Source organism: Pseudophryne corroboree, chromosome 3 (genome assembly GCF_028390025.1).
Source record: "Pseudophryne corroboree isolate aPseCor3 chromosome 3, aPseCor3.hap2, whole genome shotgun sequence".
Classification (NCBI taxonomy): Eukaryota; Metazoa; Chordata; class Amphibia; order Anura; family Myobatrachidae; genus Pseudophryne; species Pseudophryne corroboree.
In genome coordinates, this window is record NC_086446.1 from 193165397 (window position 1) to 193237485 (window position 72089).

Below are 72089 nucleotides of genomic sequence, written 5' to 3' on the forward strand. Positions count from 1 at the left end.
TTTGTTATATTATAATGTATAATATACATTGGAACACAGTCATACATTACCTATAGTACATGTTGTCATTTGAGCCTTGTTTCAGGCAGAGTTAATGGCTAAACTCAAAAAGTGTGCTTTGGGGATGAAAAAGAATAAATATTTAAAGAAACTGTGGGTAACAGTTGCCTTAAATTCCTTATTAAGGTTCAGATCCTTTCTTAGGTTTAGCTGTATGCTATAGAAGGGTTTTTCCACTATTTCCCAAAGTGGTGGCTCATTTATTGAATCTGTTGGAAAAAAAAATTATTTGAATAAATTTGTGTTGTCAAGACTATTTTGATACTGTCAGCAAAATAAAGGTAGGTAATCCCTATCTGGTGCTCAAGCTAATAACAATCTGATACAAGTCAGTATTATGTAGTATGCACACATCTCAGACAAATCCACTACAAAGCTGATTTTGTTGTTTCAGAAGATCAGATCCTTCAATTGTCCTTTTTTTGGAACTTGATGTCCTCAGATCATATTAAAAAATAAAAATAATTCCTCCATTGGTCTTGACAACATATTATTACATTCCACTTGTATGGCGTGGAGGGTGGTCTGCCGCACTCTAAGAGTGTACAGGACTGTTTCTGTATTTTTACTGTTATGGAGTAATTATAATTTTGCTCCGCAGAAAACATTGCCCATACTTTAAATCTGGCATAGGGAAGGGCTTAGTCGGATGCATCAATTATTACATGCGGAATCCAGAACTATACTCACTAGATCTCAGTTACAAGAAAAATTTCCCAACATAGTCATACCCCTATTCCCATACTTGCAAATGTCAAGTTACATTAAAGTCATATTTTCACACCTGACAGATAGTGATAAGGAGTGCACTATGGACAAGTTCTTAAGTCGATCCCCGGGGAGCCTCCTCTCTAATTCTGCTATCCACTCACATTCCCGTCCTTTGTTGAATATAGATAATGGCACAGTGGGCTTACTGAAATGGATGACTGAATTTCCCTCGATGTCTATGAAAGCTATACTTACAGCAAACCTAACCTTAAACAAACAATTAACCTCCATGTCATACTTTGAGATGCACCAAAGGATATTACACCATTCATATTTCACTCTAAAATTGAAGTTTCTTATTGGTGAGGCTTCTTCCTCTGACTGCTATAAGTGTGGCAGAGCAGGAGCGGATATTGGGGGTCATTCCGAGTTGTTCGCTCGTTATTTTTTTCTCGCAACGGAGCGATTAGTCGCTAATGCGCATGCGCAATGTCCGCAGTGCGACTGCGCCAAGTAAGTTTGCTATGCAGTTAGGAATTTTACTCACGGCATTACAAGGTTTTTTCTTCGTTCTGGTGATCGGAGTGTGATTGACAGGAAGTGGGTGTTTCTGGGCGGAAACAGGCCGTTTTATGGGAGTGTGTGACAAAACGCCACCGTTTCTGGGAAAAACGCGGGAGTGGCTGGAGAAACGGAGGAGTGTCTGGGCGAACGCTGGGTGTGTTTGTGACGTCAAACCAGGAAGGACAAGCACTGAACTGATCGCAGATGCCGAGTAAGTCTGGAGCTACTCAGAAACTGCTAAGAAGTGTCTATTAGCAATTCTGCTAATCTTTCGTTCGCAATTTTGATAAGCTAAGATTCACTCCCAGTAGGCGGCGGCTTAGCGTGTGCAAAGCTGCTAAAAGCAGCTTGCGAGCGAACAACTCGGAATGACCCCCATTGTACACCGTCTTTGGTACTGTGCACAAGTACAAGCCCTGTGGCTTGATCTCCAGGAATATATTTCCACCTATTTACAGATAATCTTTAAGTTTGTAAAAAATGGGCCTTTTGGGGTGTTTATTCTAAAGAGGATATGGGTAAACTATCCAAAGGTGACACTTACTGGTATGACTTGGAGGTGATCAATAATGGCCCACCTTTTTTATTTGTTTCAGATTCAAGTTGTCTTTCTATTCTCTCTTTTCCTTGTGAGTTTTACTGTGTCCATTTTATATATTTAATTATAGTGTTATTTTGCTATAAGGTCAAATGTTAATATGTACTGTCGGTCAGGGCATCCTCTATTGTTTTACATTAGCCAGGAAACATCTCTGCTAATGTTCCAGTACGATGTGAGTATTATTGCACGTGTTGTGTTCTTGCTATGTATTGAATGTATGTACTCCCCAGTGGTGAAAACATCTCTTTTGTTATGTATCTTCCTGTCAATAAACAAATTTGAAAAAAAAAAAAAAAAGACAACCAGAGACCACAACATAGATTGTGGAACTTTTTAAACAGCTGTATGAATGCTCTTAAAGTTCAAATATTGAAGAGAAAAAAACCTCCCCCTGTACCAGTCAATGTATAAATGATCCACCACTTGGTATTTCCACTATAGTCTTCCACTTAGAAGTTTTTAGGGTATCAGGCACTGTGTCTTTTATAGGTCCATATTGTCCAAACTTTGGACGATACTTTGGACGATATGGACGCCTTTTACCACGGAGTTTGCTGCTGAGTTCCCTACTCGCCATCAAAGAATAAGCTCTTTGCGGTGGTACCGTGTTGCTATACCGGAACCCTATTGCTTTGCTAAAGAATTTGCCCACCGCAATTCCTTTGGAGGTTGAGAGACTTTCGATCTTGGGATCAGTGGAATTTTCTCTGCTGTAATGTTTTCTGCTATATAATTGTTTATGTTGTATTTGTGATATTAAAATGTGTGTTTTATCTATAACACCTTTAAGTTATTTTCCTCTTTGTCATAGCGGCGCCTGTGTACACATACATTCTGTTTCATAAAGTGAATACCAAACAGGTCCTGATATTGTACTTTACAAACAACAAAAATGATGGTCCTTGTGCAGGATATTTACAATTATAATACATTTCTGGAATTTAATATGTATTAAGTGGGGGATGCTAAAGTGTAATAAATGCGTAACATAAATGTGGAATGTTTTCCATAAATGTAGTGTCTTATTCATTTTAGAGTGGCTTCTTAACCACGTGCATTGTCATTTAAGGAGTACCATAATCATTTGGAGTATATCATATTGATTTAGTGAATTTAACATTAAATTGTGAGTATGCTTTTTGATCCTACTAAAAAGTGATTAATGGTGGTTATGTGAACATGTGTGCTCTGCATAATCACACTTTATCCTGGTTGAGTGTGAAAAAGACCATACCAAACGCTTCTACTGTATGTACAGTCTGAAACTTATGATTTAAGATTACTGCATTAAACTTCACGCTCCAAACGCATATACAAAAATGAAGTCAGAGTAATCACAATTTCACAGCCATATAGTTACACGTATAAAAAGGAAGAAGAGGAAACCAGGCCTGATGAGGTACATCGCCCCGTTTCACTGCTTAATTAGTGGAATTATGTATGAGTCACACGCCTGCTGCACTTACTCACAGAGCCGGGAAAATGACATAAATTGTGCTGTCTATCCTTCCTCTGCTGTATTCAAATCATGCGCCCATCCTTGGCTGTCAGTGTAATAAGATCATGATTCCAGTCCATCTGAACCTAATTACCATTAGCCTCGCCTCTTGCGCCTGCTCTTGATATTTTACTACATATGCATCCTCTGTAGTTATTCAATGAACCAATGGAAGAGATTGTAATATACATTTAGCAGTTAAGGGTTTAAAGGAAAGCTATCGAGTTGTCTCTATTGTCCGGAGTAATTCAAATGAAGCTTCCAAGCTAATCTAGTACAACTTGGTCAATATCTAATTGCCTTTCATAGTGTCCCTTTGTTTCAAGCCATAAACACAGACTTCCTTGTTAGCCAATGTACTTAAGAAGATGAGCACTTAATAAAACCAGGATCCCCTTAATAAGCTGGCCAGCACAGACACAGATCTATTGCACACAGATCGATGAGAACAGCCAAAATCCTTGGTTAACTAGAATAGCCTCAAAGCAAAGATATAATACTTTGAGAATAGTGAAATTCATGTATTCGGAGTTTAAACCACAAAATACCATAAATGTGATCGTGAGATTGAACTCACAAATATTTAGCCATAATTTTGTGAAAAAGTTTTTTCCTAAACAAACATTAGAAGATTGGATAAAAATGACTCAATGGTTTATTAGATGGCAAATGATAAATGTTCATGTTTTGACTTTCTTTTTCATTTAATTAAGAGCTTATAAATGAAAGTAACCCGTCCTTAAAACATGTTGAAATGGCTGTTTCCACGTTTAAAGCAAAATTTCTCTATGTAACAATACTATTTATCAAAGTTATAAATAAGGAGATATCAGAGATAACCTGTTTTGGGAACAATAGTGCAGGCAGACGTTGTCGCCATAAGCTTTCTGTGATGGTTGCATTACAGGGCTGTTTGAAAGAGATCTGAAAATCTTAACTTTCCTGAGGTTGTATTTTTTCAACCCCATCTGAATTAGGTATAAGCTCGCTTGTGCAGCCTTAGAGGGATTTCAGATTCCTAGTCAGTGGACTGGACCTCTTCCTCATGCACATTTATTTATTATTTATTTATTACAAGTTATTTATATAGCGCACACATATTCCGCAGCGCTTTACAGAGAATATTTGCCCATTTACATCTGTCCCTGCCCCAGTGGAGCTTCTATATTCCTCATCACATGTACATGCACACACATTCATACTAGGGTTAATATTGTTGGGAGCCAATTAACCTACCAGTATATTTTTGGATTGTGGGAGGAAACCAGAGTACCCGGAGGAAACCCACGCAAGTACAGGGAGAATATACAAACTCCGCACAGTTAGGGCCATGGATACATCCTCTCTGGGGCAGCTGGGTTTTGGAAGAGCTGTCTCAGCTCACTATGATTGATTAATTAACAGATACAAAATACCGTATATACTCGAGTATAAGCCGACTTTTTCAGCACTTTTTTTGGTTCTGAAAAAGCCCCCTCGGCTTATACTCGAGTCAATGCAGTGGGAAGGAGTGGGGACACGGAGGGCAGTCAGTGCAGTGGGAAGGCGTGGGGACACGGAGGGCAGTCAGGGCAGTGGGAAGGAGGGACACGGAGGGCACAGCGCGCACCTCTCCTGTGTCCCTCCTGCGTCTCCGGCAGCAGCGGCGGGTCTATTAAATTAAGTACCCATTTGTGAGCTCTGATTGGCTCACGAACTGGCACTTCATTTAACAGACCCGCCGCGGCCGCCGGAGACGCAGGCGGGACACAGGAGAGGCACGCGCTGTGCCCTCCATGTCCCATCTTCACAAGACAGCACGGGAGCGGCAGAGGGTAAGTTACCGTATACCTGGCACTGGGGGGAGCATATTTGGCACTTGGAGGGGGCATATCCGGCAGTTTGAGGGCATATCTGGCACTGTGGGGGCATATCTGGCACTATGAGGGCATATCTGGCACTGTGGGGGAATATCTGGCAGTATTAGGGCATATCTGGCACTGTGGGGGCATATCTGGCAGTGTGAGGGCATATCTGGCACTGTGGGGGCATATCTGGCACTATGAGGGCATATCTGGCACTGTGGGGGAATATCTGGCAGTATGAGGGCATATCTGGCACTGTGGGGGCATATCTGGCAGTGTGAGGGCATATCTGGCACTGTGGGGGCATATCTGGCACTGTGGGGGCATATCTGGCAGTATGAGGGCATATCTGGCACTGTGGGAGCATATCTGGCAGTGTGAGGGCATATCTGGCACTGTGGGGGCATATCTGGCAGTATGAGGGCTGTGTACGGCTAGAGCTGCATTTCTGACCCTAGGCTTATACTCGAGTCAATAAGTTTCCCAGGTTTTTGTGGTAAAATTAGGTGCCTCGGCTTATATTCGGGTCGACTTATACTCGAGTATATACGGGTAAAATTTTCTTTGACTCATAGCATGGACAGGTAATCAGCTGTGACAATTTGCAATTATTGATAAAAACTCCTCTTAATGCTTTTTCTCATATACAGTATATGCACAGATAAGTGGATGGTTGAGAATTTGTGCAGAGGGGTATGCCCATTTTTTAAAATCTGCATTTAATTTACACAGTGCGCTGTGCATGTGAACTGATCTGAGCTTGTGTACAATTCAAGTCTTTCTGCAAAGTAGGAATGGCCATGCTTGGCAAAGCAGTGCCCTGCACCAATTTATCTACCACTATTGAAATGCATTCAGTACCCCCAATATCCACTGTTATATGTGCAAAGTTCTTCTCTGCAAAAATACCCATTTTGCACAGAAAACCTGTGCATCCTGGCATAAATCTGAATGGAATTCATGGACCAGTGGGTCCAAATAGCCATTGACCCTAAAAGTTGCTGTTTTGCAATGCTGTAATTCCCTGCAGTACATTTCATTGCAGTTCCTACAGTACAGTATGTAAAAAAAAAAAAAAAAAAAAACAATCAGCACCATGGACAAGGCATTGTGTATTTGAATCAAGTGCTCATAAAATATATGAATTTTTTTTGTGTGTGTGACCATGGGGGTTATTTAGAGTTAGCAAACCAAAGAATTTAGCAATTGGACAAAACCATGTTGCACTGCAGGTGGAGCAGATGTAACATGTGCAGAGAGAGTTAGATTTGGGTGGAGTGTGCGCAAACTGAAATCTAAATTGCAGTGTAAAAATTAAGCAGCCAGTATTTACCCTGCACTAAAACAATATAACCCACCCAAATCTAACTCTCTCTGCACATGTTACATATGCCCCACCTGCAGTGCAACATAGTTTTGTCCAATCTATAACTTTTTTGGTTTGCTAACAACTCTAAATAACCCCCATATACATTAACAAACTCATTTACAAATAATGTAATAGTATCATAGATTTTGAGCTCAAGCTTAAAAATAACACTTACTGTAACTGTGCTTTTTTTTGCAAAATTTCTCTCCTCTTATTTAGAAAAACTGCATTTTTTTTGCCAATGTCAAAGTAGCAAGTTCTTTATTTGTTCTTGTGTTTTGAAGCAGGGGAGACATAAGGTCAGTGCTCTAAGATGATTTTATATTTATCAATGTGCACATGAACCCTCAATAGCTTTTCCAGCATCGATAATATAATAAAACTTTACTTGTGATGTCAGGAGATTTTTATGCAAGAAACCACTGTATGTGCCCCATTGTCACATTCTCCTTTGCACAGTAACTGCTTCTGTCCATGCAGTCAGTCAGGCAACTGAAACGGAGTATATAGGAAAATCAGGAGCTTGTACAGAGGACATGCTTTAGCATGGAGTATAAAGAGATTGTGTAGGAGTATGGAAAACTCAAACAGAAGCGTTCTGATAGAGGCTGAGTTGTAGAACAAACAGTGAAGAAGGAAGAAACAAGACCCAATGTGTCATTTAACAGTGTGTTTGTGTGTAATGCATCAGTAAGTGGTATCGGACGTGTCAGCAAAGTGTTTGTACAATAGTAGTAAGCAAAGTGACTGGGTAATGCCAAAAAATGTTAGCGAAAAAAATGGATTTTGTTGAAATTTTTTGCCCTTCTAATTTTTTCAAGCAATTCAATTGAAGCCTGTTTTTTTTTCACCTGAAATGCACCTGTTTTCAGGTGAAAACACCTAGGATTAGGATAAGTTTCCCAATAGTACTTGGGGACTAGGAAAGTGGATAAAATAAGATTACACATTATACAATGTCTGCACTTGCTAGAATATCACATAAATATAAATATGACATAAAAAAGATGATGGGCAACAACAGGGGTTATCGGGGGTGAAACTTACCTCCTGAACACACATGCTACACATACAGAAAGCTTTAGGAAAGACATACAGTAAGTGGAAAATGATGGAACACCGGTTTGTAGGGATATCTAAATATCAATAGACTGCCGGGTTTGTAATTACTGCTTTGGAATGGTAACTTGCCTATCAGAATCTCCCCTCACCACTAAGTGTTACAAATTATAGGCTATTATTATGCCACATTGCACATAGGATTCAGTATTAATGACCAGCCACCAACCTGCTTTACTTGGATAATAGGAGATGACATGTTTTACTCCAAATAAATATTGTCCCTAAAGTCAGAATAAAACAACTGGCAGAGATAAGCATTACAGATAAGGAAGATGGAACTAGAATAACACTACTGTGTACTGTTCATGTTTCAAGATGCAAAAGGGCACTTGAATCTTTCTTTTAACACCCAATGAAATACTAAGGTACACAATTTCTAAAATTCAGTTTTCTATGGTAATAAATAAATTCCAAAGTTTTGATGCACTTCACTGCTTATAGCAAATGGGAAATAATGTCCTCCAAGATAGCTCCAAGATCTTTAAAGGAGGGTGTTTTATTCATATCAATTCTGGATGTTTTCCTGCAGATCTCCCTTACAGCTTTAATGCCTAGGAAGTGTCAATGTATTTTTCTGACAGAGCCCAGTCATTGTCACCACTAAACGACACCAAGGGCAATTCATCAAACATGCCCAACAGTAAACACTGGAAGATTCATGACGGGAAATGGCCCAATGAAGGCAACCGATATGGTACACTTAAATAAATGTGTTGATCTTTCTTTGCTCCAGGCATTTTGCTAAGATATTTTGATAAATGAGACCCATTACTATTCTAGAGCCCCCATACCTCACTTATTCCAGACCTTGATAAGCAACCTGCCTATTGTTCCTTCTCTGCTGACATCAAACCCTTCTGCAGTGCTTTACAGACTTTTCTTCACACATTTCTTGCTTTCTAATTTATTCTTTGCTAGATTAATTAGCAAAGCCAACATATTGTGACTGTCCTTAGCTGTGCATATTAATGTAAGAAGAGAGGACATATACTAGGCTCTGCTTTATTCTCTTAACGAAGGCACACTTATACCTACAATATAATGCATCTAACATTTGGAATGAAATTTAAGACATCATGAAACCAAACAATAGACATTACTGAATGTTGTAGGTTGTAGTTCACACTACTGAAGAATATAGGGGCAGATGTATTAAGCCCAGAGACGGCATAAGGAAGTGATAAAGCAGTCAAGGTGATAAACGCACCAGCCAATCAACTTCAATATGTAAATAAACAGTTAGGAGGTGTTTCTGCATTATTTCATGATAAAATGTCTTCATAAATAGGCCCCAAAATACTAATACTATTAGACCCCATAATATTAATACAAAAGAGGGTATATCAACATTTTAATATATTGACTTGCTTGATATATCCTATTTTTCTGTATGTAGCAGACGAAAATGTGTGTGTATTGTTAAGCAGAAGAAATACTATAAATATATATTTTTTTACATTACATCAGAAGTGTATAGCAACTACGTAACTGCAAAAAATCCTTACAACAAAACACTTAAGAAATCCCCAAAACACAGTATAAGTAGTATAACAATAATCCTTGCTTTTTCCCCTTGGCAAGAAAAACTGCTCAAATGCCAGTAACTAGCCGCAAGCACTCTAACACATCAGGGAAATAATTTTTTTCCATTAAATCGCACTTAATGAAATCTTGAATACACCATTTTTATAGATATAAATGTGACGCATTGTAAAGTACATGTGTGTGTTACTGACTCTAGTTATACAGAAGGTACTAATACTAATATTGCACAGCTTCCTATGTCATCAAATGAAAAACAAACTAATACAGTAGATAACCCAAAACCAGATAGGAAATTAATATCTTTAATATAAAATAAAAATAAATAAAAAAGGGATAAAAATCTAGAAAACTGAAAACAAAACAAAACATTGAACTGTAAACAACATAAAAATATTAGAAAGAGTAACCATTAAGTGACTTAGAGGCAAGGGAGCCACAACTGTTTTTAGGTTGGGGGGGCCAAGATATAATTTCATTTTGGTGCCCTAAATTGCTGTATGTCACCCCCTCAGGGGCAGGTGGACTTACCCGCCTGAGGGAGATAGATATATCTACAGGGGCAAACACAGTATTTAGTCTGGGGAGTTTCTGTTGGGTCTACTACGGCATATCGGCACTCTGGATCCCGGCGCCCAGCATACCGGCGCCAGGATCCCGACCGCCGCTATGTCAGCAGTGGGGTGAGCGCAAAAGAGCCCCTTACGGGCTCGCTGCACTCGCCACGCTATTTATTCTCCCTCCAGACGGCTCTATGGGAAGGATTGCGACTCCTCAGCCATGAAAGCGTGTATTCAAATTTTTTTTTTGGGTTGTTGTTTTTCACTTTTTCACAGCATAGCACCTTGAAAAAAACGCCTGTGAGGCATTGAAACGTTGGTGTTTCACTATGCCTGTAACTTTTGATTTGATTTGATTTGATTTGAATACACGCTTTCATGGCTGAACAAACCCGAGGAGTGCCGCCTAATTCTTAAAGCTTAGTGGAGAGGAGTCGCAATCCTTCCCAGAGAGCCGTCTTTGGTGTACTAACATTGGAGGAAGGCACCACGGTAGATGTTGTATGACAGTGAGTGCCATTATAAACCATGGATATAGATATATATATATATATATATATATGGTAATAAAAAGAGTGATAATTGGCGCAATGGACCTTCCTCTAAAAGTTCATGCAGTTTGCAAAAGATCTGATGCACAAGTTCTCCCTCCCCTCTCTGATACATTCACCCCAAGTCTCCTGCTCTCCTGTTCCCCATCTGTCTATTCTGCTGCTCCCTTTGGAGACAGAGCTGTGTTACTTCTGCAGTGGACATTGGAGCTGTACTTTCATTAGCTTTCTACAAAATTCAACAGTGGGAAGAGGAGTCCTACATCATCTCAGCAGTAGCTTCTCACTGGAGGGACTCAGGTGTGTCTGTAGCAGCAATCATATGGAGCCCAGCCATGACCAGGAGAGTCAGCAAGATGGAGGAGCAGAGTGAACCGAGCAGGACAGAGACCGTAAACACAGACGTGACCACTACATCCAGGAGTCCACTGCCAGAAGCGGGGAACGGTTTTGATTTCTGAGAAACGTTGATTAAAAGTGGTTATGAGACCACTTTACACGGTACACCTCTAATTTTAGGGTGTTGCTTGGTGGAGGTATATCATACTGTCTATATTGCACTAGGGGCGCCTCTCTCATTTGTTTTTTAGAATATATATATATATATATATATATATATATCGAATATGCGGTTGTACTCAGACGGCTGAAATAAAGTACTCGTACACTCCACTGGAGTGTACGAGTACCTTATTTCAGCCGTCTGAGTGCCGCCGCATGTTCGATATATCTGTATATCGATCAGTGACGTGCGGTGATGTGAGGCAGGTGAGACAGAGCCTTTCCTGTCATACTAACGTTTGTGTCAGAGTTTGACTGTATAAAGAATATGAAAAATACAAAGAATATGTTCAAAATATCTTCTTTGCATTATCTCACACAAATTCATACATACATACACAAACATACAGACATACACAAGCACACATACTTACATAAATACATACATACCTACAAATACACACAAACTTCATATACAGTATACATACTGTACTGTATATGATATACATACCAGGCACCAGGGTCTGGGAGGCAGGAGCACACTAGCGGCAGTCACTGTGAGGACGGACGGAGCTGCTATGGCTGAGCATGTGCAGTCAGCAGCTCCCCCCCGGACATTCTCTATGCAGAGAGCTACTGTACGGACAAAGTGGGAGTTGAGGTGGAAGAGGTGAGGAACATATGAAGTGGGAGGTGAGATGGTGCAGGGCTGGTCCCATAGGAGGGATCAGCCCGCAGTAAATAGCCATACACTGTAGAGGCTGGGCCTGTGTGGCAGGGAGGAGAAGGGCCCTGGAGGCTGGTGGAGTAGTGATGTGGGGAGGGAGGAGATAGAGCAGCTGGAAAAGGGATTATCTCCATCCTAACACTATCTGTGGTATCCCTAGATGGTGGCTGCACTGCGCCCTGCGACCGGTACATTGACTGGCACCTCAAATATTTTGCGATGTGGGGTGGTGTAGGGGGCGAGCGGGATCCTTGCTTCCCCTTCTTGTCCCAACACCTATGCTTTGCGGCATAAGTATTTATAATCACGGCACTGCCGTAATTATTAACAGTCTATCTCACAAAGGATAGTTTCAAAATAATAAAAATATCTCTGCTATGTAGTTAACTTATAGGGATAGTGGTATTGATAACCCTTGTACTTGCCAGTTGCTTCCCCGTGATATTGGAGAAGTCTTTCAGATTCTAACGCCAGACTGAGGCTTCTGGAGATCGATCTTAAGATCCCTTTCTGTCCAGTAAGCCTCCAAAGGCTTTAAAGCAGTTTACGCCATCTGAGGATGGCATGAAGCTTCTGGACCAAACTCTGAAAAGCTTAGACCTCTAGTCCCTACTGAAAAAGAAGGGGACTGCGGTCTACAGCGCTAATTAGCCTTTTGCAGAAAATTTCTATAAAATCTCTTGCATTAGGCTGTTAGTACATAGCTAAAACAATTAAAGTGATGCAGAAATTGCTGTTTTTGCATACTTTTATGAAAAACGGCCCCTAAAAGTCAAACAAATAAGAAAATTGAACATCCAATTATGTTGACAGAACATGGCTTAATGATGAGTAATTTCTCATTTACAATCATTCATGGTGTTTGGGACATTGCCAAGTTTAATTATTGAAGCAGAATCACTACTGAGATATGGAATTATCTGCAGCATCCCACAAGGGAATGTATATCCAACACACTGGCAACAGTAGCAATGACAAACTAATTAACCTTTCTTTTTGAATGGACTTACATTTTTTGTGTTTTAGGGCTGATTACGTGTTCAGCAAAAGTCTTAGTTTTAGGATATTCAACTTTTGTATCATTATAGAGAACTGGTTGTAAACACAGAAGTATTTTCATACCAGCCAAGAGTGATGCCAAGCTCCACGTATACAGCAGTGTCATTGCTAAATATAAAGGGTAGACCATATGTGCTTCTTTACCTGTATTTGCGGTTCGGTTTTCCTGAAATACAAGCACACCCGATCTTAGGGGTTCTGCGTTGAGTCCCAGTTCGGAATTACTTTGGGGTTCAGAGTGGAACAGAGTGCCAACTTGGGTTTGTTATCAGTTCCAATCTCGGATTTAAAAACCGAACATGAGTATTCCATGTAAATAGGTTTAAATTGCAAGATTGTAGCTGTTTGATCGATTTTTTTTTTTAAATCAATGTTTAACAATTTTCAAGGAATCCAAAACTGAACCACAAACGATATCCAAACCAAAACACTTGAGGGTGGTTTTCCAAAATATGATCATGAATTAGAACCAAAACATGGGGGTCCATTCACATCTCTACTGAAATCCCCTGAATATAAATGTCATTATGTGTTTTAGCACTGTACCTACTTATTTGTTATAATAAGTAGACATAATTTGTTATATTCTCCCTGTACTTGCGTGGGTTTCCTCCGGGTACTTTGGTTGTCTCCCACAATCCTGCTGCCAAGTTTGATAGGCTCATTTGGTCAATTCTGTTTATGAGATGTAAGAAATATTGTAGGAGACAGGTATGTTGTTATGATACTGGCCGGTATCGGTGTATTTTTAATTGTATTGTAAATTATTGTATTTTTTAATTGCTTGATATAAAGTGTGATCAAAGAGAGAAGCGCAGTCCCATTTGTTTTATTGTACCGTCTGTCATTTGAGTTAATTGGGATCAAATCCTCAGGACAAGCTGCTGGAACTTTGGTCTATGACGAGCGCAAGGTGTGGATTTGTAGTGGAGATTGTGACTAGGCTAAAGCCTAGGGGCCCTGTAGGGCCTGTCAGTTTTTTTGCTGAAACACCATTACATGTGCCCTGGGGCTCTAATGGTTAAAGGCACTTTGCACTCTGCACCATAGCAAGGCACAGTAGTAGTCAGCTGAGGTTTGTTTTCAGCCAGTGATGGTGGTGGCGGTGGTGGTGGGGATGACAGTGGACCAATAGTGCGCTGGCACTATGTTAAAAGAGAAAAGAAAAGGAAGAATGATTGCACTATGAGAACAGAGGTCAGCAGACTTTATTTCACTTCGTATCTGTGTCTGTGTGAATACTGAAAGGATAAACTCTGCTTCCCAAATGTCAGCTGTAGTGGGGTGAAAGATTGAAGTGTCGGAGGGGGATCAAAATACCCGAAAGCCTAAGGGCCTGGTCATGGGTTCATTTGGCCCTGAATACAGTATAACTTAATATTGTATAAAGTGAAATCTAAATTAAAATATTAATATTGCACAATCCTTATAAGAAGGGGGCTGATGAGTTCTCTCTTCTCTGAGTACCAGGGTCTTGTACATGAGAATGTAGGTGAGCTAGCTGTGTGGTAACAGAACATGGGCTACAGTTTATGGCAGGGGTTCTAAATGCTCAAACCTCAAATTAGTATCCATCAATAACAGCAAATCTGACCTATGAAATTCCATTGGTATCTGGGATATCTCATGACATGTGACATGAAGCAGCAGGTACAGTGGGAATACCGACACCGGGATACCGCCCCCTACCAATCCTGATAGTCGGCATGCCGACTAACAGGGACTATTCCCACTCATGGGTGTCCATGACATCCATAGAGTGGGGATATAACCTGTGGCGAGCGCAGCGACCCTGCAAGGGGCTTCATTGCGCTCGCTCCCCTGCCGGCCATCTGGAAGCTGGGATCCTGGCTTTGGTATGGTGACCGGCGGTCACACATACCCAACCTGGTACAGTATAGTAGGCTATAGTTGTAAAACAAACCAAACAAGACATAGGGGTATATTTATTAATTTATGCAGAGTGACCCTTGAAAATAAGGATTCCTTATCACTGCAATTTGCAGCAATAAGGAATCCTTATTTACCTGAATGTCTGGGGACAGATAGGAGCCCTTCCTGGAGATCAGCAGAAGTAAAGTAATTGCATTTTATACCAGCCAAGCATGCATGAGTGGGCAGCAGCAGGGAAGGATCAAATGGATCCATCTCCTAATAAATTATTCAAATGTACCTCATAAGCTACAATGGACTACTTAGTTGCCAGGGACAGGCTATAGGCTGCCAAGGCCAAACTTAAGAATGCGTTCTATTTTGTTGCTTGGTAAATTTGACAGCCTAGAAGCCCCTATAGAAACCTGTGAGGTCTGCTTCTGCTGTCAGAAATGGAGGGACTGGAGCAGATAGAGAATCCAAAAGATCCTTAATATTTGTGGGTCCCTGCAAATATAATTTGATAAATAGGCCCCACAGGAAGAGGTCATATTTTAAAATATATTTACCAGTCATGTTTGGTCTATGAAGAAAAAGACTTTACTGTATGACCTGTTTACATGTAATATTTGGTAAAAGGCAATCTGAAAAGATTACATACCCTTATTAAAAATCTCTGATTTAGAAGATTTGAACAAATGTTATAAAACCATCAATTGCATTTACCTTGACCTGCTTGGACGACAAAGACAGGAAAGAAGTCTAGGATGGGAACTTTCAAAATGTCCTGTTTGCCATGGAGTTTTCTTTTTACTTGGTGACCACAGATAGGTCAAGTTCTTTCTGTTTTTTTTCTGTCTTTTTCTTTCAAAGAGGTTAAGCAATTTAGTAATACTACTATATGTCCTATTGTTTTCTTATTTTGTATATCCATTAAGTATTGGGAGTATTAATACCAAATCAGATCTGTACTAAGTAGTGATGAGCGGGAACGGTTCCTCGGAAACCGAACCCCCCCGAACTTCACCCATTTTACACGGGTCTGAGGCATACTCGGATTCTCCCGTATGGCTCGGTTAACCCGAGCGCGCCCGAACGTCATCATCCCGCTGTCGGATTCTCGCGAGATTCGGATTCTATATAAGCAGCCGCGCGTCGCCGCCATTTTCACTCGTGCATTGGAAATGTTAGGGAGAGGACGTGGCTGGCGTCCTCTCCGTTTATTCATTGTTGATGCAAATATTTGTGCTTGCTTATTTCTTAATTGTGGGGACTGGGGAGCAGCTGTATTATTGATATAGGAGGAGTACAGCGCAGAGTTTTGCTGATCAGTGACCACCAGTTTTATCCGTTCTCTGCCTGAAAAAAACGCTCCTTATCTGTGCTCAGTGTGCTGCATATATCTGTGCTCACACTGCTTAATTGTGGGGACTGGGGAGCAGCTGTATTATATAGGAGGAGTACAGTGCAGAGTTTTGCCGACAGTGACCACCAGTATACGTTGTCTGCCTGAAAAACACTCCATATCTGTGCTCAGTGTGCTGCATATATCTGTGCTCACACTGCTTTATTGTGGGGACTGGGGACCACCAGTATAATATTATATAGGAGGAGTACAGTGCAGAGTTTTGCTGACCAGTGACCACCAGTATACGTTAACTTGTCTGCCTGAAGAACACTCCATATCTGTGCTGCATTGTAGTATATAGTAGGAGTACAGTGCATAATTTTGCTGACCACCAGTATATAATATATAGGAGTACGGTACAGAAGGCCACTGCTGTACCTACCTCTGTGTCGTCAAGTATACTATCCATCCATACCTGTGGTGCATTTCAGTTTTGCACAGTTTGCTGACCACCAGTATATAATATATAGCATTACGGTACAGTAGGCCACTGCTGTACCTACCTCTGTGTCGTCAAGTATACTATCCATCCATACCTGTGGTGCATTTCAGTTTTGCACAGTTTGCTGACCACCAGTATATAATATATAGCATTACGGTACAGTAGGCCACTGCTGTACCTACCTCTGTGTCGTCAAGTATACTATCCATCCATACCTGTGGTGCATTTCAGTTTTGCATAGTTTGCTGACCACCAGTATATAATATATAGCATTACGGTACAGTAGGCCACTGCTGTACCTACCTCTGTGTCGTCAAGTATACTATCCATCCATACCTGTGGAGCATTTCAGTTTTGCACAGTTTGCTGACCACCAGTATATAATATATAGCATTTCAGTTGTGCGCAGTATATATAGTAGTAGGCCATTGCTATTGATACTGGCATATAATTCCACACATTAAAAAATGGAGACCAAAAATGTGGAGGTTAAAATAGGGAAAGATCAAGATCCACTTCCACCTTGTGCTGAAGCTGCTGCCACTAGTCATGGGCGAGACGATGAAATGCCATCAACGTCGTCTGCCAAGGCCGATGCCCAATGTCATAGTAGAGAGCATGTAAAATCAAAAAAACAAAAGTTCAGTAAAATGACCCAAAAATCAAAACTGAAAGCGTCTGATGAGAAGCGTAAACTTGCCAATATGCCATTTACGACACGGAGTGGCAAGGAACGGCTGAGGCCCTGGCCTATGTTCATGGCTAGTGGTTCAGATTCACATAAGGATGGAAGCACTCATCCTCTCGCTAGAAAAATGAAAAGACTTAAGCTGGCAAAAGCACAGCAAAGAACTGTGCGTTCTTCTAAATCACAAATCCCCAAGGAGAGTCCACTTGTGTCGGTTGCGATGCCTGACCTTCCCAACACTGGATGGGAATAATAATAATAATAATTTTATTTATATAGCGCTCTTTCTCCAACAGGACTCAAGGCGCTTTACAGACATCAAAAACAATGCACATGATACAGAGGATTTGAGTAATACAACAATTGACAAGCAACAGACATAAAAGAAAACCTTAAGCCCACAGAAAGCATAACGCAGGATTGGTGCAGGCATTTTGGGTAATAACTTCCAAGGGTTGTGTATTCCACCCTCACAAGGTACCAGGTGCAGCAGCCATCTTAGGCGCTCGGCGTAGGATTACCCAGGGTGGGATAGTCCACCCCTAGAAGTGATGACACAAAATGGGGGTGATTTCAGAGTCCTACAGTTCAGAGTAGGGTTCCATCAAAACCATCAGGCCTATGTATTTTTCATCCCATCCACAAGTGTACCATATGGGGCAGCCATGTTGGGCGCACTTTGGAGGTTACACTGTGGGAGGTGAGCCATACAAGGGCCAAGGTCATATATGGGAAAACTGATGCTTATGTAGTAGTATGATGTACCCTGCATGTAGGGCACAATGGAAAGGTGTGCAATCAGTGGAGGTAAACATTACAGGAAAAACACATGGTGGGGTGGAAGCGAGCAATGGAGGGAAAAAAAAATAGCAGGTAACTAGTGGCAGAGTAGGATTGGGCTAACATTTTGATCAGATCTTAGTACGGGTGGGTAGGAGAATGTGGGGGGCATACTCAATACTCAGAAGCAATGGGGATGTCCCTGCTGAACCTGGTCCTGTGCCCAACAGTTCCCTGTTCATCTTGGGGGTTAGGCCCGGGGGCAGGCTTGATGTTCTCAGCCAGAGAGGTGCTAAGCCTTGTCTTGGTGTTCTCATGTTTGATGCGAGGAGAGGCCACATAAAGTTCCAGCGTTTTGTGGTTGTGATGCAGTCCTTCTGTTATCTTGTTAGTTTGTTTGCCTTCTGTTTTCCTTCGGTTTAACACAGGTATAACACTGCTGTTTTGTGCTGCCACTTTATAACTAGCCACTTCATAAAATAGCCACTGCAGCGTCCTAATAGGCCTGGCGTCCTATGCTTTACTGACTAAATAGGTCTACAAACATATGTCCTGATTACAACCCCCTCCCCCACACAACAACCCTCCCGCCAATAGGTGTTAATCAGCTAACAAATGTGAGGTTTGAAAACTCCAGTCAATCACTATAAGTTTTTGCACACTACAGATATTAAACCACTTAAAACAATTTTATAAACATACAATGTAATGTGCAATGTTCTGCAAATAATTACCAGCAAGATTTTTACTAAGAGAGTAGCAATGTTCTGCAAATAATTACCAGCAAGATTTTTACTAAGAGAGTAGCAATGTTCTGCAAATAATTACCAGCAAGATTTTTACTAAGAGAGTAGCAATGTTCTGCAAATAATTACCAGCAAGATTTTTACTAAGAGAGTAGCAATGTTCTGCAAATAATTACCAGCAAGATTTTTACTAAGAGAGTAGCAATGTTCTGCAAATAATTACCAGCAAGATTTTTACTAAGAGAGTAGCAATGTTCTGCAAATAATTACCAGCAAGATTTTTACTAAGAGAGTAGCAATGTTCTGCAAATAATTACCAGCAAGATTTTTACTAAGAGAGTAGCAATGTTCTGCAAATAATTACCAGCAAGATTTTTACTAAGAGAGTAGCAATGTTCTGCAAATAATTACCAGCAAGATTTTTAGTAAGAGAGTAGCAATATTCTGCAAATAATTACCAGCAAGAGCTTGCGCCTTCCACCATTTGCACGCCCCCTGCAAGTGCTGGAAGAAGTACCCGCAGTCCAGTTCCTGATAGTCAAATTGAAGATGTCACTGTTGAAGTACACCAGGATGAGGATATGGGTGTTGCTGGCGCTGGGGAGGAAATTGACAAGGAGGATTCTGATGGTGAGGTGGTTTGTTTAAGTCAGGCACCCGGGGAGACACCTGTTGTCCGTGGGACGAATATGGCTATTGACATGCCTGGTCAAAATACAAAAAAAATCAGCTCTTCGGTGTGGAATTATTTCAACACAAATGCGGACAACAGGTGTCAAGCCGTGTGTTGCCTTTGTCAAGCTATAATAAGTAGGGGTAAGGACGTTAACCACCTCGGAACATCCTCCCTTATACGTCACCTGCAGCGCATTCATCATAAGTCAGTGACAAGTTCAAAAACTTTGGATGACAGCGGAAGCAGTCCAAGTCCAAGGTGATAAAGATACCTTTGTGTATTGAAACGCGTTGGTGAGGAGGGGCACTGCAAATGGAGGATCACTACCCAGGACGAAGGACTGTTTCCAGGGATGCCTGAGGTTTCTTCAGTAATCCTGTGATAAAGTCTACTTTTTATAGGGTAGACCATTCCATCTGGTAGGAGTCCTGTATTTGCAGTTTTAACAACTTGGCCAATTTTAAGCTGTTTTTGTCTACTTGCTGTAACGATTTCTAGAGTTCTCTGTGTGTGCGTGCTTGGAAAGATGTCAGCTGAAGCCAGGTGAAAATTAAGTAAAGTTTATTGTGGAAAAAGTGGTGGTAAAAATAAATATAAACTGGATGCTTGATTACATGGAACAAAACACGATAAATGGAATATTTCAGGTTAAACATAGATGCAAAATAAACATGAAGAAATCCGGGTTTAAATCAAGCAGGGGAAAAATAACATACCAAAAATGAAGTGATCAGGCAGGAATGGAAACAAACTGCAAATAATAGTCCAGAAATGTAGATGTTGAACTGGCAGGGTAAGAAGTCCAGAAGCAAGGCACATGCGTTTTAGCAAACTGCAGGGAAGTCTCCAAGAAGCAAATAAGGCAGAATCTGGACAGGGTTACTGGAGAGAGCCCAGTCTCACTCCATACGGAACCGCAATGATCTGCAACTAAGTGCCTGTGAGCTGGAGTTAAATAGCAGCAGGGTGTTGGGCTCCAGGTGCACACAATCAGGTAATTACCCTGCAGAGGCAGTGTGCAACTGCCATTCAGACCTGAGGCAACAAGTGAGACCCCTAGAGGCAGGAATGAGGTAATGCAAGGCAAAACAAAACACAAATATTCCTAACATTATCCCCCCCTTAAACAGGCGGATTCCAGACGCCTCAAAGTTCACCTTCTCTTCTTTTTTCCTTTTTTCTTTCTGGGTTGCCTAACCCTATTTGAAGGTGTCACAAAGACACTATTAGGCAATACAGGTCCATCAAAAACGAGTCTCGGATCATCCAGAAGCTCACTCTCAGAGTCGGAGCCACCACCCAGCGGTAGAACTGACCTCTTATTTTCCTGGATGGAATCAAGAGCGGATGGTAAACTTGTAGATGTTAAACTTGCCAAGCAATCTGCGTGAACACCTAGAGATACCTGCCCACATCTGAAAAACTGAGGGTGCTCCCCAGACTGCAAAGGCAGGTTCTCAGAGGGGCACACCTTAGTAGATTCATCTAGGAGCGTGAGGACAGTTGGTGGACTGAATCTTTCGGTCACAGCCTTGAGGAAACCGGGCAAATCTTGTAACACTGGATCTCCCTTATCTATAAGACCATTTACCCACTTCAAGGCCCTCCCTCTGAATCTCATACATACGTTAGCAATGATATCAATAGGGGACAAGTCATCAAAACTCAGATAATATCTGAAGAGAGCTAAACAGTGAGAGATATTTCCATAAAAGTAAGGCAGATCCTCGGGCAAATCTTGGATCTCGGGCATGGCAGGCACCTCTATCTGGTGTTGGACAGGCGGAACCCCCTCCTGGAGCTGGACAGGCAGAACCCCCTCCTGGGGCTGGGCAGGCGGAACCCCCTCCTGGGGCTGGGCAGGCGGAACCCCCTCCTGGGGCTGGGCAGGCGGAACCCCCTCCTGGGGCTGGGCAGGCGGAACCCCCTCCTGGGGCTGGGCAGGCGGAACCCCCTCCTGGGGCTGGGCAGGCGGAACCCCCTCCTGGGGCTGGACAGGCGGAACCCCCTCCTGGGGCTGGACAGGCGGAACCCCCTCCTGGGGCTGGACAGGCAGAACCCCCTCCTGGGGCTGGACAGGCAGAACCCCCTCCTGGGGCTGGACAGGCAGAACCCCCTCCTGGGGCTGGACAGGCAGAGCCCCCTCCTGGGGCTGGACAGGCCTTGGCCGGACCTCTGGCAAGGTGGACACCTCTCGGACCTCTGGCAAGGCGGGCACCTCTCGGACCTCTGGCAAGGCGTGGACCTCTGGCAAGGCGGGCACCTCTCGGACCTCTGGCAAGGCGGGCACCTCTCGGACCTCTGGCAAGGCGGGCACCTCTCGGACCTCTGGCAAGGCGGGCACCTCTCGGACCTCTGGCAAGGCGGGCACCTCTCGGACCTCTGGCAAGGCGGGCACCTCTCGGACCTCATGCCGTGAGGCAAGGGCAACGTGGACCTCATGCCGTGAGGCAAGGGCAACGGGGACCTCATGCCGTGAGGCAAGGGCAACGGGGACCTCATGCCGTGAGGCAAGGGCAACGGGGACCTCATGCCGTGAGGCAAGGGCAACGGGGACCTCATGCCGTGAGGCAAGGGCAACGGGGACCTCATGCCGTGAGGCAAGGGCAACGGGGACCTCATGCCGTGAGGCAAGGGCAACGGGGACCTCATGCCGTGAGGCAAGGGCAACGGGGACCTCATGCCGTGAGGCAAGGGCAACTGGGACCTCATGCCGTGAGGCAAGGGCAGCAGGGACCTCATGCCGTGAGGCAAGGGCAGCAGGGACCTCATGCCGTGAGGCAAGGGCAGCAGGGACCTCATGCCGTGAGGCAAGGGCAGCAGGGACCTCATGCCGTGAGGCAAGGGCAGCAGGGACCTCATGCCATGAGGCAAGGGCAGCAGGGACCTCATGCCCGAAGGCAAGGGCAGCAGGGACCTCATGCCCGAAGGCAAGGGCAGCAGGGACCTCATGCCCAAAGGCAAGGGCAGCAGGGACCTCATGCCCAAAGGCAAGGGCAGCAGGGACCTCATGCCCAAAGGCAAGGGCAGCAGGGACCTCATGCCCGAAGGCAAGGGCAGCAGGGACCGACACCCCTCCTGGGGTCGCAGGACCGGACACCCCTCCTGGGGTCGCAGGGCCGGACACCCCTCCTGGGGTCGCAGGGCCGGACACCCCTCCTGGGGTCGCAGGGCCGGACACCCCTCCTGGGGTCGCAGGGCCGGACACCCCTCCTGGGGTCGCAGGGCCGGACACCCCTCCTGGGGTCGCAGGGCCGGACACCCCTCCTGGGGTCGCAGGGCCGGACACCCCTCCTGGGGTCGCAGGGCCGGACACCCCTCCTGGAGTCGCTGGGCCGGACACCCCTCCTGGGGTCGCAGGGCCGGACACCCCTCCTGGGGTCGCAGGGCCGGACACCCCTCCTGGGGTCGCAGGGCCGGACACCCCTCCTGGGGTCGCAGGGCCGGACACCCCTCCTGGAGTCGCTGGGCCGGACACCCCTCCTGGAGTCGCTGGGCCGGACACCCCTCCTGGAGTCGCTGGGCCTGACACCCCTCCTGGAGTCGCTGGGCCGGACACCCCTCCTGGGGTCGCTTGGCCGGACACCCCTCCTGGGGTCGCTTGGCCGGACACCCCTCCTGGGGTCGCTTGGCCGGACACCCCTCCTGGGGTCGCTTGGCCGGACACCCCTCCTGGGGTCGCTTGGCCGGACACCCCTCCTTTCGAAATTTGAGCACCACAGTGGCATAACTGAGCAGAATTTGGCACTATGGCAGAATGAGGAAAGCTCTTTTTATGTTTGCGAGCAGGACATAACTGAATAAAATGTCCCGACCTGCCGCAATAAAAACAGAGCTTCTTATCCCTTCTATGTCTCCTTTCTTCCTCAGAGAGACTGGGTCGTGGAAAACTCCAAAACTTGCCTTTGCTTACGCTAGAAAAACAGCAGCCAGAATTGAGAGTACCAGACTGATCTTTTACCCTTTTTTCCTGCGTCTCCTTAAAGGGAGCAGGTAACCTTACTGAATCTTCAGGCAGAGCAGACAGTATCTCTGAAGATAGGATTTGAATACCCTCCAGTTTCTCTCTGAAATCCACCAGCAATGCAGAACTCAAAAACGGCAAAAACTTGAGAGGCAGGGAACCTTTCTGAAGTGAAGCCATTTTATGAGATTCAGCTGAATCAAAACAAAACTCCTGCACACGTTTATTTTGGCAGATCATTCTGTAACGATTTCTAGAGTTCTCTGTGTGTGCGTGCTTGGAAAGATGTCAGCTGAAGCCAGGTGAAAATTAAGTAAAGTTTATTGTGGAAAAAGTGGTGGTAAAAATAAATATAAACTGGATGCTTGATTACATGGAACAAAACACGATAAATGGAATATTTCAGGTTAAACATAGATGCAAAATAAACATGAAGAAATCCGGGTTTAAATCAAGCAGGGGAAAAATAACATACCAAAAATGAAGTGATCAGGCAGGAATGGAAACAAACTGCAAATAATAGTCCAGAAATGTAGATGTTGAACTGGCAGGGTAAGAAGTCCAGAAGCAAGGCACATGCGTTTTAGCAAACTGCAGGGAAGTCTCCAAGAAGCAAATAAGGCAGAATCTGGACAGGGTTACTGGAGAGAGCCCAGTCTCACTCCATACGGAAACGCAATGATCTGCAACTAAGTGCCTGTGAGCTGGAGTTAAATAGCAGCAGGGTGTTGGGCTCCAGGTGCACACAATCAGGTAATTACCCTGCAGAGGCAGTGTGCAACTGCCATTCAGACCTGAGGCAACAAGTGAGACCCCTAGAGGCAGGAATGAGGTAATGCAAGGCAAAACAAAACACAAATATTCCTAACACTTGCTGTTAGTAGACCACCTATAAGGGTGGGAGGCTAATTTTTATCTCTGTCTATGAAAATAAATGTTATGGTTTTACACTATGGTGGTGATTTTCTATTTTCACATGTGAAATCCGGAGGAGTTACTGTTGGAAGGTTCTGAAGGAGGGCCTATTGAGAGGAGGAACCCTGTGGGATCATTCTGAGTCTCAGATGCTTTTTTGTCTATCACTAACCTGATAGACAAATTTAAGGGTACGAGTTTCCTCATAAAGACTTATAAGAAATGTCATAAAGATATAACACTATATTGCATTTTTGTTTTCTTTTGAGGTTATACAAATCCTCTGAAAGACCATTGAAAGATTCATCAAATTAATAAGTATTCTCTGTGTGCGCTATTCTATGTGGAGGTTCTCTATCTTTACAAGTCTGCAGAGGTTCAAAGACCTGCTGGTGAGAAAATTGTCAAGTCAAGCGGAAAGTGACCCGTCAACATCTCCTCCTTCACATTCTCCCGCAACTGGGGGTGCGAGGAAAAGGCTAAGGATTCCGAGTACCCCCGCTGGCGGTGATGCAGGGCAGTCTGGAGCGAGTGCTGACATCTGGTCCGGACTTAAGGACCTGCCAACGATTACTGACATGTCGTCTACTGTCACTGCATACGATTCTCTCACCATTGAAAGAATGGTGGAGGATTATATGAGTGACCGCATCCAAGTAGGCACGTCAGACAGTCCGTACGTATACTGGCAGGAAAAAGAGGCAATTTGGAGGCCCTTGCACAAACTGGCTTTATTCTACCTAAGTTGCCCTCCCTCCAGTGTGTACTCCGAAAGAGTGTTTAGTGCAGCCGCTCACCTTGTCAGCAATCGGCGTACGAGGTTACTTCCAGAAAATGTGGAGAAGATGATGTTCATCAAAATGAATTATAATCAATTCCTCCGTGGAGACATTCACCAGCAGCAATTGCCTCCAGAAAGTACACAGGGATCTGAGATGGTGGATTCCAGTGGGGACGAATTAATAATCTGTGAGGAGAGGGATGTACACAGTGAAAGGGGTGAAAGGGGTGAGGAATCGGACGATGATGATGAGGTGGACATCTTGCCTCTGCAGAGCCAGTTTGTGCAAGGAGAGATTGATTGCTTCTTTTTTGGTGGGGGCCCAAACCAACCAGTCATTTCAGTCACAGTCGTGTGGCAGACCCTGTCGCTGAAATGATGGGTTCGTTAAAGTGTGCATGTCCTGTTTATACAACATAAGGGTGGGTGGGAGGGCCCAAGGACAATTCCATCTTGCAACTTTTTTTTATTTCATTTTCCTTTGTGTGCTGTTTGGGGACAATTTTTTTGAAGTGCCATCCTGCCTGACACTGCAGTGCCACTCCTAGATGGGCCAGTTGTTTGTGTCGGCCACTTGTGTCGCTTAGCTTAGTCACACAGCGACCTTGGTGCGCCTCTTTTTTTCTTTGCATCATGTGCTGTTTGGGGACTATTTTTTTGAAGTGCCATCCTGTCTGACACTGCAGTGCCACTCCTAGATGGGCCAGGTGTTTGTGTCGGCCACTTGGGTCGCTTAGCTTAGCCATCCAGCGACCTCGGTGCAAATTTTAGGACTAAAAATAATATTGTGAGGTGTGAGGTGTTCAGAATAGACTGAAAATGAGTGTAAATTATGGTTATTGAGGTTAATAATACTATTGGATCAAAATGACCCCCAAATTCTATGATTTAAGCTGTTTTTGAGGTTTTTTTGTAAAAAAACACCCGAATCCAAAACACACCCGAATCCGACAAAAAAATTTCAAGGAGGTTTTGCCAAAACGCGTCCGAATCCAAAACACGACCGCGGAACCGAATCTAAAACCAAAACACAAAACCCGAAAAATATCCGGTGCACATCACTAGTACTAAGTCTTTGTGCTCTTATTGAATTAATATGCCAGCCAATATGGTTAGTAGAAGAGCTACAGAACTGTACTGCAGGTTGTTGTTTGGATAACAATCACCGGGACAGACTAAAGTGAGGTGGGACACATAAAAACCAGAGCCTTTCCTGTCATACTAATGTTTAAACCAGAGGTTTGACTATATAAAGTATATGACAAATACAATTTATTTATATATATATATATATATATATATATATATCATTCTAATGATTTTTATAGTCAAATCTCTGGAGTAAAAAAAAGTCTATGACAGGTGAGGCAGTGCCTCATCTTCTTATATTTTCAGCACATCTCTGATCAACTGCTGCACCTGTGTATAATGCCCACATGAACCCTTTGGCTCATAAATTGTGTGTAAATCTGGCTCTGGTACTAGCTAGTGCCTCCTAAGCCATTTACCTCACCACACGTCCCCGATAATAACCAAGACTCATCTAGTGCTGCTCCATCGCAGGCATACATCCGGCGCCTTGCTCCGCTATGGGAGTGCACAGAGATGGTCCCATTAAAGTGAATGGGGCATGTGCGCGTCTGGGACGCGCGTGCGCCCCCAAACGCGCTGATGGGTGCGCCTAGGCGGGCGCACCCAGGCACAGACAGAACCACGATTAGCGTGGCTCCATCTGTATAAGAGCTTAGCTCTTAAATTACAACTGGTCATGGCAGAAATAGGGAATTATTTGCAACTAATATAATGAAAATTTTTATATTTTTTAGGCATACCATGTCTGTTTTTTCTTGACTAATGCTTTTGCCATGGGCAAGTCACTCTTCTTTTTTTTCATCAATAGTATTTATTGAATTAAAGGTAACAAATAAATAGGGATACAGAAAAAGAAATATGAACAACATGCGGGGTATAAACAAATATCCTATTATAGCAAGGATCGCACAACATGTACCGCTCAAATATTAAAGAGTGATTAGCACATCAAGTCACAATAAATATGAGAGCACGAGAAGAACCATGAAAAATACATTATAGAGTCTCAAAGTAATCTACGATCTTTAACTTGTAAAAGAAGAAGAGACATATCAAGGACAACAAGTAGTTAAGAAAAAAAGGGATAAGAGAAGAAAAAGAAAAGAAAGAGAAAAGAAGGATATGGAGGGAGAGAGAGAGAGAGAGAGAGAGAGAGAGAGATGCATGCCACAGACAAAACAAAACGTCACGAAGTCAGAACAATAGGTGCGCTATATATAGGGGCGATGAGGCCGAAGAAGAGTATGTACAGTCAGCCGATTCATAGAGATAGTGCTTATGAATTTTATTAACAATCATAGCGAGGCTAGAATCGATGATGATTTCCAAAGTTGAGCTATGGCTGCTTTTGTGGCTATTAAAATATGGCCCATTAAATATGCGTCGCCTTCAGAAAATAAACTGGAATGATAATGAAATAGGGCAATTACAGGATCAATAGGGGCATCTACTCCTAGCACCTCTTTAATAAGCCCAAACACATTGGCCCATAAGGACTGTAGCATTGGGCAGGTCCAGAAAATGTGATAAAGGGTACCTACACATCTGCATCGTCTCCAACACTATTTTGAGGCAGAAGGCTAAATTCAATGTTGTCTTTCCGGAGTAAAATAAACTCTGTGACACAATTTATAATACATTTCAGAATGGTTCGCACATTTAGATATTTTGAAACATAAACGAGAAATCCTGTCCCAATCATCTACCATAAGGGATCTAGCAAGGTCGAGTTCCCATTTTGTCTGGAATGGCAATTTCCCTTTTTTGGTACTCATGAGCAGGTACAGTATATGTACCATCAAGAGATTCCACCTCTACTCTGTGATGTTTGCCAACGGGAACAGATCGGTTTCAAAGTAGTTGAGGAATCAGTGGTGAACAAAGGTTGACAACTCAACCAATGTCGGCTTTGCAAATATTTATAAAAGTCATGTTTCGGGACATCATATGATAACTGTAGGCTATGGAAAGAAACCAAACCTTTTGACTCAAAAATCTTCTTAAGGTATACTAAACCTCTGGCAGCCAAGAGTCAAGACACAGGTTAGGAATATGACAAGCAATGCTAGTTAATGACAATTTCCGGCGCGGGCAAAGAGAGCCACTCACACAAAGAGACAAATTTATACCATGTCTGCAGGGTCACTCGTACCGCTTTGCCCGGGCCAGAATGTATCAAGGGAGCTTCCTCTGGTACAATTGAAAAAGAGAGACAAGACAAAAAACCCTTGTTTGGGAGCACTCGTTTGTAACAATTTATGTGATGTAAATGGAGTAAATGATGAGAAAAATAAAACTTAACCTTTAATTGTTTCTTGAATAAAAGGAAAAAAGTTATAAGACAATTTGAGGACTCGTGTCTAGTATTCAGAAAAAAGAAACTTGTTTGACCTTTTTAGCAAATGAGGTACAAGTTGCTAGGAGAAGGTGAAAATGTCAGAAGTGATATATTGAATGAATATCTATCAGTGTGTTCTGATGAAATAAAATAAATGTATCCAGAACAGTCACTGTACATGCCTCAAAATGAAGGTTTCAAAAATAGAAGCGTGATATGGTAGCAAGGTTGAGTCAACTGGAGTTGTTCTTATGAGAGGGATAGATGAAGAAGAGGGGGCCCACTGCACCTGGTATTCTCAGGGGGTTTCCCATCCTGATACTGACCAGGCCATACCTGCTTAGCTTCCGAGATCGGACAAGATCGGGCGCATTCAGGGTAGTATGGCCGTGGGCCTGTGGTAAGGGATGTGGAGAAAGAGATAGAGAGAACTCCTATTGTCTGTACTGTATATAGATCAACCATATGTGGTCCGGGAGTGTTTTTCCAGAAACAGACATAGAGGTATAGTCAGCTTTGGAGAATTAAAAAAGGGGGGCCCACCGCACCTGGTATTCTCAGGAGGTTTTCCTTCCTAGTACTGACCAGGCCACGCCTGCTTAGCTTCCGAGATTGGACAAGATCGGGCGTATTCAGGGTAGTATGGCCGTGGGCCGGTATAAGGAAAATATTGAGTGGAAAGGGAGAGTGCACTGCTTTGTGTACTTCACACTCAACCACGACCACTGATGGTCTCAAAATAATATTTCCAGACAATATCAAGGTGATTTGGAGTGTCTGGAATTGATAGAAATATATTGTGGTGGGTGGAGTTTAGAAGGATAATGTGAGGTGTGTATGTGTATATATCATAATAATTAGTCTAAGGAAAGATGGTAATGATAATGGTAGTGATAACTTGTAAATAAAGAATGTACCAAATGGTAGAGCAGAGCTGGAAAATGACTCAAATTAAATGACAATTCACACAATATTTGCTGGACCCTTGGGGGAAAAAACAAACAAACAGATAAATGGTCATATATTAGAAAGGAGCCCACGGCTGGCTCCCAAATGGTACTTTTAGCCTTATGTTATGAATAGAAAAGGTCAAATACCAAGTAGCATATGTTCAGCAGTCAAAGTCGGAGTTGCTGCTGCGGAGCTCAAAGCTGGCTCACATATGGTACTGTTAATCCCATATTCTGAATGGGAACAATTAGTACCAAGTGTCAGTTGATTAATGATAAATACCAGAAAGTAAAGAAAATGCTACCTTGAATATACATGCACGTTAAAATCACAGAAAAATGTCCTAATAAATGCACTTGTGTGTATAAATCACAGTTGGATATCTGTATCTAATAAATGAACCTTAGAGGCATGAGCGGGTGTTAGGACTTGGGTAAACTGTCAACTCTTTACAAACTTATGGTGAGTATAAACATGAATTTAAACCCTGGTGGTCTAGTGAGATTACCCCCAGTATAAGTGGCAGTAAAGAGAAAACACACAGCAGCGCCAAAAAACGATACAGTATATAATCAGTGTTAGGCAGGGGATAAATTCCCGTAATGTACTGAAATGTAGTGGTGCGCTTGAGACCCTGGTGGTCTGGTGTTAGTTACCCCGGCCGCACTGTATGCGGCGGATGCTGGGTTGATTTCCCCGTTCGAAGTCCCGCTGTAGTGACGAGCGCGGCCGCCCGCTTCCGGACTGGGCGTTGCCGCGATGACGTCACTGTTGACGTATCTCGACGTACGTTTCACCTGGTTGGCTTGGTCACGAGAGCCCCTCTCTGGTGCTCTCCTGTGGCCAGTACTTGAAGGTTAAAGTAACCAAAGAATTGATTTCTTTAGTTTTGACTGACTGAAAATTAGACCTATCAGATTACGGATGAGGTATCTCATGGAATCCATTTTGGACAAGGGAAAAGGGAAGGGAAAAGACGGGAAGTGATGAGGAATGGAAAGGAGGAAAGTGAACGTGGTGGTGCTGACTGAAAGTGAGAGAGTGGAAATAATGAGTGTATTAAGGAATGAAATTTGGGAAAGATAAGAGGTGAATATGCAGTAGGGGTGTGAAATTGTGAAGAAGGATGTGTAGAGAGGATGAAATAAATATGAATGTGATTCAATAATGGGAATCAAATGAAAATAATAATAATGATAATACTACAAATAAAAATAAGTAAATGAATAAAATAAAATAGATATAAATATAACATGAAAAGTGAAAATAAATATAAATGAAAAAATAAAATAATTGGAAAAATTAATATGGAAAAATAATAATAATTGAAAATAAATAATAAATAATAAATAATGAATAATAAATAAAAATAAAAATAAAAATAAAAATAGAAAAATTAAAATAAATGAATAAATGAATGTGTAAATATGTTAAATTATAATTGAAATATTGATGAAAGTAAAATAAAATGAAGTAAGAAAAAAATGAAAATGTATTAAAACAGAAGGAGAAGAATAAAAGGATGTGGAAATAAAATTAGAATAGTGGTGTTAATAATAATGGAAAAGTGTTGAGATAAAAGGGAGTGGGTGAGGAAGTACAGAACAAAGATGGAGGAGAGTTGCGCTGTGGGTGGGGGGGATATGGGGAAGAAAGCACGGGTGGCGTGTGGAGGGAGTGGAGGATGATAATGGACGTGAGTGTGTGGATGGAAGAGTATGTGAGTATTGTGTAAGGTGTAGTCTGCAAAGAGAGTGTTGGGTGTGAGTGGAAGTGACAGGGTCTGGCAGGTCATGGAAGCATTGTGACAAGTATGGGGAAAGGTTGGGGTTGTGGGCTGAGGAAAGGGTGAGAAAAAGGGTGCATGGGGTGCGGGATGGAAAGGGGAGGGAAAAGAAGGGGGGAATGAAGGAATAGATGGAGAAAGAAAATGAAGAAATGGGGGGAGAGAGAGGGAAAGAAAATGAACGGGTGATTAGGAATGGCGATGGGGGGTTGGGATGGAAAAAGAGGGAGGAGTAAGATAGTGAGGATGGGTAGCGAAAGGGCAAAGAGGGAGGGGAGGGAGGAAAAATGGAGAGGAAAAGGGAAGGAAGAGGGAAGAGAAAAGTGAGGAGGAAAGGAGAAAGAAAAGGGGAAGGGGAGGTGGGAAGTGAGGATAGGGTGAAAGTGTGGGGGAGGGACAATGATGGAATGGGGAGGGAGCAGGATGGATAAATGTTAGAATTATGTGGGCAGGAAGATGCTGTAATTGATGTATTCATTTAGACCTTTGGGCATTAGTGTGTCCAGCTTGAAGATCCATTCGGATTCCTTTTTCTGGAGTGCCATGTGATAATCTCCACCTCTCAATCCCATTTTTACATGTTCCAGACCTGAGAAATGAAGATCTTCTGTTCGACTGTCATGGAAACGTAAGAAATGTCTGGCGACTGTGGTGAGCTTCTTGAATTGGGCTAAGTCTGATTTGGCATTTCTCACCGTACTGATATGTTCAAGTGCCCTGACTTTGAACATGACAATGCTTCCATGACCTGCCAGACCCTGTCACTTCCACTCACACCCAACACTCTCTTTGCAGACTACACCTTACACAATACTCACATACTCTTCCATCCACACACTCACGTCCATTATCATCCTCCACTCCCTCCACACGCCACCCGTGCTTTCTTCCCCATATCCCCCCCACCCACAGCGCAACTCTCCTCCATCTTTGTTCTGTACTTCCTCACCCACTCCCTTTTATCTCAACACTTTTCCATTATTACTAACACCACTATTCTAATTTTATTTCCACATCCTTTTATTCTTCTCCTTCTGTTTTCATACATTTTCATTTTTTTCTTACTTCATTTTATTTTACTTTCATCAATATTTCAATTATAATTTAACATATTTACACATTCATTTATTCATTTATTTTAATTTTTCTATTTTTATTTTTATTTTTATTTTTATTTATTATTCATTATTTATTATTTATTATTTATTTTCAATTATTATTATTTTTCCATATTAATTTTTCCAATTATTTTATTTTTTCATTTATATTTATTTTCACTTTTCATGTTATATTTATATCTATTTTATTTTATTCATTTACTTATTTTTATTTGTAGTATTATCATTATTATTATTTTCATTTGATTCCCATTATTGAATCACATTCATATTTATTTCATCCTCTCTACACATCCTTCTTCACAATTTCACACCCCTACTGCATATTCACCTCTTATCTTTCCCAAATTTCATTCCTTAATACACTCATTATTTCCACTCTCTCACTTTCAGTCAGCACCACCACGTTCACTTTCCTCCTTTCCATTCCCCATCACTTCCCGTCTTTTCCCTTCCCTTTTCCCTTGTCCAAAATGGATTCCATGAGATACCTCATCCGTAATCTGATAGGTCTAATTTTCAGTCAGTCAAAACTAAAGAAATCAATTCATTGGTTACTTTAACCTTCAAGTACTGGCCACAGGAGAGCACCAGAGAGGGGCTCTCGTGACCAAGCCAACCAGGTGAAACGTACGTCGAGATACGTCAACAGTGACGTCATCGCGGCAACGCCCAGTCCGGAAGCGGGCGGCCGCGCTCGTCACTACAGCGGGACTTCGAACGGGGAAATCAACCCAGCATCCGCCGCATACAGTGCGGCCGGGGTAACTAACACCAGACCACCAGGGTCTCAAGCGCACCACTACATTTCAGTACATTACGGGAATTTATCCCCTGCCTAACACTGATTATATACTGTATCGTTTTTTGGCGCTGCTGTGTGTTTTCTCTTTACTGCCATTTATACTGGGGGTAATCTCACTAGACCACCAGGGTTTAAATTCATGTTTATACTCACCATAAGTTTGTAAAGAGTTGACAGTTTACCCAAGTCCTAACACCCGCTCATGCCTCTAAGGTTCATTTATTAGATACAGATATCCAACTGTGATTTATACACACAAGTGCATTTATTAGGACATTTTTCTGTGATTTTAACGTGCATGTATATTCAAGGTAGCATTTTCTTTACTTTCTGGTATTTATCATTAATCAACTGACACTTGGTACTAATTGTTCCCATTCAGAATATGGGATTAACAGTACCATATGTGAGCCAGCTTTGAGCTCCGCAGCAGCAACTCCGACTTTGACTGCTGAACATATGCTACTTGGTATTTGACCTTTTCTATTCATAACATAAGGCTAAAAGTACCATTTGGGAGCCAGCCGTGGGCTCCTTTCTAATATATGACCATTTATCTGTTTTTTTTTTTTTTTCCCCCCAAGGGTCCAGCAAATATTGTGTGATTTGTCATTTAATTTGAGTCATTTTCCAGCTCTGCTCTACCATTTGGTACATTCTTTATTTACAAGTTATCACTACCATTATCATTACCATCTTTCCTTAGACTAATTATTATGATATATACACATACACACCTCACATTATCCTTCTAAACTCCACCCACCACAATATATTTCTATCAATTCCAGACACTCCAAATCACCTTGATATTGTCTGGAAATATTATTTTGAGACCATCAGTGGTCGTGGTTGAGTGTGAAGTACACAAAGCAGTGCACTCTCCCTTTCCACTCAATATTTTCCTTATACCGGCCCACGGCCATACTACCCTGAATACGCCCGATCTTGTCCAATCTCGGAAGCTAAGCAGGCGTGGCCTGGTCAGTACTAGGAAGGAAAACCTCCTGAGAATACCAGGTGCGGTGGGCCCCCCTTTTTTAATTCTCCAAAGCTGACTATACCTCTATGTCTGTTTCTGGAAAAACACTCCCGGACCACATATGGTTGATCTATATACAGTACAGACAATAGGAGTACTCTCTATCTCTTTCTCCACATCCCTTACCACAGGCCCACGGCCATACTACCCTGAATGCGCCCGATCTTGTCCGATCTCGGAAGCTAAGCAGGTATGGCCTGGTCAGTATCAGGATGGGAAACCCCCTGAGAATACCAGGTGCAGTGGGCCCCCTCTTCTTCATCTATCCCTCTCATAAGAACAACTCCAGTTGACTCAACCTTGCTACCATATCACGCTTCTATTTTTGAAACCTTCATTTTGAGGCATGTACAGTGACTGTTCTGGATGCATTTATTTTATTTCATCAGAACACACTGATAGATATTCATTCAATATATCACTTCTGACATTTTCACCTTCTCCTAGCAACTTGTACCTCATTTGCTAAAAAGGTCAAACAAGTTTCTTTTTTCTGAATACTAGACACGAGTCCTCAAATTGTCTTATAACTTTTTTCCTTTTATTCAAGAAACAATTAAAGGTTAAGTTTTATTTTTCTCATCATTTACTCCATTTACATCACATAAATTGTTACAAACGAGTGCTCCCAAACAAGGGTTTTTTGTCTTGTCTCTCTTTTTCAATTGTACTCTAATCTACAAAATTCCTGGGAGCACCGCCAATCATTAGCAGTTTAAAACTATATTTTTTCCAACTGCATATATATTGGTTTTTCTATGTCATTTATATACTCTGTTTAGATTGTCAAGACTAGTGCGGTTCCAAATGAAATTTTGTACATAGCTTCCTCTGGTAACCATAACAATTCTGACAGAGGGATGGGTTCCATGACTGAAAGTTCTATCAATACCCAGGGTTTAGGATTGTCTAATGTGAACCAGTCAGTGAGCTGGCTTAGTAAGCAGGCACTATGGTAGGTTTCAAAGTCAGGGAAGGCCACACCTCCTTCATTTTTGGGAAGAATAAGAACATTTCTTGCTATTTTAGGTCTGGCCCCTTTCCACACATAATGTGACAAAAGTTTGTTACATTTATTGCAAAGGGATTTAGGAAATGGCCGAGGAAGTGTGCGGAAGAGGTACATAAGTTTGGGATGTAATATCATTTTGGCCACTGCTACGCGACCCAACCAGGAAATCTCATGTAAAAAACACTCTTTAGTCAAAGTCTCAAATGCACGCAGCAAAGGGACATAGTTACACTCAAAGAGAACATCATCACTGGCCAACTGAACTCCTAAATATTTCAATGATTTAGATTGCCATGCGTATTTATAATTATCTTTCAACTCTTTAAGAACAACCCCCAGAACATTAAACGGCAGGGCCTCCATTTTAGAGGTGTTTAACTTAGCATAGTCGTCTAGTATGGTATGTAAGTGAGGCAAAGATAACGTTGGCTGAAGCATAAAAAGCAAGATATAGTCAGCAAAGAGGCTTATTTTTGGGGGGATGCCTCCCATCACTGGTCCCAAGACATTGGCAGAGGCTCTAATACTCTCAGCCAAGGGCTGTATGGCCAAGGCAAAGATAAGTGGTGAGAGAGGGCATCCCTGCCTGGTTTCATTGGATATATCGAACCTAGATGATAAACATCCATTTACAGCAACTCTAGCAGAAGGAGAGGAATACAACACCAAAATCTAATCCAGCATCCTCTCCCTGATGCCAAAACGCTTCAAGGTGGCTTGCATATAATGCCAAGGTAGCCTATCAAAGGCTTTCTCGGCATCCATGAGAGGAGTAATAAGGGGCTTTGTGTAGAATTACGGAAGTCTATAATATTAAGAGCTCTTCGGGGCATGTCTGACTTGGTCGGCATTAATTAGAGGGCAATAAATGGCACAAACGCTGAGCAAAGAGTTTGGCATATAATTTAACGATGATGTTCAATAATGCAATTGACCGATAATTTTGTACTGATGTAGTGGCTTTGCCCGGTTTAGGGAAAGTGATGATCTGGGCTTCAAGAATCTCCTTTGGAAAACATTTAAATTCAGAAGCTTTGTTATAAACGGACAATAAAACGGGAGCTAAATCTGCTTTGTAGGCCTTATAAAAGTTAGAGGGGAACCCATCTGGGCCAGGTGCCTTGTCCGAAGGGAGAGAATCAATCGCCTTTTCCACCTCCGACAAAGACCAAGGCGAGCAAAGGGACATACAAGTCTCAGCATCTAGGGACGGCAGTGAGAGACTGCTTAAGAAAGCTTCAATATGCAGCGATGAAGGTTGTGGGGTGTTAGGGTCGACCCTTAAATTATACAGTTTTGAATAAAAATCTGTGAATTAATTAGCAATAGCATTTGGGTCAGTCAGTTTACCTCCCTTAGTGTTATAAATGCTATAAACCCTCCCCTTCGCTTACTGACCCCTCAATTTACAAGCCAGGAGACGTCCTACTGTACATGGTTGCCAAAAGTATCGAATTTTTGGTTAAGACGTGTAATATTGCAATGTACTTCTCTCAAAGTACTGTAAAGGCGTTAACTGCTTCACAAGCAACAAGTAAATGCTTGTAATATGCCTTGTTTGAAGGGTCTGCCTTATGGGCAGCCCCTAGTTCAGCAGACTTAGCTACCGCCTGTTCATATTGAAGCTTATATTCCCTTTTAATTCTAGCAGCCGACTGAATTGAGCCTTGAGAATACACCAATGGGTGAATGTAGATGTGTCCTCAGGATGATTAGTGGAGAGATACTGCAATAAAGATTGGTGGATGGTCTGAGAGGCAGATGGTTTCGTTAGAATATGGTTCCCCAATCTCCAAGGACCTGGCGTAACCTTCCGATGGGCTAAATTCCATGAAACAAAAAGGGGCGAGTGGTCAGACCAGGACAGGGTAAAATTTCAATTTTATGTATATACTCTAGAATATAGTCTATTTTGGAATATGAACGATGAACGTGGGAATAATAAGAATAGTCTCTCACAGTCGTGTGTCTGGCTCTCCATGCGTCAAATAGGTCATATTCTGCTAATATTTGATGGAAACCCGAGGATACGTCTGGGATTCTAACGTGACCTAATGTGGCTGATCGGGATCTATCAACGGTCGATCAATGACCATATTAAAATCCCCCAATATCATAAGAGCACCTTTAACATGTTCCTGGAGGATTCTACAAAATTGAAGTTGTTTAGTGTTATTGGCATAGCAAGAAACCAAAGTGATATCAACATTATCTAAACTACCAACTAAGATCAGAAATCTCCCCTCAGGGTTAGAATGTAGGGAATCAAGTATAAAAGGGCAATTTTGAGCAATCAAGATCGCCACTCCTGCTTTTTTGATGGGCCATTGGCTGTGTAACAATGTGGATACCTATAGTGAAAACATTTAGGAGGGGCAGAGTGTTGAAAATGTGCTTCATGAACTGCTACTATAGTAGCTTTCATTTTATGAAAGTAATTCAGAGCTATTTTTCATTTATGAGGAGAATTAAACCCCTTGGCATTGACAGAAATGATGTTAACCATGGTAGTATATGACAGGAAAAATGCATTGCAACATCATATAGAAAACATAAAAAGGAATAGCATGCACCTGGCAGAGAGGAGAGGTAGGAGCACAAAAAGGGAAGCAGAAAGAGAATCGAGACAAAAGAGAAAAGAAAAGAGTAAGAAAGTATAGTAACCAAAGTGACCCCTCTGAGGGACACAATAAGGTGACACAACATGAATGCCTTATATCTAAACATTGGGGGGTAGTAGCCCACCTCCCAGCACCAACTGATGCAATAAACTATATTTACACAGCGCCAAACCACCAATAAAAATAAAGAGCTTAGCAGCACAGCTGAGAAAAACTAAAAGCAAAACAGCAATAGACTGAGACCTGGAATAAACAGGTACCCAGTGCATGTGGTGATGGAGGAAAAAGGGGATAAAAAAAAGAACATGACAGGCCAACACATAAACATCAGCAATAAGGAATGCATAATTTAAGACTGAATATCAGACAGTCATCACTAAAGTCAGCAATAAAAAATGCAGCATGTAAGGTAGGTTGTAAGACCTAAACCATTAAATCCAACAATAAGAATAACAATAAGAAATGCCACATTTAAGGGCAAATACAGATAGATATCACTGAGTTAGGATGACTTCCCTGCTGTAGACCAGTCCAGCTGAAGTCTACGGTATGGAGACGAAGACACTGACGAGCCTGAAATGTTACATTTGGCCAGAAGTTTCATTCCATCATCAATATTGGAAATGGGGACAGTGGAGTCTTCACGGGATACAAGAAGCCTAGTTGGGAAGCCCCATCTGTACAGAATGTTCACTTTCCTAAGAGCCGAAGTGAGTGGTTGGAATGAACTGCGTTTGATCAAAGTGGCAGCGGATAGGTCGCCAAATAGCTGTAGAGGACCTAAAACATCAGAAAACTCAAGAGAAGGTCTGGAAGCTTTCAGCAAAGCTGCCTTGATATGGAAATAGTGGATTCACATGAAACGTCTCTGGGTGCACCTTCCAGAGTGCTCCTTGCCTTGGGAAGGCAGTGAATCCAATCTATTAATAGATCAAGAGAAGTAGCCGAGGGCAAAAGCTTCTGGAACAGGGTAAGGGCATAATCATGAAGGCTGCTACTTGACACAGATTCAGGGACTCCTCGGAGCTTGAGATTATACCAACGAGATCTATCCTCTAAATTGGCAATCTTATTCTTGAGACGCAACTTCCATCTCAAGAAATGCATGCGAGTCAATCAAATCATTGTGAGAACTAGCAAATTCTCCCATTTTAGTCTCAACATGATCAGTGCGATCCCCCAGATCCTCAAAAGATTGCTGGCAGGCCTGTAGTGTGGCATGGAATTCTGCAGCAACTTCTTCATTAAACTGAGTGAGTAGGTACTTCATAGCTCCCACGGTTAGGGGATCAGTATCCCCGACTTGCACAGAAGAATTTCCGCAGACTCATGACGGAATAATTTCTGTAGGGGAGGGAGGGTGTAAAGCCCCTGGCTGAGGAGATTTGCCAGATCCCCCCATAGACCGCTGTTGCGATGACGGCTTGAAGAAAGTTACTTGTGAAACTGCTTTGGAGACTTTACATTTCTTGGGAGGCATACTGATCCCTTAGTTTAGAAACAAAGCGTAGAAATAATTCAAGGCTTAGCAAGGAAGGCTCCACGTAGAAGGCAGTGTTAATATATCACAACAAAAATAAAATAGGTGCTGGGAGGTGTCCAAGCATTAATCAATAGGGCCACAGCACATACCGGAGCCCAATAAAGCACATCTAACACCTGAAGAGATTTGTCAAATAAGATCCAACATTATGCATAGAGCAACTATGGCCAGGTACTAGTAAAATCATGTAAAAGACTTGGTCCAGATTGCATTAAAAAAAAGTGCCACTGATCAGCTATGAAGTGCAGCACCCAGACATTGTGGATATGCAGCTTAGGAAAAACAAGATGGCCGCTCCTCAGTGTGAATGCATCACCAGGGGGAAGCTCTGACAGTCTCTGCTCACCCCTTCTGTTTACACAGGTCCCGGCCGGGGCCCCAGCACAGCACTCCTGTCTGCTGAAGGCAGGGAGCGCCCTCACTGGCGGCCATGGATGCCGCGACGATCCGCCGCCAGGAGCCCAGCTGGAGCTCACATTGCGGCCTCTGTTAGTACTCAAGGTCCTGGCTTCCGGGGACAGGCAAGGCCACAACCCGCGGGATGCAGCAGCAAGAGAGGGGAGGCAGGGCATTGGCAGGTATCATGTAGGGCTGGATGGGCACTCGGGAAGGGTATTTGAGAGCGTTATAAGGGCTACACAAAATAAGAATTTACTTACCGATAATTCTATTTCTCGTAGTCCGTAGTGGATGCTGGGGACTCCGTCAGGACCATGGGGAATAGCGGCTCCGCAGGAGACAGGGCACAAAAGTAAAAGCTTTAGGATCAGGTGGTGTGCACTGGCTCCTCCCCCTATGACCCTCCTCCAAGCCTCAGTTAGGATACTGTGCCCGGACGAGCGTACACAATAAGGAAGGATTTTGAATCCCGGGTAAGACTCATACCAGCCACACCAATCACACTGTACAACCTGTGATCTGAACCCAGTTAACAGCATGATAACAGCGGAGCCTCTGAAAAGATGGCTCACAACAATAATAACCCGATTTTTGTAACAATAACTATGTACAAGTATTGCAGACAATCCGCACTTGGGATGGGCGCCCAGCATCCACTACGGACTACGAGAAATAGAATTATCGGTAAGTAAATTCTTATTTTCTCTGACGTCCTAAGTGGATGCTGGGGACTCCGTCAGGACCATGGGGATTATACCAAAGCTCCCAAACGGGCGGGAGAGTGCGGATGACTCTGCAGCACCGAGTGAGAGAACTCCAGGTCCTCCTCAGCCAGGATGTGCCCCTGACCAAGTAGCAGCTCGGCAAAGTTGCAAAGCCGAGACCCCTCGGGCAGCCGCCCAAGATGAGCCCACCTTCCTTGTGGAATGGGCATTTACATATTTTGGCTGTGGCAGGCCTGCCACAGAATGTGCAAGCTGAATTGTACTACACATCCAACTAGCAATCGTCTGCTTAGAAGCAAGAGCACCCAGTTTGTTGGGTGCATACAGGATAACAGCAAGTCAGTTTTCCTGACTCCAGCCGTCCTGGAAACCTATATTTTCAGGGTCCTGACAACATCTAGCAACTTGGAGTCCTCCAAGTCCCTAGTAGCCGCAGGTACCACAATAAGCTGGTTCAGGTGAAACGCTGACACCACCTTAGGGAGAAACTGGGGACGAGTCCGCAGCTCTGCCCTGTCCGAATGGACAATCAGATATGGGCTTTTGTGAGACAAAGCCGCCAATTCTGACACTCGCCTGGCCGAGGCCAGGGCCAACATCATGGTCACTTTCCATGTGAGATATTTCAAATCCACAGATTTGAGCGGTTTAAACCAATGTGATTTGAGGAATCCCAGAACTACGTTGAGATCCCACAGTGCCACTGGAGGCACAAAAGGGGGTTGTATATGCAGTACTCCCTTGACAAACTTCTGGACTTCAGGAACTGAAGCCAATTCTTTCTGGAAGAAAATCGACAGGGCCGAAATTTGAACCTTAATGGACCCCAATTTGAGGCCCATAGACACTCCTGTTTGCAGGAAATGCAGGAATCGACCGAGTTGAAATTTCTTCGTGGGGCCTTCCTAGCCTCACACCACGCAACATATTTTCGCCACATGTGGTGATAATGTTGTGCGGTCACCTCCTTCCTGGCTTTGACCAGGGTAGGAATGACCTCTTCCGGAATGCCTTTTTCCCTTAGGATCCGGCGTTCAACCGCCATTCCGTCAAACGCAGCCGCGGTAAGTCTTGGAACAGACATGGTACTTGCTGAAGCAAGTCCCTTCTTAGCGGCAGAGGCCATGAGTCCTCTGTGAGCATCTCTTGAAGTTCCGGGTACCAAGTCCTTCTTGGCCAATCCGGAGCCACGAGTATAGTTCTTACTCCTCTACGTCTTATAATTCTCAGTACCTTAGGTATGAGAAGCAGAGGAGGGAACACATACACCGACTGGTACACCCACGGTGTTACCAGAACGTCCACAGCTATTGCCTGAGGGTCTCTTGACCTGGCGCAATACCTGTCCAGTTTTTTGTTCAGGCGGGACGCCATCATGTCCACCTTTGGTCTTTCCCAACGGTTCACAATCATGTGGAAGACTTCCCGATGAAGTCCCCACTCTCCCGGGTGGAGGTCGTGCTGAGGAAGTCTGCTTCCCAGTTGTCCACTCCCGGAATGAACACTGCTGACAGTGCTATCACATGATTTTCCGCCCAGCGAAGAATCCTTGCAGTTTCTGCCATTGTCCTCCTGCTTCTTGTGCCGCCCTGTCTGTTTACGTGGGCGACTGCCGTGATGTTGTCCCACTGGATCAATACCGGCTGACCTTGAAGCAGAGGTCTTGCTAAGCTTAGAGCATTGTAAATTGCTCTTAGCTCCAGTATATTTATGTGGAGAGAAGTCTCCAGACTTGATCACACTCCCTGGAAATTTTTTCCTTGTGTGACTGTTCCCCAGCCTTTCAGGCTGGCATCCGTGGTCACCAGGACCCAGTCCTGAATGCCGAATCTGTGGCCCTTTAGTAGATGAGCACTCTGCAGCCACCACAGAAGAGACACCCTTGTCCTTGGAGACAGGGTTATCCGCTGATGCATCTGAAGATGCGATCCGGACCATTTTTCCAGCAGATCCCACTGAAAAGTTCTTGCGTGAAATCTGCCGAATGGAATCGCTTCGTAAGAAGCCACCATTTTTCCCAGGACCCTTGTGCAATGATGCACTGACACTTTTCCTGGTTTTAGGAGGTTCCTGACTAGCTCGGATAACTCCCTGGCTTTCTCCTCCGGGAGAAACACCTTTTTCTGGACTGTGTCCAGAAACATCCCTAGGAACAGCAGACGTGTCGTCGGAGACAGCTGCGATTTTGGAATATTTAGAATCCACCCGTGCTGTCGTAGAACTACTTGAGATAGTGCTACTCCGACCTCCAACTGTTCTCTGGACCTTGCCCTTATCAGGAGATCGTCCAAGTAAGGGATAATTAAGACGCCTTTTCTTTGAAGAAGAATCATCATTTCGTCCATTACCTTGGTAAAGACCCGGGGTGCCGTGGACAATCCAAACGGCAGCGTCTGAAACTGATAGTGACAGTTTTGTACCACGAACCTGAGGTACCCTTAGTGAGAAGGGCAAATTGGGACATGGAGGTAAGCATCCTTGATGTCCAGGGACACCATATAGTCCCCTTCTTCCTGGTTCGCTATCACTGCTCTGAGTGACTCCATCTTGATTTGAACCTTTGTATGTAAGTGTTCAAATATTTCAGATTTAGAATAGGTCTCACCGAGCCGTCTGGCTTCAGTACCACAATATAGTGTGGAATAATACCCCTTTCCTTGTTGTAGGAGGGGTACTTTGATTATCACCTGCTGGGAATACAGCTTGTGAATTGTTTCCAATACTGCCTCCCTGTCGGAGGGAGACGTTGGTAAAGCAAACTTCAGGAACCTGCGAGGGGGAGACGTCTCGAATTTCCAATCTGTACCCCTGGGATACTACTTGTAGGATCCAGGGGTCCACTTGCGAGTAAGCCCACTGCGTGCTGAAACTCTTGAGACGACCCCCCACCGCACCTGTTTGTACGGCCCCAGCGTCATGCTGAGGACTTGGCAGAAGCGGTGGAAGGCTTCTGTTCCTGGGAATGGGCTGCCTGCTGCAGTCTTCTTCCCTTATGGGGACGAAAGGACTGAGGCTGAAAAGACGATGTCTTTTTCTGCTGAGATGTGACTTGGGGTAAACAGGTGGATTTTCCAGCTGTTGCCGTGGCCACCAGATCCGATGGACCGACCCCAAATAACTCCTCCCCTTTATACGGCAATACTTCCATGTGCCGTTTGGAATCTGCATCACCTGACCACTGTCGTGTCCATAAACATCTTCTGGCAGATATGGACATCGCACTTACTCTTGATGCCAGAGTGCAAATATCCCTCTGTGCATCTCGCATATATAGAAATGCATCCTTTAAATGCTCTATAGTCAATAAAATACTGTCCCTGTCAAGGGTATCAATATTTCCAGTCAGGGAATCCGACCAAGCCACCCCAGCGCTGCCCATCCAGGCTGAGGCGATCGCTGGTCGCAGTATAACACCAGTATGTGTGTATATACTTTTTAGGATATTTTCCAGCCTCCTATCAGTTGGCTCCTTGAGGGCGGCCGTATCTGGAGACGGTAACGCCACTTGTTTTGATAAGCGTGTGAGCGCCTTATCCACCCTAAGGGGTGTTTCCCAACTCGCCATAACTTCTGGCGGGAAAAGGTATACCGCCAATAATTTTCTATCGGGGGAAACCCACGCATCATCACACACTTCATTTAATTTATCTGATTCAGGAAAAACCACATGTAGTTTTTTCACACTCCACATAATACCCTTTTTTGTGGTACTTGTAGTATCAGAAATATGTAACATCTCCTTCTTTGCCCTTAACAAGTAACGTGTGGCCCTAAAGGAAAATACGTTTGTTTCTTCACCGTCGACACTGGAGTCAGTGTCCGTGTCTGTGTCTGTGTCGACCGACTGAGGTAAAAGGACGTTTTAACGCCCCTGACTGTGTTTGAGACGCCTGGACAGGTACTAATTGGTTTGCCGGCCGTCTCATGTCATCAACCGACCTTGCAGCGTGTTGACATTATCACGTAATTCCTTAAATAAGCCATCCATTCCGGTGTCGACTCCCTAGAGAGTGACATCACCATTACAGGCAATTGCTCCGCCTCCTCACCAACATCGTCCTCATACATGTCGACACACACGTACCGACACACAGCACACACACAGGGAATGCTCTGATAGAGGACAGGACCCCACTAGCCCTTTGGGGAGACAGAGGGAGAGTTTGCCAGCACACACCAAAAACGCTATAATTATACAGGGACAACCTTTATATAAGTGTTTTTCCCTTATAGCATTTTAATATATATATACATATCGCCAAATAAGTGCCCCCCCTCTCTGTTTTAACCCTGTTTCTGTAGTGCAGTGCAGGGGAGAGCCTGGGAGCCTTCCCACCAGCATTTCTGTGAGGGAAAATGGCGCTGTGTGCTGAGGAGAATAGGCCCCGCCCCCTTTTCGGCGGGCTTCTTCTACCGTTTTTCTGAGACCTGGCAGGGGTTAAATACATCCATATAGCCCCCAGGGGCTATATGTGATGTATTTTTAGCCAGAATAAGGTACTATCATTGCTGCCCAGGGCGCACCCCCCAGCGCCCTGCACCCTCAGTGACCGCTGCTATGAAGTGTGCTGACAACAATGGCGCACAGCTGCAGTGCTGTGCGCTACCTTATGAAGACTGAAAAGTCTTCTGCCGCCGGTTTCTGGACCTCTTCACTTTTCGGCATCTGCAAGGGGGTCGGCGGCGCGGCTCCGGGACGAACCCCAGGGTGAGACCTGTGTTCCGACTCCCTCTGGAGCTAATGGTGTCCAGTAGCCTAAGAAGCCAATCCATCCTGCACGCAGGTGAGTTCACTTCTCTCCCCTAAGTCCCTCGATGCAGTGAGCCTGTTGCCAGCAGGACTCACTGAAAATAAAAAAAAAAACCTAACAAAACTTTTACTCTAAGCAGCTCTTTAGGAGAGCCACCTAGATTGCACCCTTCTCGGCCGGGCACAAAAATCTAACTGAGGCTTGGAGGAGGGTCATAGGGGGAGGAGCCAGTGCACACCACCTGATCCTAAAGCTTTTACTTTTGTGCCCTGTCTCCTGCGGAGCCGCTATTCCCCATGGTCCTGACGGAGTCCCCAGCATCCACTTAGGACGTCAGAGAAAGAGGAGCTCTGCAGCAGCATGTCCCCTTCACAGCTCACCAAGCCACGCCCCCGGCAAGTCACTCTTAACTGAACATCACACAGTACATGAAGTACACTGGATGACAAATGCAGGATGCCTCATATTTGCATGAGTGCCCAGTCAGAGCAGTTTTAACAGCATTGTAGGCCCTGGGCAAAGCAATCCACTGGTGTCTTGGGTTCAGTATGATTTACCGATTGACGGGATGCCGGCTGTCAGTATACCGACATCGGCATCCCATCCATCAGAATCCCGATAGGCCCCCATTAAGCCCCCTGACCACCACTTTTTTCTTACCTTAACCCTAACCCTCCCTTGTGGTTGCCTAACCCTAACTCTCCCCGTTAGGTGCCTAACCCTAACCTCCCCTGCTAAGTGCCTAACCCTAACCCTCCCTCCCTGGTACCCAATGCTAACCTTCCCATCCCTTAACCCTAGTCCCCTTCTAATGGCTAAACCTACGAACACCCCCCCCGCGGCAAGATTCTAACAGAAGGACCGGGATCCTGGGCGTCTGTATTTAGACGCTGGAATCCCGGGTTCTGTCTGCATTTCAATACCGTGTTCCTGCTGCGGACGGGATTCCACCAGTGTTTTATCTTCCCAATCATGGGAAAACATTTTAAAAAAGTGAAAAAATAATCACAACTTGCCCCCCCCCCCCCCCCTCCCCCCTGTGGTCCTTCTCTCCACATTCTTCCATACAGTGAATGTCTGCCAGCACTCTGATTGTTGGATAGCTTCAGCCAGCCACCAATCAGCATGCTGACAGCCCTTCACTGTCTGTAATTCACAATCAGAGTGACCAGGCAGCTTTCTCTACCTGCCTCCCAAGAAGGTCTGGAGGCACCAGCCCGCCCCTGCTCAAATGCCCCTAAAATTGTGGGGCCCTGGGCTGCTTGCCCAGTGTGCCCATACATTAAGATTGCACAGTGCCCAGTCCATACCATGGTGTGCTAAAAAGTAAAATATTCTGAAGCTCAACTTCATAGCACTTTAGAACCACTGTGTCACAACTGAGGGCTGGTGCTGACCAGGGGGAAGCCTCAGTTGTAGGGGCTGAGGTATATGTGTACCTGGGAGGCAGTACAGGGTTCTTAGACATGCAGGGAACCTTTAGAACAAATGCCCGAAGGCGTGACCAAGACAACGAAGGAAAGTTCAAAGGTTTATTAAACACAGTTCAGAGGAATACTGATGACTTGGAATCTATGACGGAACACCGATGGTTACTTTGGGATCGATGGTGGAACACAGATGGTTACTGGAGATCGATGGCGGAACACCAATGGAGACTTGGGATCGATGGCGGAACACCGATGGAGACTTGGGATCGATGGCGGAACACCAATGGAGACTTGGGATCGATGGCGGAACACCGATGGTGACTTGGGATCGATGGCGGAACACCGATGGTTACTGGGGATCGATGGCGGAACACCGATGTCCGGTAACTGCAAGTCACAAGGTGCAATGATGAGACACTGCAGAGTCAGGCTGTACTGCAGAGAAAGTCCATGGGAGGACTGCACACTGGAATCACTGAAGACAATTGAAGCACTGACCTCTTTCCACCCCAGGAACAAGATATTTATACCAGCTGGGAAACAGGGATTGGCTGGCTGATTAACCAGAGACCAGAGTGCAGCTGCTGGGTAATCAGGCTGAGAGCAGAGTGCAGCTGATAGGCTGAAAGGTAACATGTGATTAGGAAAACATGGCTGCGCCCATGTTAGCTTTTGGAGGGAAAGATTGTTTGTAACTTGCATGTGAAACTTAACCCTGATGCTGCCAGAATCACAGTAAAGAGATTAGAAACAATGAGATGCAGCGTGCTGCACACAGACAGTGCAGATGGAATCCAGGCTTGGAACACTGGGACAGTCTCAGGAGGCATTTGGAAGGTAAATGCTGATAAGGAATTACCTGGATCGTGACACACTGCTTTCATGAAATAAAGATTTTCTACCAAAATACTGCTTCATATATCCTCATTTATGGCCTGCACAAGTCATGACAATGAGAAGACATGTGAATGTTTTACTACATAGCTCAGAGTATGAATGGGCTTGTTTCTGAAGTACAACATGAAATGTGATCCATTACAGCTGAAGGTCTCCAGCAGGTAGATTGTACACAGATAAGTCAATGAATCTTCATATTTTTACATTAATTATGCATTGAAAAAAGAAATCTCATTTTGGAGTGATCCATAAAATTAGACGCCTGATTAAGCTTACTCTGCACTTCCAACTACTGTATTTCCCTCAGCATGTGAAGGATTCTCTGTCGTAAATATTGCCCTCTTGTTTTCTATACTTACTGTATACGCTTTGGGAATAAATCTAGGTGCAAGCAATATGCAGGGTCAAAGTTGAATCACCGCTTTGCTTTTGCCATTATAAATGGCATACAGAGACACCACTGGCTTAGTGATGATAAAGGTGTAACCAAGGAAACCTGATGATGAAATTCAATAGTACAATAGTTGGACCAAACAAAGGGAATGATACAATGTTCTATTAATAATGCATGCTCTACTGTAAGCTGAATGGTGTGGTGTATTATATTAAATACATCATGTACTTCATCTTGATCATATACATGACTATCTGGTAGATGAAAAATGGACACAATTGACTTCTTATTAATACTGACACTTTCACTCACTTCTGGCGAAGAAACTTAGAACCAGCTGTTACCAAATCCCCAGCATTGTATCATGAAGCCGTTTGGCTCTCTTCACACATCCAAAATGCTTGTATGTCATCTGCTACTAATTATATATTTGTGAATTTACTAATCTCAGTACACACACACACAAATAAGACAGACCTCAGTTTCCCTTCTCTAAAGAATAATGATACTTTTTTTTTTGTAAAATCCAAAATTTCTCTACAGTTTGCAGCCAGCAATAGTCTACTGGTAAATTCAATAAAATATTGAGGCAAACAATACACTGAATGATGCAATTTATATATATATATATATATATATATATATATATATATATATACACATACACACATATACATACACTATATATAATATATATATATATATATATATATATATATATTACATCATTCAGTGTATTGTGTGTATATATATATATTAGTGATGAGCGGGTTCGGATCCTCGGGATCCGTACCCCGCCGAACTTCACCCATTTTACACGGGTCCGAGGCAGACTCGGATCCTCCCGCCTTGCTCGGTTAACCCGAGCGCGCCCGAACGTCATCATCCCGCGGTCGGATTCTCGCGAGATTCGTATTCTATATAAGGAGCCGCGCGTCGCCGCCATTTTTCACTCGTGCATTGGAGATGATCGTGAGAGGACGTGGCTGGCGTCCTCTCAGTTTCTATGTTCAGAGGGCTGCAAATTGTGCTGCAAATATCTGTGCTCAGTGTGCTGAAAATATCTGTGCTCAGTGTGCTGCAAGTGCAAATATCTACGTTCTCTGCCTGAAAAACGCTCCATATCTGACTGTGCTCAGTGTCCTGCAAATATCTGTGCTCAGTGTGCTAATTGCTTTATTGTGGGGACTGGGGACCAGCAGTATTATATAGTAGGAGGACAGTGCAGAGTTTTGCTGACCAGTGACCACCAGTATTATACGTTGTCTGCCTGAAAAACGCTCCATATCTGTGCTGCATTGTAGTATATAGTAGGAGGACAGTGCAGAATTTTGCTGGCCACCAGTATAACTATATATATAGCAGTAAGGTACAGTAGTCCACTGCTCTACCTACCTCTGTGTCGTCAAGTATACTATCCATCCATACCTGTGGTGCATTTCAGTTTTGCACAGTTTGCTGTCCACCAGTATATAATATATAGCAGTACGGTACAGTAGGCCACTGCTGTACCTACCTCTGTGTCGTCAAGTATACTATCCATCCATACCTGTGGTGCATTTCAGTTTTGCACAGTTTGCTGTCCACCAGTATATAATATATAGTAGTACGGTACAGTAGGCCACTGCTCTACCTACCTCTGTGTCGTCAAGTATACTATCCATCCATACCTGTGGTGCATTTCAGTTTTGCACAGTTTGCTGTCCACCAGTATATAATATATAGCAGTACGGTACAGTAGGCCACTGCTCTACCTACCTCTGTGTCGTCAAGTATACTATCCATCCATACCTGTGGTTCATTTCACTTTTGCGCAGTTTGCTGTCCACCAGTATATAATATATAGCAGTACGGTACAGTAGGCCACTGCTCTACCTACCTCTGTGTCGTCAAGTATACTATCCATCCATACCTGTGGTGCATTTCAGTTTTGCACAGTTTGCAGACCACCAGTATATACTATATAGCAGTACGGTACAGTAGGCCACTGCTCTACCTATCTCTGTGTCGTCAAGTATACTATCCATCCATACCTGTGGTGCATTTCAGTTGTGCGCAGTATATATAGTAGTAGGCCATTGCTATTGATATATTACTGGCATATAATTCCACACATTAAAAAATGGAGAACAAAAATGTGGAGGGTAAAATAGGGAAAGATCAAGATCCACTTCCACCTCGTGCTGAAGCTGCTGCCACTAGTCATGGCCGAGACGATGAAATGCCATCAACGTCGTCTGCCAAGGCCGATGCCCAATGTCATAGTAGAGAGCATGTAAAATCCAAAAAAATAAACCTCAGTAAAATGACCAAAAATCTAAATCAAAATCGTCTGAGGAGAAGCGTAAACTTGCCAATGTGCCATTTACGACACGGAGTGGCAAGGAACGGCTGAGGCCCTGGCCTATGTTCAAGGCTAGTGGTTCAGCTTCACCTGAGGATGGAAGCACTCATCCTCCTGCTAGAAAACTCAAAAGAGTTAAGATGGCAAAAGCACAGCAAAAAACTGTGCGTTCTTCTAAATCACATATCCCCAAGGAGAGTCCAATTGTGTCAGTTGCGATGCCTGACCTTCCCAACACTGGACGGGAAGAGGTTGCGCCTTCCACCATTTGCACGCCCCCTGCAAGTGCTGGAAGGAGCACCCGCAGTCCAGTTCCTGATAGTCAAATTGAAGATGTCACTGTTGAAGTACACCAGGATGAGGATATGGGTGTTGCTGGCACTGGGGAGGAAATTGACAAGGAGGATTCTGATGGTGAGGTGGTTTGTTTAAGTCAGGCACCCGGGGAGACACCTGTTGTCCGTGGGACGAATATGGCCATTGACATGCCTGGTCAAATTACAAAAAAAATTCACCTCTTCGGTGTGGAATTATTTAAACAGAAATGCGGACAACTGGTGTCAAGCCGTGTGTTGCCTTTGTCAAGCTGTAATAAGTAGGGGTAAGGACGTTAACCACCTAGGAACATCCTCCCTTATAAGTCACCTGGACCGCATTCATCAGAAGTCCGTGACAAGTTCAAAAACTTTGGATGACAGCGGAAGCAGTCCACTGACCACTAAATACCTTCCTCTTGTAACCAAGCTCCTGCAAACCACACCACCAACTCCCTCAGTGTCAATTTCCTCATTAGACAGGAAAAACAATAGTCTTGCAGGCCATGTCACTGGCAAGTCTGACAAGTCCTCTCCTGACTGGGATTCCTCCGATGCATCCTTGAGTGTAACGCCTACTGCTGCTGGCGCTGCTGTTGTTGCTGCTGGGAGTCGATCATCATCCCAGAGGGGAAGTCGGAAGACCACTTGTACTACTTCCAGTAAGCAATTGACTGTCCAACAGTCCTTTGCGAGGAAGATGAAATATCACAGCAGTCATACTGCTGCAAAGCGGATAAGTCAGGCCTTGGCAGCCTGGATGGTGAGAAACGTGTTTCCGGTATCCACCGTTAATTCACAGGGAACTAGAGACTTGATTGAGGTACTGTGTCCCCGGTACCAAATACTATCTAGGTTCCATTTCTCTAGGCAGGCGATACCGAAAATGTACACAGACGTTAGAAAAAGTGTCACCAGTGTCCTAAAAAATGCAGTTGTACCCAATGTCCACTTAACCACGGACATGTGGACAAGTGGAGCAGGGCAGACTCAGGACTATATGACTGTGACAGCCCACTGGGTAGATGTATTGCCTCCCGCAGCAAGAACAGCAGCGGCGGCACCAGTAGCAGCATCTCGAAAACGCCAACTCGTTCCTAGGCAGGCTACGCTTTGTATCACCGCTTTCCATAAGAGGCACACAGCTGACAACCTCTTACGGAAACTGAGGAACATCATCGCAGAATGGCTTACCCTAATTGGACTCTCCTGGGGATTTGTGACATCGGACAATGCCACCAATATTGTGCGTGCATTACATCTGGGCAAATTCCAGCACGTCCCATGTTTTGAACATACATTGAATTTGGTGGTGCAGAATTATTTAAAAAACGACAAGGGCATGCAAGAGATGCTGTCGGTGGCCCGAATAATTGTGGGCCACTTTCGGCATTCAGCCACCGCGTGCCGAAGACTGGAGCACCAGCAAACAGTCCTGAACCTGCCCTGCCTTCATCTGAAGCAAGAGGTGGTAACGAGGTGGAATTCAACCCTCTATATGCTTCAGAGGATGGAGGAGCAGCAAAAGGCCATTCAAGCCTATACATCTGCCTACGATATAGGCAAAGGAGGGGGAATGCACCTGACTCAAGCGCAGTGGAGAATGATTTCAACGTTGTGCAAGGTTCTGCAACCCTTTGAACTTGCCACACGTGAAGTCAGTTCAGACACTGCCAGCCTGAGTCAGGTCATTCCCCTCATCAGGCTTTTGCAAAAGAAGCTGGAGACATTGAAGGAGGAGCTAAAACAGAGCGATTCCGCTAGGCATGTGGGACTTGTAGATGGAGCCCTTAATTCGTTTAACCAGGATTCACGGGTGGTCAATCTGTTGAAATCAGAGCACTACATTTTGGCCACTGTGCTCGATCCTAGATTTAAAACCTACGTTGTATCTCTCTTTCCGGCAGACACAAGTCTGCTGAGGTTCAAAGACCTGCTGGTGAGAAAATTGTCAAGTCAAGCGGAACGTGACCCGTCAACAGCTCCTCCTTCACATTCTCCCGCAACTGGGGCTGCGAGGAAAAGGCTAAGAATTCCGAGCCCACCCGCTGGCGGTGATGCAGGGCAGTCTGGAGCGAGTGCTGACATCTGGTCCGGACTGAAGGACCTGCCAACCATTACTGACATGTCGTCTACTGTCACTGCATATGATTCTGTCACCATTGAAAGAATGGTGGAGGATTATATGAGTGACCGCATCCAAGTAGGCACGTCAGACAGTCCGTACATATACTGGCAGGAAAAAGAGGCAATTTGGAGGCCCTTGCACAAACTGGCTTTATTTTACCTAAGTTGCCCCCCCTCCAGTGTGTACTCCGAAAGAGTGTTTAGTGCAGCCGCTCACCTTGTCAGCAATCGGCGTACAAGGTTACTTCCAGAAAATGTGGAGAAGATGATGTTCATCAAAATGAATTATAATCAATTCCTCCGTGGAGACATTCACCAGCAATTGCCTCCAGAAAGTACACAGGGACCTGAGATGGTGGATGCCAGTGGGGACGAATTAATAATCTGTGAGGAGGGGGGATGTACACAGTGAAAGGGGTGAGGAATCGGACGATGAGGAGGAGGTGGACATCTTGCCTCTGTAGAGCCAGTTTGTGCAAGGAGAGATTGATTGCTTCTTTTTTGGTGGGGGCCCAAACCAACCAGTCATTTCAGTCACAGTCGTGTGGCAGACCCTGTCGCTGAAATTATGGGTTTGTTAAAGTGTGCATGTCCTGTTTATACAACATAAGGGTGGGTGGGAGGGACCAAGGACAATTCCATCTTGCACCTCTTTTTTCTTTCATTTTTCTTTGCATCATGTGCTGTTTGGGGACTATTTTTTTGAAGTGCCATCCTGCCTGACACTGCAGTGCCACTCCTAGATGGGCCAGGTGTTTGTGTCGGCCACTTGTGTCGCTTAGCTTAGCCATCCAGCGACCTTGGTGCACCTCTTTTTTTCTTTGCATCATGTGCTGTTTGGGGACTATTTTTTAAATCTGCCATCCTGTCTGACACTGCAGTGCCACTCCTAGATGGGCCAGGTGTTAGTGTCGGCCACTTGGGTCGTTTAGCTTAGCCATCCAGCGACCTTGGTGCACCTCTTTTTTTCTTTGCATCATGTGCTGTTTGGGGACTATTTTTTTTAAAATCTGCCATCCTGTCTGACACGGCAGTGCCACTCCTAGATGGGCCAGGTGTTTGTGTCGGCCACTTGTGTCGCTTAGCTTAGTCAACCAGCGACCTCGGTGCAAATTTTAGGACTAAAAATAATATTGTGAGGTGTTCAGAATAGACTGAAAATGAGTGTAAATTATGGTTATTGAGGTTAATAATACTATGGGATCAAAATGACCCCCAAATTCTATGATTTAAGCTGTTTTTTTGGTTTTTTTGTAAAAAAACACCCGAATCCAAAACACACCCGAATCCGACAATCCGCTGCCGAATCCAAAACACGGCCGCGGAACCGAATCCAAAACCAAAACTCGAAAAATTTCCGGTGCACATCACTAATATACACACACACACACACACACACACACACACACACACACACACACACACTCTATATATATATATATATATATTACATCATTCAGTGTATTGTATATATATATATATATAGTACGGATGGTGTAATGGTTAGCATTACTGCCTCACAGCACTGAGGTCATGGGTTCGATTTCCACCGTGGCCCTAACTGTGTGGAGTTTGTATATTCTCCCCGTACTTGCGTGGGTTTCCTCCGGGTACTCCGGTTTCTTCCCACATTCCAAAAATATACTGGTAGGTTAATTGGCTCCCAACAAAAAAATTAACCCTAGCGTGAATGCGTGTGCGTGTACATGTGGTAGGGAATATAGATTGTAAGCTTCACTGGGGTAGGGACTGATGTGAATGGGCAAATATTCTCTGTAAAGCGCTGCGGAATATGTGTGCGCTATATAAATAACTGGTAATAAATAATAAATAAATAAATAATATATATATATATATATATATATATATATATGTATATATATATATATATATATATATATATATATATCTCCATACAGAGGATTCGGCACTCCAAACATAAATGGTCGTAGTTGCTCTGGTGCCTTCTTTGAGGGGTCAGCGCCCCTGCACATGCAGCAAATAACAGGAAGCGGCACTCAGTGACGTGGTATATCGTGCAAAATAAAGCAGCAAAGCTTTAATGTATCATCACATCAACGTTTCTGGGTTATACCCCTTCATCAGGATTATCCTGATGAAGGGGTAAAACCCCGAAACGTTGATGTGATGATACATTAAAGCTTTGCTGCTTTATTTTGCACGATATACCACGTCTCTGAGTGCCGCTTCCTGTTATTTGCTATATATATATATATATATATATATATATATATATAGTGGCAGTCTAGTCCTGATGCCACCCCGGGTGTTTGCAGGACAGGGCAGAACAGTTCAGGTGCCCGGGCTAAGGTGACCTGGGTTTAGGACTGGACCAAGAGGAAGCCCAGGGAGGTGTTGGAACACAGCAGTTTGTCTCTTTAATGTTGTGTCAAAGATTATCTGGCAGTTGGAAATTATAGTATTGTATGGCTGTTGATATACACAGAAATACCCTGCAATTTCATACATGAGATCACATCCGGTCCAGGTATTGGAGCAAGCGCTCCCAGCAATCAGGCACACCTGTGCCACACTTTTATGAAGCTTGTTAGGGCAAGGGCTCAGGGCTCCGGATGCCAACAAGTGGCCAGGCGATAGAGGGCGGGCCAGTGGGTTAGAGAGATGGAGCCTGAGATTGTGTACATGCTGTTTATGAACTGGGGACTACTTAAAGGTACCCATTGAAACTTGCTGTAAAAAGTCTGTTTACTATGCTGTGGAAGTAAATGGACTGCTTTTCTTTCATACAACTGTGTCAGCGTCTTGTCTGGTGGAAGGTCGCTTGTTACAACATATATGTATATGTGATGTGAATATGTGTGTATATATATATATATATATATATATTAGTGATGTGCACCGGAAATTTTTCGGGTTTTGGTTTTGGATTCGGTTCCGCGGCCGTGTTTTGGATTCGGACGCGTTTTGGCAAAACCTCCCTGAAAATTTTTTGTCGGATTCGGGTGTGTTTTGGATTCGTTTTTTTTTTACAAAACCCCCTCAAAAACAGCTTAAATCATAGAATTTGGGGGTCATTTTGATCCCATAGTATTATTAACCTCAATAACCATAATTTCCACTCATTTCCAGTCTATTCTGAACACCTCACACCTCACAATATTATTTTTAGTCCTAAAATTTGCACCGAGGTCGCTGGATGTCTAAGCTAAGCGACCCAAGTGGCTGACACAAACACCTGGCCCATCTAGGAGTGGCACTGCAGTGTCAGACAGGATGGCCGATTTAAAAAATAGTCCCCAAACAGCACATGATGCAAAGAAAAAAAAGAGGTGCACCAAGGTCGCTGGATGGCTAAGCTAAGCGACCCAAGTGGCCGACACAAAAACCTGGCCCATCTAGAAGTGGCACTGCAGTGTCAGGCAGGATGGCACTTCAAAAATAATAGTCCCCAAACAGTACATGATGCAAAGAAAAAAAGAGGCGCAATGAGGTAGCTGTGTGACTAAGCTAAGCGACCCAAGTGGCCGACACAAACACCTGGCCCATCTAGGAGTGGCACTGCAGTGTCAGACAGGATGGCCTATTTAATAAATAGTCCCCAAACAGCACATGATGCAAAGAAAAAAATAGGTGCACCAAGGTCGCTGGATGACTAAGCTAAGCGACCCAAGTGGCCGACACAAACACCTGGCCCACCTAGGAGTGGCACTGCAGTTTTCTAGCGAGAGGAGGAGTGCTTCCATCCTCATGTGAATCTGAACCACTAGCCATGAACATAGGCTAGGGCCTCAGCCGTCCCTTGCCACACCGTGTCGTAAATGGCATATTGGCAAGTTTACGCTTCTCATCAGATGCTTTTAATTTTGATTTTTGGGTCATTTTACTGAACTTTTGTAGTATATTTGACGACACAGAGGTAGAGCAATGGACTACTGTACCGTACTGCTATATATGTATACTGGTGGTCAGCAAAATTCTGCACTGTCCTCCTACTATATAGTATACTGCGCACAACTAATATGCAGCACAGGTATGGATGCATAGTAGACTTGACGACATAGAGGTAGAGCAGTGGACTACTGTACCATACTGCTATATATATACTGGTGGTCAGCAAAATTCTGCACTGTCCTCCTACTATATATACTGCGCACAACTAAAATGCACCACAGGTATGGATGGATAGTATACTTGACGACACAGAGGTAGGTAGAGCAGTGGACTACTGTACCATACTGCTATATATATACTGGTGGACAGCAAAATTCTGCACTGTCCTTCTAGTATATATACTGCGCACAACTAAAATGCAGCACAGATATGGATGGATAGTATACTTGACGACACAGAGGTAGGTAGAGCAGTGGACTACTGTACCGTACTGCTATATATATATATATACTGGTGGTCAGCAAAATTCTGCACTGTCCTCCTACTATATATACTGCGCACAACTAAAATGCAGCACAGGTATGGATGGATAGTATACTTGATGACACAGAGGTAGGTAGAGCAGTGGACTACTGTACCATACTGCTATATATATACTGGTGGACAGCAAAATTCTGCACTGTCCTTCTAGTATATATACTGCGCACAACTAAAATGCAGCACAGATATGGATGGATAGTATACTTGACGACACAGAGGTAGGTAGAGCAGTGGACTACTGTACCGTACTGCTATATATATATATATACTGGTGGTCAGCAAAATTCTGCACTGTCCTCCTACTATATATACTGCGCACAACTAAAATGCAGCACAGGTATGGATGGATAGTATACTTGATGACACAGAGGTAGGTAGAGCAGTGGACTACTGTACCGTACTGCTATATAATACTGGTGGTCACTGGTCAGCAAAATTCTGCACTGTCCTCCTACTATATACTACAATGCAGCACAGATATGGAGCATTTTTCAGGCAGAGAACGTAGATATTTTCAGCACACTGAGCACAGATATTTGCAGCACACTGAGCACAGAAACTGAGAGAACGCTGCACGTCCTCTCACGATCATCTCCAATGCACGAGTGAAAATGGCGGCGACGCGCGGCTCCTTATATAGAATACGAATCTCGCAAGAATCCGACAGCGGGATGATGACGTTCGGGCACGCTCGGGTTAACCGAGCAAGGCGGGAGGATCCGAGGCTGCCTCGGAACCGTGTAAAATGGGTGAAGTTCGGGGGGGGGGGGTTCGGATTCCGAGAAACCGATCCCGCTCAACACTAATATATATATATATATATATATATATATATATCTCCTTCAATCCGGCACTCCTTTATTTAATTGTGAACTGTCTGTGAGCTTGTGCTATAATGTACAATCCCTCCATTGCCAGAGTAGCAATCTGCACGTCACTCCAGCGATGTTTAAAAGTCTTTTTAATGCTTAACACATGAAAAACATGATCTTACAGCATGTGTTTGGGGGCAGCCTGTCTACCATTCAATGGCTCGTTTCTGGACCTGGATTGGTCCCGTCATCAGGATTGAGGCAATGCTGCTGCAGTGTAGCATTTCTACACCTGGTTCCATAAAACATTTGTATTCTCTTTTTTGGAACCGGGTGTAGAAATGCCTATGTTGGTATATGGAGTGTGGTACTGTGCTATCTCTGATGCTCTATAAGTGAAACATCTGTCCTTTATCATTAGCTCTATTGCTGTCATCAGCTCTTCTGTGCATGCTCAGCGCCATCTTGCCACTGTGTTTGAGCGCCACAGTACTACATAGATGTGTAGTATGACAGCTGGTCTACTGTATGCTCCGTTCCATCTCTGCTGACCTATGGCAGAACTACAAGAGGCAATGGAGACACCTGTCTCCGGCCTCCTAGTCCTGAAGGGGTCCCTGCATGTACAGCAGCACCTGTGTGGGTCACAGCGGGATCCAAGTGTGATCGCTGCTTTTCCAGCAGCTTGGTGGTGCACCTGCTGGAGAGTTCATTGACTGACACCGGCAATAGGGGACAGGACGGCTCCCGCCTGGTACCGCTTAGCCTGCTCTGCAGCAAACAACGGTGCACCTGCCGCTGCTGCTGGACTATGAGATGGGACCTGCTGGTGAATTCTGATTCTGTATGCTGTAGATGGCTGGATCTCGTGAGTCTGACTATGACCCACTGGCAGGGTCTGCCCGAGTATTATTTCTTTGGTAAGCGAATATAGATTTTGGCACCCCTTGATGGGGTAAACTTTATAAAGGGACAGCAAAAAGGGTGTGTGGTCTCACAATGAAGGGGCGTGGCCACACAATAGTACCCGCAATTCAAATGTCTACATCTTGCAGATTTGGCCAAATACAGTTTGATCTTCACTATTAAGCCATAGAGATTGAGGACCAAAGTACACATCTGATAATTTGATGATTGGGCCCAATAGAGATAATAAGCCATGGAATGATAAATATATCACTGGCATAACAAAAAATACTACGAGTGCAACGGTTTACTTTCTTCACAAAACAAAGGTTGCAGACACTTATATTAAAAACACAATGCCAACATAAGCACAAACTGAATATACATATATTGTAAAAGAATAATGTCTCATAGCACAGTAGTTCTTTCCCCTCACCACATAGCGTAGCACCTCTCTTCCCACACCTCACAGCACAGTAGCTCTCTTCTCTCGCCTCATAGCACCTCTCTCCCCTCACCTCACAGCAGAGTAACTCTCTTCCCTCACCTTGTAGAACCTTTCTCCTCTCACCTCACAGCAGAGTAACTCTCTTCGCTCACCTCGTAGAACCTCTCTCCCCTCACCTCAGAGCAGAGTAACTCTCTTCCCTCACCTCGTAGAAACTGTCTCCCCTCGCCACACAGCACAGAACCTCTCTTCCCTCACCTCGTAGCATCACTCTCTTCTCTCACCTCACAGCAGAGTAGCTCTCTTCCCTCACCTCATAGCACCTCTCTCCACTCATAGCACAGCACCTCTCTTCTCTCACCTCGTAGCACCTCTCTCCGGTCACCTCACAGCACAGAACCTCTCTCACCAGACCTCGTAGAACCACTCTCCACTAACCTCACAGCACAGAACCTCTGTCCACTCACCTCACAGCACAGTAGCTCTCTTCTCTCACCTTGTAGCACATCACTCCCCTCACCTCACAGCAGAGTAGCTCTCTTCCCTCACCTCGTAGCTCCTGTCTCCCCTCACAGCACAGTAGCTCTTTTCCCTCATCTCGTAGCACCGGGAGGCATGAGCAGCAGGAGACAGCTTCATCTACTTGGCGCTCTACATGGCTGCATACACAGCGTAATGTGCACAGTTTCATTATAAAGCATACACTCAGGCTGGGGTCGCACATCATGTGTAGCTGGTGGCCTCAGCGCATACCCTGCTAGACTAAGACCAGGCATAATAAATATCTAAATATAGTCTATATTGTAAATAATACAATATTACAGATTAATCTTATAAAAATAATCTGTTTATTAAGACGTGTAACTAATGTACATAGAATTGGCAATTGTCTAATTGTGCATAAGTGGTAAAATAAAAAAATAAAAATCCTCAACATGTGAGGAAACCTATGACAGTGTGTACCTAATACCGGTATACAGACAGAACTATGATATACAGTAATGAAAAAAAACATTCAAAACATAGGTAGGGTAAGAGCAAGTGAATATGATAGTCTTTTCTGTATAAAGGTTCTTGATTCCACTTGTGAAGTCACCAATAGATCAAGCTAGATAACAGCTGATATGCCTTAGCATTTCACTCAGCTTTTCTATATGGGTGTAATTAATCGCAAATTCATATATTCAATGTTAAGTGCTCACACATCTATAACTGGCTGTACTCCTTCATAGCAAAACCAAGAGTAATCTTTAATTCTGTGCTCAGGCTCCGGGCAGCGTATATGTAAAAAGGCACCCTGTGCTGGTATCAATCACAGCACCACCATTCAGTCACCCCCATCCATGTCTGAAAAGCCGGCCACAAAGACTGTGCATGGCAGCTACAGGCAGTTCTGATGCAGCGGGCACAGCACTCACCTTATAGCCGGTCACCGCCTCTCCCGAGTCCAGCTGCCGTTGCCGCATCCAGGTGTCCGAGGCGGAGACTAGGCATGGCTCGGTGAGGAGACTCAGTTGGGACACATGGACCATGAGAATAGGTGGCGGGGACACCGGTGTCTGATTGGCTGTAGCTGGCGCCACATTTGAAAGTCCACTGGCGCTGTCTGTCTCTGTGACTACCCAGCGCCCTCCTAACTGTGGCGCCTTACTTAGCCGCATAGTCAGCGTAATGGGCGGGCCGACCCTGCCCACTGGCTGTTGTCACACAGCGTAGCTGAAGACCTGCCAATTCAATGCAGTCTCTGTAGTAGACGGGCTGGCAGCACTCTATATAATTCTGTAAGTTGTGTGTGTTTATATATATACATACATACATACATACATACATACATACATACACACACACACACACCAAACACTAACTTGCCTTCGGACGACTAGGGTGACCTTACGCCCCTGCTGCTGACTGTTGGTGTTACCCTGAGTACAGCTGGACAATCTGTGCACTGCAATAAACCCAAGCTCCTGTATATCTGTCTACTATTTATCACCAGTGTACATCAGAAAATAGTACGCACATAACAACAGTTTAAATATCTTTGAAATGAGCAAATTCATTTCTCTAAACTGTTCGACATACTTAAACGGCTCATCAATACCCTTCTGCCATGAAATTTCACTACTGAAAGTTACTTTTTTTTGTGAACAGGTGCACACAAATGTGATGCTCAGATGTACTTGACAAATGATGAAAGCAGTATTCCTCAGCCAGATGGCATAGTAATAAAATATATATTTTTTTTTTAATTAATTTTCCTTTTCCACTATTGTAGCATTACAAAGTTCAGAACAATTCCTGTGTATGTAGACAAACCAAGCATGAAAACATACACACAATATTCCTTGTTGGTTGACACAGGTGGCAGATCTCAGTCCAGCAAATTTCTAAAATACAATAATAATAATAATATAAAAAAAGCCACACACTGAAACACATTCTCTCGTTCCGATTCCCCCGCTGTCACATCAGCTGTGTCAAACCCACGCTTTCATTTGTTAAGGGATATCACCATGGAAACTGAATCCTTGGGAACTACATGTAGATTAGTCAGAAGTATGACTTGGGCAAAACAAGCCAGCCCAACTCCCCCACACAAAAACATAAGGGATGTTCCCTTATAGGAAAAGCTTTCTCATTTTCAGTTGGGGGAGTGAGATAATTGGCACACTGCGTAGGCAGTGATTGAGTTACCATACCAAAAGAAGTTTCACAACTTTATTAACCCTTTTTTCTTCAGACTTTATACTAGCAGCATCAACAACTAAGTATATTTAATGCAATGAGATGAGAATGTTTACATGTACCTTCAACATGTTATTGTGTGCAATGTCTGGATATGTGGATATGTATTGGGCCTGTTTCATTCATGGCATTGAGAACCCTCAATTACAATACATGCTTTAGTTGACTACACACACACACACACACACACACACACACACACACACACACACACACACTTTATATACACACACTATAGCCTTCCTGTTCTCCAAGAAGTCTTCATGCCCTATCCCAAGATGGTTACCGAAATCACTACTGAGCAGTTGCCATCTTGAGATTGTGTGACACTATATGAGAGCATCACAGTGGATCCTAACTATTCCAGCGTTACTGCAAAACTGCACAGTGCCTACTTACACTTTCCAGCTGGTGAGCTGTATGACACCCTGCTTCGCTGCATGAGAAGAACCAGTGTCTAACACAGTGTTTTTCAACCACTGTGCAGTGGCACACTAGTGTGCCCTGAGCAGTCTCCAGGCGTGCCGCCATAGAAGCACAGCCAGGCCCGTCAGTGTTTTGCCGCTACTGAGGCCCTGGAATGATCATTACTGGTGGGTTTAGTGGTTGCAGAGCCAGTTCTAATTTTGGGCCCGGGCAGTGTTGGGCTCTTCTGGCTCAGTCATTACCTATGGAGTAGCTGCGACATGACATCCTAGGACACGCAACAGCACCATTCATCAGCATTATATTTGAATATGCCTTGGCAATATTTAGATCTTGTTCAGTGTGTCCCATGAGTTGTAAAAGGTTGAAAATCTCTGGTCTAACAGAAAGTATGACCGTACCTGCTACTTTCAATGGGTGTAGTATGGCTGACCGGCGGTCTCCTGACCGCCGGTCAGCTTACCGACGCCGGGATCCCGGCAGCATACCGACGCCGGGATCCCGGCGGGGAGGGGCGAGTGCAGCAAGCATGAATACCACCCCTTTCAATAAACCAACACCAATGGTTAAGTAACTGTGCTGTTCATAGTTTGAGTTGGGATCTGGTCACCAGTCAGAATACCAATGCAGGAATCCCAGTAAGTCGGCATCCCGATCATAAGTATGGTGGTACAGGTTAGGGTCAGGCTGCGAGGGAGGTGTTAGGTTTAGGCTACAGGGAAAGGGTTAGATTTAGGCTGTGGGGAGGGGGGAAGATTAGGGTTAGGTTGCAGGGAGGGAGGGTTAGGTTTAGGCACTAAAAAGGGGGGGTTAGGGTTAGGCACTAAGGAGGGTGAGGGTGAGAGAGAGGCTGTGGGGAGGGAGGGTTAGGTAGGCAGAGGGACGGCTCCAGGCACGTTCCAATAGAGCAGCCGCGCAGGGTGCCACACTTAATAGGCACTGCTATCTCTCGCCGCCATATTGGAGCCTGGAGCCAGGTCCCTAATACAGCAGCAGCGTCTGTCCCATGGCCCGCCTCCTAGCAGTGGCTGTGATGATGATGAGTAGTGGTGTGGGAGGGCCAAAGCTAAACTATGTGCGCACTGTGCGGTGCCGGCATCTGACGTCACATGCAGGCGCCACACAGCGCGCACATAGTTTAGCTTTGGCCCGCCCACAGTATTCCCCCTCATCATCACAGCCACTGCTAGGAGGCGGGCTGCGGGATGGACACTGCTACTGTCCCTTCCCATGCACACAGATCAGTTCTTCCTCTGCTTGCTGCTGCATCACATGCCAGGGCACGGACGACGGCGAACAGGGTGTGGTGGATGTAGAAGCAATTGGATACTCCTGAGAACCCACTTAAAGTAAGCTCTGCCTTAAGGGTAGTTTTTTTTCTCATATGGTGCACTGTGGATAATGTGTATTTGGCACTTTGGGGCATATAATGTGTATTTGACACTGTGGGGCATATAATGTGTATCTGACACTGTGGGGGCATATAATGTGTATCTGGCACTGTGGTGCATATTGTGTGTATCTGGCACTGCTGGGGGCATATAATGTGTATCTGGCACTGCTGGGGGCATATAACATGTATCTGGCACTGCACTACTGGCAGCATATAATGTGTATCTGGCACTGTGGGGGAATATCATATGTATCTGGCACTATTGGAGCATATGTGTATATGGCACTGTGGGGGCATATAATGTGTATCTGGCACTGCTGGGGGCATATAATGTGTATCTGGCACTGCTGGGAGCATATAATGTGTATATGGCACTGCTGGGGGCATATAATGTGTATCTGGCACTGCTGGGGGCGTATAATGTGTATCTGGCACTGCTGGGGGCATATAATGTGTATCTGGCACTGTGGGGGAATATCATGTGTATCGTGCACTGTGGGGGCATATCATTTGTATCTGGCACTGTGTGGGGGCATATCATGTGTATCTGGCACTGTAGGGGCATATCATGTGTATCTGGCACTGTGGGGACATATAATGTAGATCTGACACTGTGGGGGCATATCATGTGTATCTGGCACTGCACTGCTGGGGGCATATAATGTGTATCTGGCACTGTTGGGGCATATAATGTGTATCTGGCACTGTGGGGGCATATAATGTGTATCTGGCATTGCTGGGGGCATATAATGTGTATCTGGCACTGCTGTGGGGCATATAATGTGCATCTGGCACTGGCATATCATGTGTATCTGGCACTGCTGGGGTCATATCATGTGTATCTGGCACTGTGGGGGCATATCATTTGTATCTGGCACTGTGTGGGGGCATATCATGTGTATCTGGCACTGTGGGGACATATAATGTGGATCTGACACTGTGGGGACATATAATGTGGATCTGACACTGTGGGGGCATATCATGTGTATCTGGCACTGCACTGCTGGGGGCATATAATGTGTATCTGGCACTGCTGGGAGCATATAATGTGTATCTGGCACTGCTGGGGGCATATAATATATCTATCTGGCACTGCACCTCTGGGGGCATATGTGTATCTGGCACTGCTGGTGGCATATAATGTGTATTTGGCACTACTGAGGGTGTATGTGTATTTGGCACTACTGGGGGTGTATGTGTATCTGACACTGCACTACTGGGGTCATTATGTGTCTGACACTATACTGGAGACATGTGTAAGGTGTGTGTGTGTAGAGGGGGTGTGAAAATATATTTATTTATAGTTTGATTATATAAATTTGCGAGGCCACACCCACTTTTCCAGGAGCGCGCGCACCTTCGTGCATGCATGGAGGGGCACTTCAAAATTTTCTCGCTCATGGCGCTAGTAGGCCTGGAGCTGGCCCTAGTTAGGCACCACTGCGGAGGGTTAGGCTACGGGGGGTGGGATTAGGGTCAGGCTGCACGAAAGGAGGGATAAGGTTAGACTACTTAGCTACCCAGTGTTGGTATATTGCACGTCAGGATACTGTTGTCGATATTCTGGCCAAAAGCATAGCAAGCGTCAGGATCCTGATACCATACCATTTGAGTCATAACTGCTGGTGTTTGCCTATATAACTCTGGAATATCATCAACGGCAGACACATCGTTTCCAACATCATGGACAAAACAAAGTGAAATATTATTTTATCAGTAGGGTGAGAGGTTAGGATCTAGACTAGAGGATGTAGTATTTGTAGGTGTAGTCAGTGTAAAAAACAGTAGAGAACTTCAGGAGACTTATAAATGAGTAATGACCTTTACATACCAAGTAAATCTATAAATATATCTTGAATTTATCTTTCTGTGTTCAAAAAGCAACATATTTAAAAGAATATTGATTGGTATACAATCCCCATCTTATGAAATGTAATAAAGCACATAGTAAAGATGCAACAGTGAAGAAAATGTCATTTTCAGTTATAAAATGCTATTCAATAACCTCCAGCCACCAGTTGTACAGTTCTGCTTGATTAAATAGGAGATAGCTGCTGTGCAACCAAGAGCATAATGTTTAAAAGATGAAAAGAGGTGATGCATGATTTATACTGTTAATAGGGCTTTACAGGGCACTTAGCAGTGATTAGATTTCACCCTTGGGCATTGTGTAATATAGAGACATTTATTGTGATAGTTGCTTAAGCATTGCCTAGTGACCACATCATATCCATAATGTGGGCTTATGCCATGTCCAGATGTGCACATGTTGCTTGGCATAGTATAATGTGCCAGAAAAAGTCAGGTTCACACACACTGAAAAAGGATTCAATGTTGTTCTGATTCACTTTGCTAGAATGCTTTGGTGGTTTTGTTTACAGAATAAATATTAGGTTAATCTAAAGTAGAACGGACATTTAAAAAAAAACCACTATAACAGGCTCAGTCACACTAAATACTAGAGATGAGCGGGTTCGGTTTCTTTGAATCCGAACCCGCACGAACTTCACTTTTTTTTCCACGGGTCCGAGCGACTCGGATCTTCCCGCCTTGCTCGGTTAACCCGAGCGCGCCCGAACGTCATCATGACGCTGTCGGATTCTCGCGAGGCTCGGATTCTATCGCGAGACTCGGATTCTATATAAGGAGCCGCGCGTCGCCGCCATTTTCACTCGTGCATTGAGATTGATAGGGAGAGGACGTGTCTGGCGTCCTCTCCATTAGAATAGAGATAGATAGATTAGATAGAGAGAGATTGTGCAGAGTCGCAGACAGAGTTAGTTTACCACAGTCAGTGACCAGTGCAGTTGCTAGTTAACTTTTATTTAATATAATATATCCGTTCACTTCTCTCTGCTATATCCGTTCTCTGCCTGAAAAAAAAAACGATACACAGCACAGTCAGTCACACAGTGTGACTCAGTCTGTGTGCACTCAGCTCAGCCCAGTGTGCTGCACAGTCATCAATGTATAAATTAAAAGCTTATAATTAATTGTGGGGGAGACTGGGGAGCACTGCAGGTTGTTAGCAGGAGCCAGGAGTACAATTATATTAATTAACAGTGCACACTTTTGCTGCAGGAGTGGTGACCAGTGCCTGACCACCAGTATAGTATTGTTGTATACTACTAATATCTCTTTAAATATCAACCAGTCTATATTAGCAGCAGACACAGTACAGTGCGGTAGTTCACGGCTGTGGCTACCTCTGTGTCGGCACACGGCAGGCAGTCCGTCCGACCAGAATTGTATTATTTATTATTATATACCTACCACCTAACCGTGGTTTTTTTTTCATTCTTTATACCGTCATAGTGTCATCCTAATTGTTACGAGTATACTACTATCTCTTTATCAACCAGTGTACAGTGCGGTAGTTCACGGCTGTGGCTACCTCTGTGTCGGCACACGGCAGGCAGTCCGTCCGACCAGAATTGTATTATTTATTATTATATACCTACCACCTAACCGTGGTTTTTTTTTCATTCTTTATACCGTCATAGTGTCATCCTAATTGTTACGAGTATACTACTATCTCTTTATCAACCAGTGTACAGTGCGGTAGTTCACGGCTGTGGCTACCTCTGTGTCGGCACACGGCAGGCAGTCCGTCCGACCAGAATTGTATTATTTATTATTATATACCTACCACCTAACCGTGGTTTTTTTTTCATTCTTTATACCGTCATAGTGTCATCCTAATTGTTACGAGTATACTACTATCTCTTTATCAACCAGTGTACAGTGCGGTAGTTCACGGCTGTGGCTACCTCTGTGTCGGCACACGGCAGGCAGTCCGTCCGACCAGAATTGTATTATTTATTATTATATACCTACCACCTAACCGTGGTTTTTTTTTCATTCTTTATACCGTCATAGTGTCATCCTAATTGTTACGAGTATACTACTATCTCTTTATCAACCAGTGTACAGTGCGGTAGTTCACGGCTGTGGCTACCTCTGTGTCGGCACACGGCAGGCAGTCCGTCCGACCAGAATTGTATTATTTATTATTATATACCTACCACCTAACCGTGGTTTTTTTTTCATTCTTTATACCGTCATAGTGTCATCCTAATTGTTACGAGTATACTACTATCTCTTTATCAACCAGTGTACAGTGCGGTAGTTCACGGCTGTGGCTACCTCTGTGTCGGCAGTCGGCAGGCAGTCCGTCCATCCATAATTGTATTATTATTATAATATATACCACCTAACCGTGGTTTTTTTTTCATTCTTTATACCGTCATAGTGTCATACTAGTTGTTACGAGTATACTACTATCTCTTTATCAACCAGTGTACAGTGCGGTAGTTCACGGCTGTGGCTACCTCTGTGTCGGCAGTCGGCAGGCAGTCCGTCCATCCATAATTGTATTATTATTATAATATATACCACCTAACCGTGGTTTTTTTTTCATTCTTTATACCGTCGTCATAGTGTCATACTAGTTGTTACGAGTATACTACTATCTCTTTATCAACCAGTGTACAGTGCGGTAGTTCACGGCTGTGGCTACCTCTGTGTCGGCACTCGGCAGCCCGTCCATAATTGTATATACCACCTAACCGTGGTTTTTTTTTCTTTCTTTATACATACATACTAGTTACGAGTATACTATCTCTTTATCAACCAGTCTATATATTAGCAGCAGACAGTACAGTGCGGTAGTTCACGGCTGTGGCTACCTCTGTGTCGGCACTCGGCAGCCCGTCCATAATTGTATACTAGTATCCAATCCATCCATCTCCATTGTTTACCTGAGGTGCCTTTTAGTTGTGCCTATTAAAATATGGAGAACAAAAATGTTGAGGTTCCAAAATTAGGGAAAGATCAAGATCCACTTCCACCTCGTGCTGAAGCTGCTGCCACTAGTCATGGCCGAGACGATGAAATGCCAGCAACGTCGTCTGCCAAGGCCGATGCCCAATGTCATAGTACAGAGCATGTCAAATCCAAAACACCAAATATCAGTAAAAAGCCTCTTTTTTTCTTTGCGTCATGTGCTGTTTGGGGAGGGTTTTTTGGAAGGGACATCCTGCGTGACACTGCAGTGCCACTCCTAGATGGGCCCGGTGTTTGTGTCGGCCACTAGGGTCGCTAATCTTACTCACACAGCTACCTCATTGCGCCTCTTTTTTTCTTTGCGTCATGTGCTGTTTGGGGAGGGTTTTTTGGAAGGGCCATCCTGCGTGACACTGCAGTGCCACTCCTAGATGGGCCCGGTGTTTGTGTCGGCCACTAGGGTCGCTAATCTTACTCACACAGCTACCTCATTGCGCCTCTTTTTTTCTTTGCGTCATGTGCTGTTTGGGGAGGGTTTTTTGGAAGGGACATCCTGCGTGACACTGCAGTGCCACTCCTAGATGGGCCCGGTGTTTGTGTCGGCCACTAGGGTCGCTAATCTTACTCACACAGCTACCTCATTGCGCCTCTTTTTTTCTTTGCGTCATGTGCTGTTTGGGGAGGGTTTTTTGGAAGGGCCATCCTGCGTGACACTGCAGTGCCACTCCTAGATGGGCCCGGTGTTTGTGTCGGCCACTAGGGTCGCTAATCTTACTCACACAGCTACCTCATTGCGCCTCTTTTTTTCTTTGCGTCATGTGCTGTTTGGGGAGGGTTTTTTGGAAGGGACATCCTGCGTGACACTGCAGTGCCACTCCTAGATGGGCCCGGTGTTTGTGTCGGCCACTAGGGTCGCTTATCTTACTCACACAGCGACCTCGGTGCAAATTTTAGGACTAAAAATAATATTGTGAGGTGTGAGGTATTCAGAATAGACTGAAAATGAGTGTAAATTATGGTTTTTGAGGTTAATAATACTTTGGGATCAAAATGACCCCCAAATTCTATGATTTAAGCTGTTTTTTAGTGTTTTTGGAAAAAAACACCCGAATCCAAAACACACCCGAATCCGACAAAAAAAATTCGGTGAGGTTTTGCCAAAACGCGTTCGAACCCAAAACACGGCCGCGGAACCGAACCCAAAACCAAAACACAAAACCCGAAAAATTTCAGGCGCTCATCTCTACTAAATACATCAGTGGAAAGACATTCTGTGTAAGGAACTTGTCCCTTTGTCTAGAGGTGCCACTGTTTCTCTTGTGGATTTATCCTCACCAGGACCATGGAGAACAGAAGGCCATAAAGTCATAGGAAGCAATAGTAGGAGTCATAGGGAGACAACTATGCTTTCCCTGGATATACCAATGTATGATGCCATGTATCCAGGACCACCATTAAGGGGGTTCTGCAGGGGTCCCATGCCACATCTGCAGCTGTGGATGAGTGTATCTGTATGCAAAGGTCCTCAAAAAAATGGCCTCCACCATGGAGGAGACAAAACAACTGACAGTATGGATTATCAAATACATAGAAACACAATAAAGCATCACATTTAACATTAGTCAAATATTATGCAACATTATGTCTGCAGAATCACAGTAGACCAAATATCACACTGATTCATACCTTCCAACATGACCATACCCTCCAACTGTATCTGTTTGGCAGGTACAGTACCTTTTTTATGGTCTGTACCGATTTTTGGCTCTCCAAACCTCCATTGAAAGTATAGGAAAAGGGATGTGACCACACCCACTTTATCCGTGGCCACGCCCACTTTTAGCATTTGTGCCGATTTTTATGTGTAAAATGTTGTCGGGTATGCATGACCCGCTCCATAAGGAACAAAGGGGCAGATGTATTAACCTGGAGAAGGCATAAGGAAGTGATAAACCAGTGATATGTGCAAGGTGATAAAGGCACCAGCCAATCAGCTCCAATATGTAAATTAACAGTTAGGATCTGATTGGCTGGTGCCATTATCACCTTGCACATATCACTGGTTTATCACTTCCTTATGCCTTCTCCAGGTTAATACATCTGCCCCAAAATGCTCTGTTCCTGGACATCCCTTTTAATTTGTGACTGTCATCACCTGTACTGAAACACCTTTCTTATCTTATAACTAGTTTAATACAGGTGATGTGAATAATAAATTAAGAGGGAAGTCCGGGAACACAGTATTTTGTCCCTCCTGGAATGGGTCATGTTGGGAGGTATGCTTTTAGTCTCGGCCAGAACTACTGATGACCAGGGCCAACGCTACCAAGGTGTCAAGCCTCTGTAACTCTCCCAGCCCCTGGCACTGCACTCTCACCAGTCAGCAGCAGTGGTGACCGCCCCTTTCCTCTCCACGAGTCCTCTCCTTTCCTCCAGATGCCAATGTGTCACGAATGATGCTCACATAAGAAGCTCTGCCCACTAGACAATACAAGGAGCTGCTGAATTAAGCCTGGTAAGGTATACCTGTTATTACTTTTTTGTGAGGAGAAATGATAAATACGTGGGTGAGTGCATGTGTGTGTAGTGGGGGGGCTTGTGTGTGTGTGTTAATGAGTGCTGACAGACTGTCTGTGTGTATGTATGGGAGCGGGGTAATGAATGCTGGCAGGGTTAGTGTGTGTGTAAGGAGGGTTTAAAGAATTTTTGCAGGAAGAGTGTGTGTGTGTGTGTGTGGGGGGGGGGGTTTATGGGTTAATGAGCGCTGTGTGTTTGTGTGTGTTTTGTCTATGTGTTAATGAGTGCCGGCAAGGTGTGTGTGTGTGTGTGTGTGTCATATTAGTCAGGACATTTCTATACAGTATATTGTGAATTCGGGACACTACGGTGTGGCATATTATATATTTGGGGCACTGATGCGTGGCATATTATGTATTGGAAGAAGCAACAGCTGTGGTTGAAATGTTGCCTAGGGCGCCAAAAAACCTTGCAACAGGCCTTGGAGTACATATGTGAGAGGGAGGTAACTGGGGCAGGACTGGGTATAGATGGCTGAGGGATATGTGTGAGAGGGAGGTGGATAGGGCAGGACTGTTGAATATATGTGTGAGAGGGAAGTGGCTGAGGGATATGTGTGAGAGAGATGTGGATGGGGCAGGGCTGGGGTATATGTGCGAGAGGTAGGTGACTAGGGTATACAGTATGTGTGTGAGAGGGAAATGGCTGGGGCAGGGCTGGGGTATATATGTGTGAGAGGGAGGTGGCTGAGGGATATGTGTGAGAGAGGTGGATGGGGCAGGACTCGGGTATGTGTGTGTGAGAGGGAGGTAGCTGGGGGATATGTGTGAGAGAGGTGGATGGGGCAGGACTCGGGTATATGTGTGAGAGGGAGGTAGCCAGGGTATAGGTGTGTGAAAGGGAGGTGCAAATGTTGCCATGCTCATCTTTGCTGTGAATCAGCATGCTGCAACATGAATTGCTGTTTGGCATGC

The 72089-nt window shown here is 44.2% G+C and overlaps 4 pseudogenes; 2 read left to right on the top strand and 2 right to left on the bottom strand.

The window, feature by feature from the left end:
* Positions 1-28688: 28688 nt before the first annotated feature.
* On the bottom strand, positions 28689-28806 carry LOC134895362 (5S ribosomal RNA; annotated as a pseudogene).
* Positions 28807-28947: 141 nt separating this feature from the next.
* LOC134897388 (5S ribosomal RNA) lies at positions 28948-29065 on the bottom strand (annotated as a pseudogene).
* A 4920-nt stretch (positions 29066-33985) lies between these two features.
* LOC134897389 (5S ribosomal RNA) lies at positions 33986-34103 on the top strand (annotated as a pseudogene).
* A 141-nt stretch (positions 34104-34244) lies between these two features.
* LOC134895364 (5S ribosomal RNA) lies at positions 34245-34362 on the top strand (annotated as a pseudogene).
* The last annotated feature ends 37727 nt before the right edge of the window (positions 34363-72089 follow it).